Source organism: Hippoglossus stenolepis, chromosome 18 (genome assembly GCF_022539355.2).
Source record: "Hippoglossus stenolepis isolate QCI-W04-F060 chromosome 18, HSTE1.2, whole genome shotgun sequence".
In the NCBI taxonomy this organism is placed as follows: Eukaryota; Metazoa; Chordata; class Actinopteri; order Pleuronectiformes; family Pleuronectidae; genus Hippoglossus; species Hippoglossus stenolepis.
This window is the reverse complement of record NC_061500.1, coordinates 6,645,263-6,706,210: the sequence shown is the minus strand read 5'-3', so window position 1 is coordinate 6,706,210 and position 60,948 is coordinate 6,645,263. Positions and strand designations below refer to the sequence as shown.

The 60,948-nt window shown below is 42.5% G+C and overlaps 1 protein-coding gene across 2 annotated transcripts; it reads left to right on the top strand.

Annotated features, from left to right (window-relative positions):
* Positions 1 to 586: 586 nt before the first annotated feature.
* trabd2a (TraB domain containing 2A) lies at positions 587 to 57,115 on the top strand. 2 transcript variants are annotated; one of them, XM_035183907.2, is made up of 8 exons: positions 587 to 968; positions 1,090 to 1,401; positions 2,445 to 3,005; positions 26,630 to 26,776; positions 27,169 to 27,343; positions 48,097 to 48,187; positions 51,094 to 51,357; positions 55,749 to 57,115. In XM_035183907.2, the coding sequence occupies exons 2-8, from the start codon at positions 1,294 to 1,296 to the stop codon at positions 55,951 to 55,953; spliced, it is 1,551 nt and encodes a 516-aa protein (XP_035039798.1). In that variant the 5' UTR covers positions 587 to 968; positions 1,090 to 1,293; the 3' UTR covers positions 55,954 to 57,115. The 2 variants fall into 2 exon arrangements, with proteins under 2 accessions (XP_035039798.1, XP_047200323.1); XM_047344367.1 differs by having other exon boundaries at positions 587 to 1,401.
* The last annotated feature ends 3,833 nt before the right edge of the window (positions 57,116 to 60,948 follow it).

The window sequence follows — 60,948 nt, the reverse complement described above, 5'->3', positions numbered from 1 at the left end:
AGCATCATCTGCTGTAGGAATAAAGTACATTTGGTCCACACATGGTGAACGACCTGCCCGGTCCCAGCTGCTGCTGCTCCTCGTTAAACAAGGTGGAGCTGTTCTGTGGTTCCCATGTCTGTGCTCGGATGTGTGGCAGAGGAACAGGCGCTGTTATTGCTGTTTTTTCTCATGTTAATGCCTCCAGTTTGTAAGGCATTAACTACCAGGGGTATGATAATCTATCCACGGGATCTCCACTGGCACCCGGGGTTGTCTGAGGGCCTCCCATAGGGTGACAACAAGGGGACACCTCACCCGTCTGAAACCAGAAATTAAAGAAGGGGTGGGATAGTTCGAGTTGGAATCAGGACTTCAAATTTATCAATCAGGGGGATAATGGTAAAATGTTGGCATTAATCGGAGGTGTGATTCTCCCATAATCCTGATGGTGTAACACCTTCAGTTATAATGATGCAAATGGGCTTTACGCATCGGGGTGGGGTGTTGTTTAATCACGTTACTACTGCGTGTGAGTGTGAGAGAGAGAGAGAGAGAGAGAGGCAACCCAAGGGGTAGAGAGGAGTTGCCTGACGCACGCACAATTACGCACGCTTGCACGTACGCACACACACGTCGGAGAGAGCAAGACAGAGAGAGAGAGAGGCAGAGCCGCAGAGCCGCAGATACACAGTGAGGACTTGGCAGGCGGACTGAGCAGAGTGAGCAGAAGTTTGGTTTGCAGGTTTTTCCCTTGAAAAGCGCAGCTCGTCCGTGAAGTTTGCGCAAACCCATCCTCAGTGACAGAACAACAACCGGTGCCACAAACAAACAAACAAACAAACAAACAAGAAGGAGGAGACAAACTTCCTCTAAACTTGGCTTCAGGTGCGTTGACGCGTCGCGGACCTGTTGATCCATTTGGGCTCGAAACCCTCAAATATTTTGGATAAACTCCTGAGGAAGGCAATGCACACTCACAGGGAGAGGTGAGTGTGTGTGTTTGGAGAGAGAGCGAGAGAGAGAGAGAGAGAGAGAGAGAGAGAGAGAGAGAGAGAAGCAGTGTGACCGTGCGTAAAACCCCCAGATGACCAGCTCTCCCTCTCCCAGACACACGTGAAGCTGCAGCGCTGGTGCGTCCGTGGCTGAAGGCAGCAGCATGACTCTGTCCGGCGGTTTGTCGGATACTTGTCAGCTCGTTTTACGCGACCGCATGGAGCCGCGGCTGTGGAAGAAGAAGTAGCAGCAGCAGCAGCACGTCGAGAAGCGAAAGTTTGGAGACCGAGAAGGAGAAGGAGAAGGAGGAGAGCTACGATGCGGGCAACTCTGGGCGCATTCATCCAGTCCTGTCTGCTGCTGCTGCTGGTCCGAGCAGACCAGTGGAGGCTGAAGGACTCCGCCAACTGCGAGCTGAACAAGAAGGTAAGTCATCGTGAAATCATGTTCTGCTAAAGAAAGAGTAGGTCACTGTGAGTTTTACCCCAGAGAAGCCGCATCACCTTTTATTTTGCTGTAGTTCATGGAGGTTTTGTCAGTACAGGAGCCCCGAGGTGCCATTCACCCTCTTTCCCCCCCTGCATCTCCTTCTGTGTTCTTAGTTTGATCATTTAACCTGTTTCCCCACAATGTAATCAGAAGGCATCCAGTGCAAGTTAATGGTGAAACAGGTTAAATCTGTTTGGTTTCCTTTATCATGCTTCGTGCAGGGGCCTGTAACTGTTTGTTTACTCATCGATTCATCTGTGTGCATGTGGGACGAATAGTTCAAAATGTCAATCACAAGATCCCACAGCCACAGGTGTCATCTTCAGATTCAGTCTCATAACCCAACAAAGTTAATAAAATAAATCAAATCCTGTTTTTAAATGTAATAATGAACTAAAAAGCTGTGAATGAATGTCAGTTTGTTTGATAACTGACACAAGATTCATCAATCATCACATTTATAGACACTCAATGAATCAGCCACTTTTTGGTCTGCACTAGTTTTGTGTATTGGCTTTTGTGCAACATGCACCTACTGTCCATTCAGATGAGTTTACCACAGGGACATCAAATCAACTCTATATATTTCCTTTTGGTATTAAATACGAATGGGATTTTTAACCTCAGTTTTATTGATCACCCCTCGTCTTTCTTTGATTAGGATTTTTCCTTTTCACATATGAGGGATAAACTTAAATAATTGGAAAAACCTCCTGGGTAACAGCTCAGAGTCTGATAGTCTCTGACATGTGTATTGTTTGTTTGGCACTTGGGTCCTAAGTGGCCTGTTAATAAGTCATTATGTGTCTGTTAGTAATGTGTCCACTAAACTCTCACTCAGACACAAAGTGTTTTACTGGCTGGTGTCAGACGGGCCCAGTGACACCTCACATTAAAAGTAAATGACACGAAGAAACTAATAACTGATTAAAGCTTTTAAACTGATAATCATGAATCGTTGTTTTCCTCTTCTCCTCCAGCAAACGGACCTAAACTCCTTCCTGTGGACGATCAAACGGGATCCTCCCTCATATTTCTATGGTACGATCCACGTTCCCTACACGCGCGTCTGGGACTTCATCCCCGAGAACTCCAAGCAGGCCTTCCAGGAGAGCAACATCGTCTACTTCGAGCTGGACCTGACGGACCCGTACACCATCTCAGCCCTGACCAGCTGCCAGCTGCTTCCTCAGGGCGAGAACCTGCAGGACGTCCTGCCCAGAGACATCTACCGGAGACTCAAGAGACACCTCGAGTACGTGAAGCTCATGATGCCGTCGTGGATGACGCCGGATCAGAGGGGGAAGGGACTGTACGCAGACTACCTGTTCAACGCCATCGCTGGGAACTGGGAGAGGAAGAGGCCAGTTTGGGTGATGCTGATGGTGAACTCATTAACTGAGGCGGACATTAAGACGCGGGGGGTGCCGGTGCTGGACCTTTACCTGGCCCAGGAGGCGGAGAGGATGAGGAAGAGGACAGGCGCTGTGGAGAAGGTGGAGGAACAGTGTCATCCACTCAACGGGCTCAACTTCTCCCAGGTGAGTTTGAAACTGGCGATCAGACCTGTGGTTTACCTGATCCTCGGTTGCTTACTTTAAGCAAAGTTTGCAATCACATGCATATTTCTGTGTGACCTCACGTTAACATATCGCTGTTGCAATGACCTCAAAAGCAGAAATGCTTAGTCCGGAATTCATGATTCTGTCGAGGCTCAGATATTTATGGCTGTTTTTCTTGAAATCAGCTATGGACGGTCATGGTGGCCCTATTTTTTAGCAAAACTGTACACAAAACCCGTAATCCAGCAGTAAAACAAGTTGTGTTACATTAGACAAGTTGGTGTATTCGGTGTGTTTGTCAGTTCGAGGTTGAAGAGGTTGCGTTTTTCAGATTTTCTTGGTACTTTGCTTTTGGCTGAGTTTGTTAAACAGAGTCGTAACAGTTGGACTGGTGCATCCCTAATTGATTCCACAGATCAACACATCCTGCTACTGTCCCGTGTCGACATATTCTGTGTGAGTGATGCTTCAAGTGTGCGCCAGTGGTTTGAGATGTTGTGTTACCACGTGGCGCAACTGGCGGGTTCGGTCTGTTTCAGTAGAACCAATGTCTCTGCTCGGCTGAAGAGGCCTCACCACGTCTCCTGAATTACTCCAGCGCAGGAGACTAAGATGTGTATTACCAACGACAAAGACCAGATGTGTAATTCAGATTTGGGATTTTTCTCTCGCCCATAGCTCAGAGGTTTGGTGTTAATCAGCTGTACAAACACTCAGCCGTGCTCCACCACGTCCTTTGTTATTAAGGAAAAATGGATCCTAATGACTCGAGTCTGAAATCCCCAGAAAAAAAAAAAAAAAGGGAACCTTGTTCCTCAAACCGACACACTTAAGTCCCCTTGTCTGCCGCTGTGTCTGTCCGCCTGTGGCCTGCGTGACCTCTTCAGCATTACAAACATCTCTCACAGCCAGCCGTCACTGGCAAATCATGTCGCGTATTATTGAGGAATTTCTGCTAATGTTGGTTGGGGGGGCTAAGGGGATTACATATGACCATTTAGTCTAACACCCAGAAGCTTAAAATATTGTTATTTTAAAGAAGGCCTTGTTGGCTGGCCAGACTGAGAGTCTGTGCCTAAACCACCCAGCAGCACATTTATTAGCTTTATCTTGACTTGTAGAGGAATAATGGGGGATATATGCAATTATTCAGGATCATATATCCAATGTCCAATTTAAAATTACCAAATTTTTCATACTTTTTGAAGAGGGAATTAAATGGAAATCAATTTCCAGTGGCAATGTTTGTTCCTTTATAAACTCGGCAGTGTGAGTAAAAATGGTTTCTTTCTCTCACTAAGAATTAACCTGAAAAACTTTCTCTTACACTTCTCTCATTTTTAAGATTCCTTCTGTTATTTTAAATCAGTTTCTACTCTGGATGTGACCGTCATCACCACAAGAAAAACATCACTGGCCGTTTTTATGACAAGCGTCCTCTCAAACTACAAAAATGCACAAATGCAAAATGTGTTTTCCATTGGAGACCAGGGGTTTGCATCACTTTTCTTATGCTGATTTCACAAATGCTTACCACTTAGTAACCTATAATTGCAGCCAAATTGCAAACACTCGTAAAACATCAGTTCCAAAAATATGTGTAATTTTTGTATTCATCTAGATCCATGAATTATTTCTTGGGGAAATTAATGAAAATATCGAATCATGCCTGGATCTGTCCCTTGATTCAGATTCGTTCTTGGCCCATGTTCCATCCCTCCACTAAGTTTTTGCGTAATCCTGCTGACGAACAGATAAACCAGAGGGCAGGGACCAAAACATCTCCTCCTTGGTGGAGGTGATAAATCTCAAAGAGGTGGCAGATCATCATTAGTCAGTTTCGTAGCAGTCGTATTGGACGTCCTTTGAAAGAAGTTGACAAACAGCTAATTTCGTCGTATAAATATGCAACTTGTTGTGATGGATGTCAAAGAAAGAGCGTGAGCGGCTGATTTTCAACAGGGAAAACCCTCCGGTCATCTCAGCTTTCATTGAACCGGGCCCTCGAAGGCTCAACAATGAATCCTAGTGTCCCAGAACCAACCTCTACCCTGACACTGCCCCAACAAGCAGGCGGCTTGGCACTTCATAACTTCCACACTCAGTTTCAATCTAATCAACAGCAGCTTGATGGACGCCCTGACCCTGCTGGCTGGAAGCCGCCCGTTTAATACCTCCGTAAACACTTTTTTTTTTTTTCTTCTTCACAGTTTTGCCCTGTAGTTGAAAAAAGGCAGCTCCATTTATAACCTTTTAGCTCAACTCATGTGTGAGATGTGCAGATAGAGTGTGATGAGTGAGATACCCGCTCGGTGAAACGACGCTGCCGCCTCAGCCGCCATTCTTGACTGAGAGTGCTGTTAAATCAGGCGGCAGCCAGAGAACAGTATCTGTGGTCTGTAATAGTCTCTGTAATGTTTTCACTGGCAATTTGTATTTGGCATGAAACGGAGCGTAAAGGAGAGCGGGAGGGAAATGGAAAATAAAAAATTCAGCTATTGAAGCAGTGAAAAACTCTCTCCTCATTGCTTTGTCCAGGGGAAACACATATTTTAGACTGAAACCAATGATTACTTTTTATCAATTTGTTTAGATTAGTTGATTGAACCATTTGTTTTTCATTCGATTCAATTTAGTCGATTAATTCTTTGGTTAACTTAATAATAAATAACGACCATAACTTCTGCCGTTAATCTTTCAACTCTTTTATTCAAGAGTTGGGTCATAAAACAACTCATACAAATAATATTTTCCCAACATAAAATAAAAAGGGCCAAGAGTTAAAAGGCATCTATCCGTAATACCATTGTCTATGAGTCCACCATAAATTAAACCCAACATAAATAAAGAAATACAACAACATATACAGATGCAGAAATGACTCCCAGACACTGGCGAAAAAACCAACAAACAGACGAAACTCACTGTTAGAATCCAAATGCTTGCTGTGCTGTTTCGTTGTCTTGAGGTCAGAGGGAGTTTTCTCTTGTGCGTTGCAGTTGTGCAGCGGCAGTAGAAGATTTCCACAGAACCATCAGTCTCAGTTTGAATTTTGAATTTTTTAGGCCTGATACACTTTGAGATTGTACCTGCTTTCCTTCAGTAGTAAAGATGTTAATATGTTGTTTTAATACAAACTGGTTTTCAGTCGATTTTCAGATAGAGTTGATGCACAAGTTCTCTTCTTCAGTGAAACATCAACACAAACTCTGATCGTATGAATGCACCATTTGCCGATGGGTCTGTGGTTGTCATCCCTTCTTCCTTTGCTGCGCTGGAAAAACACATTTGCTGTTTTGGTTTTTGCTGTTTAGGTCCTAATATCATACTTCATTCTCCAACTCATAGTTAAGTTTGCTTTCGGTGAAGTTTGGGAGTTTTCATCCCTCTAACCTCTGTTCTCCTGGACAGGATATTAGTTATTTTTGTCTCAACCACTCCACATATTCAATTGAATGGCTCATCTTCCAGCTGCCAGGCTCAATGGATTTATAATGGATTGTTTCTCGACTCAGATGTTATTATGGTGAAAACTGGGCTCCTGACTGGGATCTAAAGGCCAATGTACACTGGAAAAAAAGGGTATATGGATTGAGCTAACGTGCTAACAGATAAAGGTTTGAAATCGTCTGACACTTGGCTGAATACAAATACAATATGTGAATATGTTCATTTACTTGTCGCGGCTCCCCTGTTCTCAACTGCTCCTCAGTTGGACATTGAACACACATGGTCCAGTCATGTACGAGGTTTTGTTGAACTTAAAGAGTCCGTCTTTGTCATAGTGTCCTGACAAGTTTATAAAAAACGGAAAATGTTTTACGTTGTTTTGTATGTTTCTGTTAAATTGCATTTTAAAGATGCTTTTTTGTATACAAGCAATGTGTTAATTTTTGAGTTTCCCTCCCACGATAAATGGAGCCCTTTGAGCTCATCATTTTCAAACCACAATGAATTATACTTTCTTTACCCCGATCTCTAATCTGGCTAAGCATGACTGCTCTTATTCTTGCGCGGTGCCCCTCGTCTTTTGAAGAGCAGGCTCAGCCTTGCCCATTACACTAAGTGAGCTTGTTGAGGACAACAATGGCCGCATGAAGGCCGTCTTTCTCTGTCACTGTTGTTGGAAACCCATGGGACATTCCACACCTCAGTGGAGCAGACCTGCTAATGAAAGTGTTGTTTCTTTCCTCTCATCACTGGGGCTAATGGTGCGTGGAGAGGTGATGAATGCTGGTCTCAGTGCACGTCGATGAGAACAGGGGAGGAATTTTTTGAAGCCCATTTTGGTTCATTCATGACCAGGACGCACTGGAACGAGGAGAGTTGAGATGCAGACCGAGATCAGTAGAAGAGCCATTAAGCAAAGAAGGCCTCTGTTAAATGGAACCATGACGTTACCTGTGTTTGACAACCTTGTAACTTCAGTTGTGGTGTTTTCTTTTCACTTGAGCCGACAGGCCGCTGGATTCTGGATCTGCCAGGGTTTCACGAGGCAAGGTCCAGTGAAATCCAAACCAAAAAAAACCCTCTTTTATAACCTTAAAGGAATGCAAAGTGATCAGCCTGAAAACATAGTTTGATGTGGGCACTTCAGTTCTTCTTACGTTTTCAATTCTCGTCTCTCTTCTCTCTTTTCATCTCCACAGGAGAAGCATAAAATATATGAGGAAGTTCTTCTCGTTAATCAAAACCAAACATAACTTCTGCCCGACGTGAAACTGAGCATGAATCAGGCTCAGGAGCGCTGGTGATTTTAACCTAATTATCATATCTTCCTGTCTGTCTGCAATTTAGACATTTCCATACCCAATTTCAGAAGAATGCTCTTCCGTAGCTACAACAAACACATCAGGCTCACGTCCAAACTCCTGTGTCCTGCTTACGTGTCCTTACGTAACATCTGTAGGATTTGGAATCGGAGGGTTTAGTTACAGATCATCTTGACCCCTGGGTCAAGAAATATTCTTTGCACACACGGAGTGAGATCTGTTCCCAATTACAGCGAAAAAAAGTTTGTTTTTTGAATCAGCAGATCTGTGGGAAAATGTCTGCTTCCACGATTCAGATCTGAGAGGTCACATGCGAACTAACGGCTCGCCCTGTGCTAAATCTCATTGGATGGGACAGTCGCTGTCACAAAGTGTGAGCATCTCCAAACTCCCACACCCAGTGTTGTCATGATGGTAATGACTGCTAAGTGTGTTGGTTGTGTAAACTCTATTAAAAAAAAGAAAGTGAAGCTGCACGTTTCAGACAGTACAATGGTTGTCCTTATTTTCCAGCCCGGCATGGGCAGCGCTTTGGGGTGAAGTGATTTCCAGAGCTTACCCACAGAGGAAAATCTGTTTCAACCCCGTCAGTAATGAGATTAGATGGCAAAATGAGAGTGATGATGACGACATGTGTGTCTGATGAGAAAAAATCTGCCTTTGTTGTAGGTCAGTTCTTCAAGGAGTAGTTGAGCCTTTTGGAAACGAGAGTGGAACCAGACAACTTCACAAAGTCCATTTATGTCTGATTAAACAACGTGGTGAGGTCACCCACTGGTTTGGGAGCTGACGTGTTGAAGCCTTGAGTTTGACATTTTGATCGGCGCCATCTTGTGTTTTTTCCACGCTCAGCGGCCGCCTCCACTCATTGGGCGGTACAAGCTGTTAGTCACCCGGTAACACACCATGTTTTATTGTGTATTTCACTCTAAATGGGACCATAATCTACTAAACGATTGTCATGCTGTATTAAAATCAGGCTTGAATCAATTGAGATCTCTATGACGAGAAGTGGGGTCATTTTCCCAAAGTACCGCTACTTGGAGTCGCCCTCTGCTGGTCATTCAAGAGACTTCAGGCTTTGGTTTTGCTTTTTGGACCCGGAGTCTATATCCATTTTATCCACAGTCTATGGAGCTAACTGATGTGCAAAAAGATCATGAAACCACAACCACATAAAGAAACCAGGTGAAAACGACTTGATGCTACGGCGCTACCATGCTAGCAGCTGTTTAGCTTAGCACAAAAACTGGCAAAAGGTGGAAAGTGCTACCTGTACAGCATCTTTTAAGCCCACAAATTTTCCACTACATATTTGTTTACTTATCTATAATCAATACATTTGACAATCTGTAAAGTGAAAAAGTCAAACAACTTTAAAACTGTCTAAATATAGAGTTACAGGAGTTTTTTTGGCTGGATGATGAATAAACATTCAGGACATAACCCAACTTAAAACCACATATTGACATTCTTGTGTCCCTCGTTTCGTTTTTGCCTCGTTTACTTTTAATATGTTGCTTCCCCCATCCTATGGCCTTCATGGGAACGTAACATACAACTTTTGTATGGATGAAGAGTTGTATCGAACTCTTCATCTATGACGAGAGAGAGAGAGAGAGAGAGAGAGAGAGAGAGAGAGAGAGAGAGAGAGAGAGAGAGAGAGAGAGAGAGAGAGAGAGAGAGAGAGAGAGAGAGAGAGAGAGAGAGAGAGAGAGAGAGAGAGAGAGAGAGAGAGCTCCATTGATTCAGTGATCATCAGAGCAGAATGGCCTGCAGTGATGAAACGTATACATGGGCAGACGCAGGCCAAGAGAAGGAAAATAAAAGACGAGCACAGCAATAAATCACAACCTGTACCGAGATTTATTAAACTCATTATGGCTTTAATGCTCTGCCAGATGATTGTCTCTGTTACAGGACTATTCATTAGTTATTGAGACAAATGATGAATGATGGTGTTATTTTAAATAATTGATGAGGCACTTAGTCCAAGCAAATGTCGTCATGTGAGATATTAACAGGAAACAAGAAAATGTGCAGAAAGATGGATGGAAGTGAAATATCTTGACATAAGCTTCCTTCAGTTTAATAAGATATAAATGCACCTGTTAGGCAGCTGAAGTCTTTATAGTGCGGCTCCATGTTTATCTTCACTGACATTGTAGGAAGTGATTTACATCATTTAATTCACAAGTGGTTGACTTTAGTAGTTTTGAAGTTGTAATTATACTTCATTCTTTGATTAAAGGGACTCAACGTGTATTTGTCCAGAGTGTATTTCTCACAATCCGTTTATTTTTGTCTGCGTCTGTGTGTTGCACGGAAGTTTCAGCTTACATGTGTCATCCCTGTGCTTGTTTGCAAGAGTTCACGTCTGCGTATATGTGTGTGTATACACTTCTGTGAATTGAATTTCCAACCCGTCCTCGCAGCCTTGCAGCATCCCCCGGGTGTCATGTCCCTGGGAGGTGCTTGATTTCCTCCCCACTGTTGACCAAACAGTCCCATATTAGATGTCTGGCATTTCCTCAGACAGTATCTGTCCATCTGTCTGGTTCCGTGACACCAGAGACGAAGATGCGGAGCTCCTCTCGCTTTCAAAACCTCTTTTTTCCCCGAGAGCTTCACAGACAGAAAATGAAGCGTGAACTCTGTCAACAGGTTAATGCAAAGAAAAAAGCTACCGAACAAAGAAAGCTCTGGATGTCATTAACCTGATATATGAGATGAATGAGCCATGCTTTGGTTTTTAGTGACAAAAAATGAGGTGTGAATCTGACGGTTTGAGTGGCGATGGCTCAGGAGGTTGAGAGGGTTGTCCACTAACCAGAAGGTTGGTGGTTCGAACCCCGGCACCTTCAGTCGGCTTTCTGAAGTGTCCTTGGCCAAGAGACCAAATTTCCCCTGACGCACAGTGTATCAATGTGTGTGATAAGACTGGAAAAGCACCGTATAAAAGTACAGTCCCGTCCATTGATCCTACAAGGGACGTTCTTCACATTAATCTGCGGCTCAAAGATTCACTCCCGTGACCTTCAGGGTTTGAGAAATGACACTTTTCACCTCTTCATTGCTTCAGAATTCACAAGTCACTAATCGATTTGTTTTTGTTTATCCAAAGGTTTTTGTTTCCTTGCACATTTGCATTTTTCACATTTTTTAAATACTACTTATTTTCTGTGAACATCTTTAATCACTTTTCCTCTGATCATGAGCAAACCCTCCGCCTCTTTGCAGAACTTTTTTCCATTTGTGTCTTCATCCACCCGTTTGAATCCTTTTGTTTTTCGGGCACGTTTGATTGAAAGCGGATGAGATGTATCTGGTGCCAGCTGCATGCCAAGAGAAAGAGCTCAGATCCTTGAAGGCATATACAGTAACACACTCCAGCGCAGGAGGGTCCGACCTGCGGAGACGGCCGCAGGCTTTTCCTGATTGTGTAACGCAGCCTTCTGCAGCTCAAACAGGGATTTAATAGCGTGTCTCCCCGACTTAACACCAGGTCATGAAAACTTGTGCAGGCCACGGAGCTTTGCGCCGAGATCATCGCTCTGTACCCAGACTCATGTTTGATACTTAAAAATAATCTGCACGGCTTGTTACTGAATAAAATACGTTGCTGGCTTTGGCATCTTCACAGTTCAGTAAGACGCCCTCAAGGGGTCTCAATGATTTATACGTAATCCTGTTTAACTGCATATTTTATTGTTATTATTGATTAAGCCAGAGAAAATACTTTGAATCCCTCAGGGCAAAGGGCTCTTTTTACAACTTTGTTCTAAAGTCAGTGCTGTTTTTCTTCAATAAACTTCAGCAATGACATTGTGATCAATATTTTGTACTTTTTAAAAATCTATATCTATCCAGTATTACATACTTTAATCGTTTTACGTATCACAACAATGGGAGGTGATGCAATAGGCCTAACAAAAGTATTTGTATATATAATATATTTGCTGATATAAACAGTAGATTTTGGAAAGAGAATCTCTATTCTTTAATCTATAGACTATATAAAAAATATTATATAAAAAATTATGATAATAATGATATCATAAAATATTATATATAATCCTTATTGTTAATTCTCTAAATTTGAATTTGCATTTTCAAATATAAACACTGATACCTATTATTACACAGAACACAACCCACAGTAATGCTTCATTTGGCCAAATGGGTCCAAGGTAACACAGGGTAAACGCAGTTCATTTCAATGACTTAATCCAAGTCCTCATTTTCTTATGATTAATGTAAAACAACTCAAGTGAAAAGAGCCGTATTTACAGATTAAATAACACATATCGTCAACACTGCTTATTTTAGTGAGTACTTTTCCATTCACTGCTCCAACATCTGATTGTGAAACTTGGCTCTGGGCAAACGGCTCAGAGAGAAACACGTTTGTGTTGCTGCTGTCTTGCAGTTTGCCTCCACCTTCATTTAAGTAAGAAAAGCTCAGCTTCTACAAATGTACTTAACACTCACTTAACGGCGGCCGTCCCGTCTTTCAAGCTAATGTAACTTAGACATAAAAGCAATTAGAGTAATTATAATAACCATTTCAATTTGTTTAGCACCCATCATTCTCACTATTGTTGTGCAAGTTAAGATTTTTGCAGGCGAGGTCGTTGCTGTTACTAAGCTACGACCAATCAGCACGGAATTAGCATGTGAGTGATAAAAATGAAGCAGTGCCACGGACACGGCTCTGGAGGGAGATAGTAATTACATTTATTCTTGTGTATTGAAGGAAATAAAGCTTGAGTTTGGATGAATAATATAATATTGTAGATGTACAGTAGCCGTTAAAAACAACAGTAGTTTGTTTTGCAGGCTGTCTTCTGGTAAATCCCCTTAAACCACCGTGTGTGGGGGTTTCATTGTTTGAACAAGTAAACCCAGGGGGCAAATTATGTGAAATTCAGACTGCAAAAATTATTCCTTTCATTCCAATATTCATTTCCTATAAATTTATGATTTAAATGAGGCTGTAACATTATTAACAAATTACCTCCTTGGGGTTCTCGTCGTCACTTGTTAATTAAAGTTAATTGTCACTGGCTAAGAACCTGATGCAGTATATGGGGAACACTTACATTTACAAACTGCCACTTTGACTCACTAAACTTATATTTTCCTTAAACAGTGAAATTAGCTGTAGTTTTTGTGACTGTTATATTTGAGTTACACTGCATTAACAATGCTACAGCGTCGTCTATATGTGAAAAGAAACTGGCTAACAGAGAATAGTCAGTTAATGGACGTGACAGCTATCAGATAAGAAGGGAATAATGGTCGTCTTTACATGTGGATGCATGTCGGTGCCGAAAAGCCTAATGTCTTTGTTCACAGTCTAATGAAACAGACGACTGTCACTGCAGCTGAAACCAATAGATCATTTGTTCTCAGGCAGTCGAGGGTGAAACCTATGAATCTATTTGACCTATGATTTACTTTAAAATCCCCAAAATAGAAAATAACAGCCTTGAAGTTGACACAGTTGTCGTATCAAACTACAGCAATCATTGAAAAATTATGTATTTTCCTTTTTAAATAGCAGGTTCTTCATCAAAATGAGCACCAACCTCTCACATTTTTGACACTGAGTCTTAACGGTTGCTGCTGGTAGCTCATGCTCCGTCTGTACTGGCCAGGTCTGTGGATGGTCTGGATTAAATCCAGCATCATCACCGCCTGGAGCCCCGAGCCAAACCTGACTGGACCTCAGCCGAGCAGCGAGAGGCCAGGAGCTGTCCGCAAACTCAAACACACAGGACGATTAGTGTCACCTGGAACTTGTGCTGCGGTTTTGAGCAGAAGCCACTCTGCAATTATTTGAGACTGCAAAAAATGAGAGAGACATGAATTTTTCTCTTTGCTTTGAGGAAACGTTGCTATGCACAGAAAATTTACTTTGACTTTCTGAAAAGGACGATGAGGAGAGTTTACCCAAGACTCCTTAAAAATCCACAGAGACACTTAAGTGATGTGGATGATTTCACATGATTCAGTTCAGTGGATAAAATAAAACCTCTTCCTGGCTCCAGTCCACATTTTGGGTGTCAGCAGTAGAATTTCACAGGTGAGCGTCACACAGGAAAGGTTTTGTGAGACGTGGCTGTTTTCCGCAGATGTTTGACCCGACGAGGACTCAGACGTCCGTGCGTCTTGACAGAGACGAGCACCAGGAGTGAAATGAAACGTTGCCTCAAACGTCAGCAGGAATTTCTTCCAGCTGGGTGAAGTTTTTCAGCTGACAATGCAAAGTTGCTCCCTGACATTCAAGTCTTTGCTCGTCTGTAACTTGTCATGTTTGTGTTCACTGTCTTGATAACTGCTGGTAAGTTCAATGAGGGATTTAAATTGGAATTTAAAATCTGTCTATTTTAATTTTAATCACTGCGATTTGAGGATTTTCTCCTTTTTGAGGATTTCCTTTTGACTCAACACAAATTCATGCTATTGTAAGTGTGGATCTTTAAGGAGATGGGGAGCAGGAGAGCTAATTTAGTTTATTAGCCATGTAACTTCACTTATATCTGACCTTTGGTGGAGTAAAAACAGACTCTTACGAGAAAACCAATGGTTCAAATAGGTCTTTGAGCAAACTGTGAGAACCATAGACTATATTTAAAGATGGACGCCATGACAGCTCCCCCAAAAGTGAAGCCAAAACATCTTGATCGCCCCCTGTTGGCTGGCTGCAGTACATGTCCTAAACCCGTCCAACTCCATTTCTAAAAAGTACGTGTTAACTATTTGTTGTCCAAAGTTGGTTCCTTTGATTTTAGATGGTTCTTCTCTCCCTGATAGAGTCGGGATTTTTCAGGAGGTTTGAGTTTAATACGTTATTTGAGTCTATAAATAGGGTGTGAAATGTCCTGATTGACAGCTGAACCTGACTCGTGATTGGTCGAGTGCGATTGTATTGGCGGGACCTCAATACTGCAGATTTTGGCTCCAGTTGTATGAACATATTGTCCCATTCGTGGCTGAGCTAAGGAGTTGGCTTGTAGAGCAGTCCACAAACTAACCCTGCGAGTATCACCACATCACAATATGCTTTTACATCCCGGAATTGAGTGACTAGCTTTTTAGTTTTGTAACCAAATTGATTTAATCACAATCAAATGATCGCACATCTGTTCTGAGTGTACGAGCTGTTTCCTTATTTAGTTTCTCAACTGTTGTGTAAAGTTGTTTGAAGTCGTTTCCTCTTCAGAGTTCATCGGTATTTGCCACTTAACCAAACAGCAGTTGTTTCGGCCTGACGTTGGACTTTGTGTCTCGTGGTCCACACGTTTTCCTGCAGCTTGTGGAAAACACAGGAAACTAACTGGGTGAAGACATTGAATCCGGCTCTAACAGCCGGCCTGTGTTCTAGATACGATCTTTTCAGGGGAACACGTTTCATTTTGATTAATAGTTGTTGCTTCTTGGATGACTGACAGATATTGGTCTGAACACAACTGGAAATGTGATGGTCCGCTGCTCCGACTTGTTTTGAATCCGTAAAGGAGGGAGAGATGTTGTATAAACCTGTTGTGTGTGTGTGTGTGTGGGTGTGTGGGGGTGGGTGGGTGAGTGGCGCACACTGTCTATTTAGGGAAATAATCAGGACTTTTTACATTTTCCTTTCCCCCCCATCCTCTCCCCTATTCACTGTGGTGGTCAAAAACAAACCAAGACAACTTTTGGTGTCAAGTATCGTTTAACACCTGATGGTTTCCTGTCAATATGAGGACGTGCACAATGTAAGAAGCCAAAACAAGGGAGGATAGTTTTTTATAGCTAAGTTGAAAATATGTTGCATTAGCATCATCCACATGTTCGTATTGTCCACGAATCACTCTCAGCAACAGTGAAAGTGGTAATAGCTGCAGTATATCCTCCATGTTAGTGGACGGGACATGGACCAAGCTACCAAGTTCTCAAAGATGGTTTCTACGAAAGCTATTATTACACTCACGTATGTTCAAGTGTTAATTTTTCCGATAAGTTTGGTTCAAGATGGCGGCGTCCGCGTCCCGGATATTTTAGCAAAATTTTTGTACAACGGGAGAAAGTGGCGATGCGTCTTTATATCCCTTCTATGTGCAGGACACAGTGAAGAGCGTACAGAAGTGTATGTAAGCTGCTATATACACACGTGATGGACCAACACATGTGTATCAGGTTCCTCTTGCACCACCCAGTCCCACACACTTCAAGGTCTCCACCTAAAGACTGTTTGTGTTTTGGGGGGGGTTTGTCCGCCGGCAGTCGCTGCACATCATAAAACCTGTGAGAGCTTAACAGCATCACCACTGTTTGGAGTCATTCAGCTCCTTTCACCGCCCCGTTTCACTCAATCTGTGTGTTTGCCCTTTGCTTTGTTCTCAAGGTTTTCACACCCTTGTGTTACTTTCATATGTTTGGACACCGTTATGGGTCTGATAATAAGTTACTAGGTCAAATGTGGTGATTTTTAAGAATATTTAGCAACTGAATTCCCAAATTGTGATCTTAAATCATCCAAAATCGGAGGGTGTTATGTTTTAATCTGGTATAAGTTGTGCAGCTTTGACAGTTATTATTTCGGTCGTGACCTCACATAACAGGAGCGTGTTTGTGTGTCCCATCCTCTGAACGCAAGGAGACACTTTTCAGAAAACTGAACTCCCGGCACCGTTAGGATGTTTGAATGTTTTACATAGTTTACTGGCTGTTTAGATGTCTGTGGTTGTGAGGCTGTGGGTCGAGGCAGACGTCCACACAACAACAACCATCGCTCCCTTCCCTCTGTCTCGCTCTCTTTATTTTTCTCTCGGTCTTTCCACATATGTCTGTTTATCGCTTTATCTGTTTTCTTCTTTCCCTGAAGGGAGGATTCTCTCCTTCCTCCCACTGTCCATCTCTAAATATCTTTTTTTTTTGTCGTCTCTCTTTCCCGTTGCCTGTCTCCTTTATTGATCAATCTTTCACAGATACATCTCACAGATGTTGTGGGATGGTGTGTGTGTGTGTGTGTGTGTGTGTGTGTGTGTGTGTGTGTGTGTGTGTGTGTGTGTGTGTGTGTGTGTGTGTGTGTGTGTGTGTGTGTGTGTGTGTGTGTGTGTGTGTGTGTGTGTGTGTGTGTGTGTGTGTGTGTGTGTGTGTGTGTGTGTGTGTGTGTGGCCTCTTCAGTTTGCCAGAGGTGCTCTGGTTGTGAGTCTGCGCCGGTGGTTTGAGGGAATTGCAGATACTCATAAATAGTGCTGTGTGGGTTCTCGACTCCTGCTGTCTCTTTCTATCTGACTTCTGCAGAGTCAAAGTTTTTGAGATGTATTTCTGGCTCTGCTCTCTGCTGTTTTTCTTTTTTTTGTTGTCCAGCGCTGAGAACATATTGTCTTTGTACAAAATTGTACCCATCATCACTTGCAGCGGGGGGGGGGGGTGTTTGGTGTCTATTTTTGCTGTTTTATTGGAGCTGTGTGCAATTAAAACTGTAAATAAGAGTGAAATCATTCTTCAGGTTCAAAACCACTAATGTTTGAGATCAATGATTTAGCTTTTATACAAGTTTCATCTGTTTCAAAATGTTAACCATCATTTTATTTAGTCATTCATTATGCAATAGAAATCTGTATTTGTTTCATAGGTCAGTTATTAAGTTGCAAAGAAGGAATGCTGATGGTATCAGTATAACATTGACAGAACATTAACTGTATCCAGGGCTCTTAGTTTGAAAGAGCACCCTTTTCTTCTGTGTTTCCACTCTGGACTGTTTTAGCAAATGTTTTTTCCTACTAAATAAAATGAAAAAGCAATATAATCATAACAAAACTGAATTTGAAAAATAGGCAAAATAGGGATTATATTAATAGGAATGTGAGAAGTAAAATAATTGCAATATTATGAGAATAAAGTTGAAAATGTATTTTTAAAACAGCAAAAAAACCCGTAAGAAGCAGATTGTAACCTCTGTTATAAGCAGGCAAGAGCATTTAAACACTTATTAAAACTTATTTTATAGATATTAGAATATTTTAGAAAATGGAAATGCAAATAAAACAGGTACGATGTATAACTGGAAATGTTTTGATCTTGCACATGTATTTAAATCAATCACCATTTGGCCGTAGAATTCACCTTTACTGGATTATTCACCTTACGTAATGGAACAGTTACAACCTTACTAAAAAGAACTACCACTTTTTTCCTCAATAAAACAACTTTATTCTTGAAACACTACATTTTCCTTGTTATATCATCACTTTACTCTTGACATCTTTTTTTTTTCTCTAGCTCTTACGCTGTTTGTAACTTTATAGAGCAAAACAGTTTTAACAATGGCATTTATGTGATCTCAGTTTCTTACAGGAAGTCCATTAGTGACCTTCAGTCTCGGAGAGGTGGAAAGGTCAAACTGTCTGACCTCAGACCAGAACATGTGTATATGTGTGCGTCTGCCCTGAAATATGAAGCGTACTTTATAATTAAGTGATGTAAGTGAACAGATGAGGGATTGAAATTAGAGAAATAAACATCCCTGTGCGACTTTGGACATGTGTGTGATGTACAGGGTTGATGTTGAACTGTCGGGTCCATCACTAGTTGCAAAGTCGCTATTTTCTTTTGCTCGTGGACACTAATTTGCTCTTCTTTCCTTGGACACACACCGAGAACGTGACTACACCTTGATGGCCGGTGTGTGTCCACGCTAAGTGCTCACAGCTGCATCCCTGGGACTCTCGGCACGAAACCGCTCCGCAGTGTTGTTCTTGACTCGCGCTGTCCTGAAGATTAACAGCGTTCCCCCGGTGGACGGACAGTTGTAGAGATTGATGGCTGTTTTCCTTGTGGCTCGCTGTGTTTTCAAGACCCACGTGTCGCGTCGTAGTGGGACCGATGCACCGAGTGGCTGGACGGCTGCTCTGTGGGGGGGGTGTGTATGTGCATGTGTGTGTAAAAGAGAAAGTTACAGATGGATCGGTGAACAGTGGATGTCTGTGTTTGCCAACTTTTACAAACTGCTCCTCTTGTTTGGTCACTGTCAGTGAGTATGGGCCACAATATGTGTGTGTGAGATTCAATCTGCGTTTACACTCATTTGCATTGATTCAATTAGGATTAGGATTTAGTCAGAAAGTCACTTTTTTCATGTTTTTCTTTAATTGATGCGATGGTTCGAAATGTAAGACAGAAATATGGGGGATTCATAAATAATCATAATTTAACAGTGTATTAATTACGCTGTAATCACTAAATTCTACTATTCAGTGGGAAAGAGCCCATATCATTGTTTAGGGCTGCAAACAATGCTTACTTTTATTACTAATTAATCTCTTCATTACTTTTCTTTGATTAATGATTTAGTCTACAAATGTTAGAAAACCTCTCCGCAGAGCCATTTAGTCCAAGACACTCAATTTACAATGATATAATATGATACAATATAAAATAATACAATCATCACAGTAGAAAATCTGGAAACACCAAATATTTGGCCTTTTTGCCTGATGATTAATTGAATCATCAGAATTTTCTGCTAATTGTTATTTTCTTTGAGTCAAGTACTCGGCCAAACCGTGACTGTAACCATGATTCCATTGCATTAATTGTTTTATTTAATGATTTTACAGTGAGAGATGAGTGAGAATGTTTCTCTCTGTGTTGGTTGGGACTCATGAACAACTTGTTCAGCGAGAAGCAGGACGGTGGTTTTGAGGAGTTGACATTTCAATCACCGCAATCCCTGATACACACACACACACACACACACACACACACACACACACACACACACACACACACACACACACACACACACACACACACACACACACCTACAGACATTTGGTTTGAGGCTGATTCTTTGTGACAGCCTAAATATTTGGCTGCGTCCGGGCACCAAGGTAAATGCACCCCGCAAGAATGTTTTTAAAGGGCAAGAGAGAGTTTGAGGGAGGGAGAGAGAGAAAGGGAGAGAGGGAGAGAGCGAGAGGTTTGAACAGAGATAAAGAGAGAGAAACACTGATCACACAGAGAGAAATAAAAGGAGAAGTGTATTCTCAGATTCATATATATGTAGCTTATGTGTGGGCTTCATTTTCATTGTGAATTAATTTCTTCATGTGCATTTAACATTGTATGAATTATAAACGGTGCCTGTAGATTTTAAACGGATCAGTCTGATAATCAATTCTTCTTTTATCTTCTAACTTGCTGTTAACGTTATATTTAAAGTCGCCAAAGTGAATTTTGTCCTGCGGACGGTTGAAACATAGAATTTACCGTTCAACACACAATCCCTAGAACATTAGCGTTTAACAGTTTGATGGTTTTGAGTTTAGTTTCTGGTAAGATCGAACCCTAAAACCTTTTTTTTTAAAATGTCAAACATGTTGTCGTTCAAGTTTCTTAAATGACAAAAGATGTTATTTTTCTCTCTTTTTTTTTTAATAACCGGTTGAAGATGTGGGTCTGTGTCCTTGATCAGCCGAGAGAAACAACATTTCTCCTGGGTCTGTGTTCAAAGACATAGTTTAAAAAAAACAAAACATTTTTATAAATTTAAAGATGAGTTGAATTATTTGAGCAGAAAAGTGTGAACTGCTTGAATACAGCCAACTTTGATTATTTGGACTTTGAAAAGTTTCCCATGCACACTTTGAAAAGAGAGGAACTTTTTGTTTGCTCACAGATCTCTGTTGTCTGGCTGTGGGAGAGAGAGAGAAAGAGAGCGAGAGAGAGATGTTCAGAACAACATTCATTGATTGAAATGTTGAAAGATAAGAAAGGAACAGAATCTTTTTCACTCATCATTATTTTCAAAGATACAGACCCGAGGATATTTCACCGTGTGGCTGGGCGAGGAAATCATCTTCTCTTTTCCTCCGCTCCTCTCCTTCCGTCTGTCCTGTGCAGGAAATCTAGGCCTTACGTTTCCTTTCTTTTGACCCGTATTGGAAAATTAATGAAGCTGTCTTCAAAGATCGGCTTTGCGCTCCGCAGCGGCTGCAGTAATCCATGATGATGAGGCATTTAAACACACACACACACACACACACGCTCACATGTACAAGGACAGACACATACATTGTACATACAAACACACAGAGAAACCACCCTAATCTTGTACAGGTGTATACACACTTACACGCACGAAAACACACACACACACGCAGCGAGGAGGTAATTAGTGACCTGTGGAATGCGGGGGTCAAATCTTAAAAGACCTGGCTGATAGAGGGGATATGTAGGATCAAAGCACAGACGGAGAAAAGGGAGAGATGGATGGAAGGAGGGATAGGAGGAGGGAGGGGGGGAATGTACAGGATCAAAGGGGAGAGGGAGGGAGGAATGAAATGATGGGAGGATGAATGGAGGAGTGCAGGTTGGAGGAAAGAGGAAATGTGCTCGGGGGAGCTGGAAGAGGGGGGCAGACGAGAAAAAGGTAGAAACAATACAGATAACTCAAAGTGACAGGTGTGTGTGTGTGTGTGTGTGTTTCTTTGTTTAAATGGTGGTGTTTCAGCCAGAAAGTGAAAGCTCACTTGTGCGGTGGTGAAAGATTTATGTACGTGCAGATGTGTGTGTGTGAGGGGGGGAGGGCATGTGTCAATGAATACCCACTGAATCAAACTTTGACCATTTTCTGCAGCCGCAATATCCATTTGCTACTGTTCACACAACCACCTTTCTTTACCAGTGTGAAAACATTTTAAAATATTGATGTTTTTATCCCCAATTTTGGTCGTACGCTTCACAACAAGCGGAAATTTCCACCGATGTTTTTCTTTGGGAAAGCTTCTAAAACCACTTGTGTTTTATACTTGACCACTTTTTATTAAAACACCACCTCTGTGTTGCACTGTCACCACCTCACGGCTCCAAAACCTCTTTGCTAATAACACATTCAGGGATTTATTGGCAAAGCGACCAACCAGGAAACAGCAAACCAGGAATTAGCCTTAGCCTTGGGTTGCAGATTTGGCATTTATGGTTCCTTCTCAATGGAAATGCAATTTTTTACCTACTTGTGCAATTTTCTGACACAACGCAGGGAGAGGAATAGAAACAATTTATCACATTGTATACCGTAATTTTCCATAGACTGTATATAAAGATGGATGATTTATCATCCTTGTGCTAAAAACACCAGTTGTAGACAGAGTCTGTGCAGACGCAGTCAGGGGATGGAGCCCTGGTAACAACGTCCTGTCGATAAACACACTCGGCCAATCATGAGTCAGTCGAAGCTGTCAATCATGATGTTTCACCCTGTTTTTATGGCATCAGAAAACGAATTAAAAACAAACTTACTGCAAATCTGTCTTTGAGTAAAAACTATTTGACGTGTATTTGGACTTTTTAATTTGGCTCATGTCCGATCTGCTAACATGGAGGACGTGGGGTTTATGGCCTATACTGCAGCCAGTCACCAGGGGGCGATCAAGGCGCTGTAAGATGGATTTACATTTCTTTTTGCGGACCTCCATATGTTGATTATATGCTACAAGCGCACCGACTGCACATGCGTCCTCCAAACACATAGAAAGCAGTATAATAACAACAACGTGCCTCTGGTGTCTGCTTCTGCAGAGAGAGTAGAACTGAAGCTTAAAGTTGAACTGCCTCAGGACTTCACAGTTTCCGAGTCACTGTTCCGCTGTGTGATCCTGATGGCTCTTGTTTTCGGCCTGACTGCGCCGACTAACATTTCCCCGATAACATCACTCATAAGTTACTCGGAGCTCGTATCTCTATTTCTGTCGGCCTTCATCTCTCCTCCTCTGATAACATCAGCACAGAGAGTCACTGTCTCTCACACTCTTTCTCTTCATCCCTCTCTCTCACTCTCTTTGACTCTCCAGTTTCGTGTGTGTGTGTGTGACGGAGAAAGAGAGGGAGTTCTATTACTCTGATAACATCGCAGACTCGGGAGGAAACAGAGGAGCTGCGTTGGAAGTCTTCATTTGTACTTGGGAGATGGCCAGGTCTCATTGAATTGGCTGCAAGTCCAGTTTGTGTGTGTGTGTGTGTGTGTGTGTGTGTGTGTGTGCGTGTGCGTGTGTCTCTGAACACATGGTTTGTCAACAGTGTGGACACGCTACTTTTCAAACACCTGTTTAAACCCGGAGACATAATTTTCTGCTCACACGTGCTCACAATGAGTCAGAAAAACAAGAATAAACACACACACACACACACACACACACACACAGGAAAACACACGTTGCATGCCGGCACACACATGCTCCTCTTTAGCGTTTTTACTAAAACTGAATTGGAAATTAAGTTACTGTAACATTCTCCACATCCAGAGCCAGCTGCTTCAGTCAGAACAACTTCAATTAGCCACAGACTTTAACCGTACAAGGAGTTTATCCTCGTGTTTACAAGCTGTTCACTTTACGCCACATTCGCACTGTGACAGGACCTCACGCACAGTTTACACACACGGCACAGACAACATGTGCCGCTGACACGTTGTTGCTCGGATAAAAGGCCTCGCGTTCTCTTATCGTGACTTTGTTATGTTCATGACGTGCGATAAAAGTTGAAACACGGTGCGGATGAAGTCGCCGTGAGTTGAACTTCTCTTTGGATTCTTCTCGGTGTTGCTGCTGTTTAAAAGACGTCAAACGGCAAATTAGTTTGAACGAATTGTGGTGACTCCACAAGTGCTCTTCTCTCTCCTCAGATAATGAACACTTCTGCCCAATTAGGGTTGAGAATATTAGACGTTGAGAGCATCCAGATAATCAGCTAGTTGTGATTCTCCCTGTGCAATTCAAACGTTAGAGAAGAAGAAGGAGACGACATAATCACCGTAAAATAAAGCTCCGGTAAAACAGTAGAAAAGAACCTGGCAAACGTGAGGGAAATTTTGTATTTCTGTTTATATCCAAGTTCTAGAAAACAGGTCAAGTGGACTTGACCCCCCCCCCCCACTCACTCATGGTGAATCCTGCAGAAGATCTCCTGCTATTTTCTCACATCGGCTTCTCCGGACTTTACACTTGGAGGCCGGTTGGAGAAAGTCCGCAGAACCTCCGGAGGCTCTCACTCGGACGTTTGCACTCACACATGCACGTCCTCTGGAGAAACTGCGAAGGATCCTCTGGAGTTCCGAGCAGCTTATGACTCACTAGCTGCATCTGTGCTGTAACGCATGTTGTTGCACATTTTCTATTGATGCCACTTCTACAAAGCAAACTTTTTTTCCCACAGAAACCAAAACACAATTTGCTGCCATCTGTCTTTGCGATGACATTTCCCAACAGACTCATGACTATTGGAAAGTATGAAGGTAAAACCTCTCCTCACAGATCCTCGACTGGTCGGGACTTACTGAGCTATAAGCCAACACACTCCAGAGTTTTTTTTTTCTTTCTAGCCGAGCCGCCGAACACTCCAGATCTCCACATGTGGGAATCTGTCTGTGATGATGTTTGCTCTGGATGCACACAGCCACCCCACTCCATCTCAACAAGAGGGGCCATTTCCATGACAAAGGACAATTATTGACTTTCATTGGCTGCGCTCGCTTTGATATCAGCGAGGGGTGTGTCCGTGCGGCTGTGTGTGCGTGCTCGAGGGGCGGGACAGGGGGCAGCAGTGGAGGAGAAGAAGAAACAGGGGGGACCTGATGAAAGGGGCCGAGTGGGAAAGTGCACCCACTGACCCACAGCGCACAAACACAAGTGGAGGATCAGAGCAGAAAGAAAGAAATCCTTCGTTTAAGGTTTTCCTCTCCGCTCCGGTTTTCTGTGTCCTTCCTCCCTTTCTTGTTTGTTTTTTTCTTGTCTATCTCTTTCCTCCCCCAAAAAACCTTTAACTCTCTTTCTTATTATCAGGCCAAGACTGCCCCCCCCCCCCCTCTTTCTCTCTCTCCCCTCCTCCCTTCACAGCCGTAATTTAAGGGGCTGAAAGGCACGGCGAGCGGAGAAAAGAGAAGAGGGTGCTGAGAAAAAAGGGGAGACCCTGCAGATGAGGGCCTTCCTTCACGGACGTGGCACAGATGTGAGGGTGTTTTTTGTGAAACGAGTCGGGGAGGGGCGGCGATAGGCTAATTTGCGTGGCATAAAGACGGGGCCCTTTTCATATGCAGAGCGCCACTTTGATGCGCGGCCGATGAAAGCTGGAGGTTGCGGCGAGGAGAGGAGAAGAGAGGGTGATGGAGGGGTCCTTTGTCCCCTGACAAGAAGGCATCTGCTCCACGCTGCCCTCCTCTCCTCCTCTCCTCTGCTGCACCGAGGCTCCCACAAAAGTGTCATCAGGGCACCTTAGAAAACCAGAACATGAAGAAGAAAAAAAAAAACAGCCGCTTGGGTCGGCCTGGCTGGCGTACGGGTATGCATATCAATACAGAATTCATTTGACACAACACACACAACACACACACACACACACACTACTGAATACACACACGGGTGCCTGTTGGATTGTAAAAAAACGTGCAGACACATTCACATGTTACCACAGCTGACAAAACACATCTTCACTTTGACAAATTGTTCCCTTTGAGAAACAAACCAACCATAAAATCTCGCCTCTCCTGCGGTAATCAAACTCGGGGTGAAAGGTGCGCATGTGTTTGTGTGTGGCGGGAAGATCACAGGGGAAACCATCGGCTGACGAGCAGCGGCGGTTTCCATGCGTCCAGCCTGGCCTCGCTGTGTGGAGCGTGTTTATGTGCACACACATGCATGCACGTGTGTCCGTGCGGCGCTGATCAGAGGCGGCAGGGCTCACCGGGGCCCTCTCACCAAACACAGGCCGATTTCACGCTCACACACACTAAAGCTGAGTCTCTGCAGCAGAGCAGAGAGCGACTTCGACAGCATCAACTCCAAACGGATTCCTTTGCTCTAATAATTAGTTCAGACTGAAATAATTTACTCAGATCTGCTTTGACACCCAGGAAGTTTTAAGTATTTTCTTTTCTTGTCGTGTTTACATTGTGGTACATGTCATCCACATGAGCTTTTCCACTTGCTAGCAGCTTGGCTTCAGGGATGGTGCTGTCACTCCATTGGACTGGTGGCCACTTTGGTCCGGAATGAAATATCTATTATCAATTTTTCAACAAAATGTCATTAAATGTTTTACAGACATTCATTGTCCCCAGAGGATAAATCCCAATAACTGTGGTGATCATCAGACTTTACCTGTTTGGCCAATACCAGACAGAATTTTTTGTGTTTTAGTAAAATGTCACAAAGATCTGGTCAAAACTTTCTAATTTTCAACAGCAGGCAACCATTATAAAAATCAACACGTCCTCATTGAAATGGTGGGCATGTTAGCATGTTAGCATTTAGCTCAAAGCACTGCTGTAAGTAAGTACGACCTCACAGAGATGCTAGCCTGACCACTTTCCTCGTCCGCTGAGAGTTGCGTATTTGTTCCATTCTTAACAAAATGAGGGTCAGCGTGGGTCTGGTGTTCCTCACATTCGTACCTGATCCCACATTCTATTCAGGAAGGGGGATATACTTAACTTGAGCATGAGCAGTCGACTCATACAGTCGCAAAGTTTGGGCTGCACGTCCCAAACTTTCCACGTATACGGGTCCATTTGTACCCTTGCGAACATGGGTGGATGAAGAAACGCCTCAACTTTTGTTTAACCTCCTCTACCTCTTGAATCACCTACTTGCAACTGCCCGACTTCCTGTTTGTTGTCACTTAATGCCACAGATGTTAAGATTTAGGGTGTACACATGAGCAGTAGATCTGAATGCATGATGCATAATACGATTGTTTGCTGAATTTTTTGTGATTCTGATGTTTCTGCGTCTTCTATCGGGTTAAATATGAACTGATCAATAACTGATCCTCACTGTGTCCTTCCAGGTGATCTTTGCCCTGAACCAGACGTTGTTGCAGCAGGAGTCTTTGAGGGCGGGAAGCCTCCAGGTTCCCTACACCACCGAGGATCTCATCAGGCACTATAACTGTGGAGATCTCAACTCCATCATCTTTAACCACGACACCTCACAGGTCAGTCCCCTTATCTCATCTTATCTTATCTTATCTTATCCTATCTTCCTACTTTCGCTCTAGTTAATAAGCTGCGTATCATTTTGACCCCTTGACCTGTTGTAGTGTCTCAGCGACACCACCCTTGACCTTTTACCTTCACCCCTCACCCTGTGACTGACCCTCCATCCCCCACACCACCTCCTCCACCCCTGCAGCTTCTCCACACCGATCCTGATTTACTCTTCCTGCTTTTCCTTCTGCTCCTCTTCCTCTCTCCATCGTCCTCGCCACATCTTTGTTGTCCCTCCTCCTGTGTTGTCCTTTGTCCCATAACTTTCCTTTCACATTCCTTCTTTTGACTTCTTTTAAATGTAGACAAAACAAATTTTCATTTGTTTTCAACCCTGTAGGTCCCAAACTTCAATAACGTGACGCTGCCACCCAGCGAGCAGGTGACCGCCCAGGAAATAGACAGCTACTTCCGACAGGAGCTCATCTACAAGAGGAATGAGAGGATGGGCAAGAGGGTCAAGGCCCTGCTGGAGGACCACCCCGATAAGAGCTTCTTCTTCGCCTTCGGAGCAGGTTGGTGAATAAAACGAGGCAAATAAAGATATCTCTGTGACTAAAATGTCAGAAAACATTTACATTTATTAGTCTTTACTCATGCGTCCGGTCATCACAGCACCTAATAAGCTTACTTTTATCCCCACTACAAAATGACTTAAATTCCTCTTTTTGTTGGGAGAGCCCTTCTGCAAAGGAGACGGAAAGCGTCTTAGTCTGAGCAGCTTAACAAACTCATGTAGAGAAAGAGAAAAGAAAGAGACGACCAAAGGAACCGGGGCCTGAAATCAAAGCTGATTGGAGAAGTGGGGCTCACCGATAAGACGTCTTTTTCTGATCTGGACGATTGTGCAGCTCCTTTCAGATACAGAAGAGATAAGACCAGAAACTATATACCCATGTAATACCTCAAATATACTGCATATCGTCCGCAATCCCTCTTTTTTCTTGTCGGGGAAAAATCTAACTAAATCCTGGGGGTCTGGTTGTTGATAACCAGCCCTTCAGTGGCTCAGCAGATAAATCTATTGATCCACACAGCTGATGGTTTTAATCAGCTTTGGGTCCAAATAAACCAGAGTTGTGTTGGAGGCTCAATAAAAAATCCTTGTTATCAGTTCAGGACAGAGCAGAAACAGACGTGTGGCCTGTTGGAGCTTTAAAAAGGTCATTTTTAAAACTTTGAATTCCTCTGTAACCGACCTCATAAGTAGCAGGGGTCTGATAAGAGACTTACAACAGGAAGGATAAAGCTGATAAGAGCAGAGGAAGATTAAAGTTGTCTCATTTAAGTGCAGAAGAGTCTGTGTGAGTGTGCATGTGTATTCCTGCTGCTTGGTCGGGGGTTGTATGGTGAAGGCAGACACACGTCTTTGTCCTGCTGGAGACTTGTTGGTTTGTTTGGCCTCTGGTTGTTCAGTTTAAACACTTTACACTTAATAAAGATGACAAATGTAGATAGTACGTTCTTTAAATTATTGTAATATTGAGAACAAAATACAGATTATATTCATATTCATGTTTTATTCAACAAGCAGTCCAAAACACAAAGATTTTTTATTTTACAAACCAACCCATCCTCACATTTAAGAAACTGAAAACAACATATTTTATGTTTTTGCTTGAAAAATGGACACTGATTAATTTACTGTTAATTCAAACAAATGTTTATAAATCAGTTTGAATCGCACTTTATTCATTAATCTTTTGGTTTCTTCAAATTACACAGATGAGCAAAGAAAAGATTTTACTGGCTCAGATCAAATCTCATAATTTCGTTCTATACATTTCTTATCTGACCAAAAATACGAATTGTGTCAATATTATCAGTTAATGAAAATATTTCACGGCTTAAATCAAAATGTCTATTTCGTACATAACAAATCTACAGTTCTTATTTCGGGACATTTTTTGACTTTTAAGTCGTCTAAGCTGATTTACTATCAGTGAAACCACAAAAGTTCATAGTGAAGAGCAGATAACACAAGGAATCCGTTCCTCCAACATTGGATTTTCTTCATCTTCATCACGGGATGTGCAGGCGGGAGAGAGGATCAAATTATAGCGACATCAATTTCAGACTCAGAGTTTCCTCATGACGACGTCGTCAGAAACCTTCTCGATTTCTTTGGTCAGTTCGAAGCTGAAAAGCAGCGAAACTCCGAGCGGAGCGAGAGGCCGTCACAGTCTGCTGCTCCCTGAGCTGGCAGGAAACAGCTGAGGAAAAGCAGACACACACACACACACACACACACACACACACACACACACACACACACACACACACACACACACACACACACACACACTCATACACACACTCATGCCCTAACAAGGAGTTCATTTCACTGTGTGTCCCTAAGGAGGTACCTTTACAAGGGCTAGGTCTAAAAAGGTGTGTTCCTCAGTGTGTGTGTGTGAGTGTGAGTGTGTGTGTGAGCTGGTGAGTGAAAGTGATACGGCCAATCAGCCCAGGAGCACAAGTCTTAGACATACGGAGGGCAGGTTGGGTCGGCGTGTACAAGGAACGGGACGGGGCACATCGGGGTGCATGTGCAGACACACACACACACAAACACACACTGCAGCCCCCAGGCCATACCGTAGACAGACCTGGGTAAAATGTGTCCTTAATTATCCCTGGAGGGTCAAAGGACACACACACACACACGCGCACACGCACATACAGACACTACAATGGCGTCCATTATGTCGGTGTACTCAACTTCCCTGTTGCAATTAGCCATCAGACCAGTCCCATCATATTTTTTTATACGGCCGTCTCGATAGAGAGAAAGATACATTAATCATCTATTCTGCATTTTGTGTTGTGTGTTTTCTAGTTAATAATTCATTGTACTGTCAATAACGCCAGAGTCGTTATTTTCACATTGTAACACTGCAGGATACATTTTGGTTTCTTGAAATTCCTCCGGACAGGCCTACAAATATAAATCTGATTGAGAAGAATTATTGTTGTGTGTGTGTGTGTGTTTTTAGAGAAGAAACCACATATTTAACATATTTCCTTTCCTGAGTAATGATCCCATTAGCCTGCAGGGGTTGGCCTGCAGATTCCACACTGACCCAAGTGGAAAATTGTTGAGGTTACTCATTTTGCCTTCTCTAAGCTTTATTGCCACAACAAGTTAACAAAACAGTTTGTACATTATAATTTATTCCCTGTCAAAGTGCCTGGTTGGATGCTGATCGCACTTTGCCAAAGGAAACTCAACATAGTCCAGAGTTTTAATCGTGGAAGTGTTTGGATGTGTTGGTGGTTTAATGTTATTGGAAGCCATGCTTTAGTTTTTTGACCGGAGTATTGAAAGTATTAGCATTAAGTAGTAGTAGTAGAATATGGCAACAACCTTTAATTTGATTATATAAATGCTGTAAACATATTTGTCAAAAAAATCTGTGATATTAATGAGCATTATTTATCTTTTTTTTTTTATTGCTTAAACTGCTCTTGAAAGGTGATCATTATATTAGTGCTGTTCTTCATGGTTATCTGTCTGTGGGATAGAAATATTTTCTTGAAGTAAACCAACAACAAACTAACAAGTTACAATGGTGATTTACCTCGATACAAAGTGAACCAGCAACTCCTGGTTCATAGTACAGGCCCCTGAACAATCTCCTGCTGCGATCTTCATATGTGAAGGACAAACATCCACTCAGATACACACAGCCGTGCACGTATTCCCTCTGTGTCTTGTCTTGTTTATGAGTCTGGAGCTTTCATTACATCAAGAGATGTATTTCTAAAATATCTATTAGTTTGATATCCTGTTATCGGGCTGACTTAGAATCTTAAGACATCTATCCGGGTCAGGTTCCCAAGATATTTGTGACCAAGAGAGTTTGAGCCGATGCCAGAGCAGTAAACACATTATTCCGCAAAACCTTATTATGACTTTAATGTCATAATAACCTCCTACAGAAAAGTACTTTCTTACCAAATCCTGATGTATTGATTCTTTGGTTGTGTCTGAACTCATTAGAACGGGGGCCCGTGACCAGTTCTGCATTCCAGCTCCTTTCGCTGCTGTTTTTAAATGTTTTTTTTCAAATGCAGTCTGGTAAGAGCGGTGGTCAGGAAGGCAACAGTCAAACAAAGTGTAGTGGTCACTGGCTCGCAACTTCAAACTCCACATTCAGCCCCGATGAACCCACACAGAGAACAGAGTCAGACATGAAGAGGAGATAGAGAGCGTGAGATAAGAGCTGCTTGACCACACACTCATGATGACCACCCAGTCCATTGTTGATATTATGGATTTATTGTGAGATGATTTACAAATTCCCCCAAAAAACATTTCTTATTATGACCAAATGCTGGACGGCCTCCAGCCTCCCTGCGCTAAATTAAACAGAACCGAAAAGAGGTCAGTAGAGTAACAGAATCGTTGCTTAATCTCACATCTAAAGGGTTTTAGACTAAAAAGCCTCTGAGAGCAGTTCAGTTTCATTGATCTTTTATTTACCTGCTTGTAAAGCAACATCACTCCAAGCTTTACATATCCAGCCGGAGAAATGACATTCCTTCAGGAAGTGTTCGAATCTCAGCAGGTCTGCAGTGACCGTCAGGGTTCAAATATTCAGATGCTCGAGCTGTTTTCAGATGTGAACTCCGGAAAGCGTCTGGTAAACCGGGACCGGACCGAGTCCAAGCAACAAAATATCTGAGTGCAAGTGTACAGGTTGAGCACAAGCAGAGCGGATCTAAGCACAAGCAGGGGCTATTTGAGTGCAAACGCAGGGTTTCAAGCGACCCACCTCTTGAGCAAAGATGGGGAAAAAAGCCCACATAGACTTGGAGCATAAATTCTGCTGCGGAAATGAAGTTTTTGTTTACAGCGCATTGACGTCGGCCCGGATTGTCAAAAGCTCTTGATTATCATTGTTTTTTCAAGTCTATTGCAACACAAATACCTCATCGATATTTGTTTTCTTTTCACTCAGAAGTTTTACTCGGGGCCTGGAAAAGTTCCGTCTGTAGCAACTGACTCGGACAATTGCGTTCTCACAAACAGCCCCTAGAGAAAAATGTCCAAAGTTCAGTGCATGTTCGATTCCAGCCTCAGCCCCTTCCCTGCCTTCCCCTGCTCCGCGTATTACCGTATTGTCATGCCTCGCTATACTTTACTGCACTGTAAGTAAATACCTCCTAGAAATTTGTCTTCCCCCCCCATCTGTTTGTCTGAAATACCACGGCCATCACTCAGACTAAATGATGATGTTGAAAAAGAGCCATGCGCTCAGACAGGCATATGGAAGCTGTTATTGCTCCGCTCCATAGGTACAGTAACCAAACCCAAGTACACAATCCCAACCCGTGTTCCCTTTATAATCTCTGTCATACCCTGGCACTTTTGACTTTAATAAAATGATGTGTTTACATATCGCTGAAGGCCGAGGGCTCCGTTTCTGCCGGCTCTTACAAATTCTTTTCTTTTACCCCCCCTCCTCCTCCCAGGCTCAGCTTGAACGCGTCCATGTTTCAGTCCCGGCTCCCCCCCCCGCTGCTTAGCACATCACGACTCCCCTCAAACTCTGCTCCAAAGCCACAAATTTAAATATTTGTGGCGGTGTAATTGCCAGTGTGGTCGACGGGCTCTAACGGTTACTGTACGTCGAAATGTTTGACTCTTTTCACAGACAATTAAGGTTTGCCGTTGGATCTGTTGCTGTTTAGCTTGGTAGGGCCCGCGCCGGGGAGAATACCCCTGGTTTAGTGATCTGTGATGTGCGGCGGGTCGGCTGTAATAAATGGACGGCTCGGCCTCGTGAGCTACGGCTCGTGACAGAGGTTGACGTGAGCTCATAACTCACACAGAGCACCTTGACTTGTCAGTGTGCGGGTAGATCTCAGTACTGGAGCGGGGGGGGAATATAGTCACTTAATATGCAGTACTTACCGAGTCCACTGCAGTTTAGTAGTCAGCGCCGTGTGGTGACTGAGCCGGTAAATACTGAATTAGACTTAATGTGTGTTAGAGGTGGTTTTATGTGAAACCACAAAAATGATCTCTGTCCACACGAGCTGAAAGTGCAGTTCACGTAAACAGGAAGGACGTTATCTACTCTGCAGTTGGTTTCTTAGTCAAAGAAAATACTAACAATGAGAAACAACAATGAGGAAAAGTAAGACGAAGGATTTCATGGAGGAAGAGAATATTGGCGACTGTGTTTTGGCCAATCCATAATACAACGCAACCCTGGAGTTTTCAAACTAAATTGCGGCCAGCGACGTTTACACACTTCTCAGTTTTAGGCTCTCAAAAACTCTGGAGTAGTGTAGACAGCAGTAAACATAGTAACTAAAACTAAAACGTAGTAGTATGGATGTAACCTTAGTGTTTGATCATATGTTATATGCAAATAAGAAGATAAAAAAGGGCAGAAACTCTATCATTCTGTGTATTGCTGACTATTAACAATGAAATTAGCATTAAATAAAAAAATAAACTAGATTAAAACAAATACATTTTCGTTAGATCCATGAATTTATCCCTTGGACAATCCGAAAATGTAAAAAAAAAGCCCTATCTCACAAGGTCCATTGACCAGATCCAAAATTGAATGTGTTGTTTCTTGGCCCATGTCCCATCCTTCCTTCCAAGTTTCAAGAAAATCGGTTCAGTAGTTCTTTGCGTAATCCTGCTAACAGACGAACGGCAATAAAAACTTGGCGCCGGTAAGAACTGCAGAGCTGATTACGTTTATCGTCACGAAATATTGTATATGAAGGAACTCGAGCTGTGCAGCCAAACCCACAGAACTTTATTTTGAATTCCACTGCCGATCTCAAAGTCTCAACAGATTCCAAAGTAGCCGGTTCAGAAAAAACGACGCACACGTCATGTGCAATATTTCTACTGGATTAAATCTCGCAGCCACAGAAAAACCTGGAGTCTCTGCCCCAGTGTAAACATCACAGCTTCAATAAAGAGTTGGAACGAGCTCATCCAGAATATATACCCTCTGCGATGCTGTCAGACACTGTGGAATTAGAGAATTTAACCTTATTTCTCAGGAAACACAACATAGACGTCTTTTCTAAACCTTCGTGAACGCAGTATAAATTAGGTTTTAACTACCCCTATGTGCCTAATATTTTAGTCTCAGAGTTATAGTGGGTTTACTGGTTATTCCCACTCAAACTCTGTCCTAAATCCAGAGGCCAAACCCTACACATACCTGGCCCGCGTCCCTCCGCAGTGTGTTTTCACACCGAGCAGCACTACATCACCGCGGTTGCTGCTCGGCTTCCTCTTTTTTTTTTTCTTCTTCCTCCCCCAGATGGTGTGAAAGTCCGAAACGTGGGTCTTTTTAACAGCACCTCACCTTCATAAACAGCCAGTTTACAACTGTTTGGGGCAGTCGCTGACATGAGTACACACATGTCACGCAGCACCATTAAAGTCCAGACCAGACCTACCACACACTTGGTCAGGGTTTGAGCAGGCAGGCGGGCGGACCGTCTGCCAAACCCGGATTAAGTTCTGGATTTTTGTTTAAATGACACTTTTAAGATTCAACTTGTTATTAAGTTGTTCTATGTTTAAAAAATTACATCATGGAGGTTTAATTTCTACCACAAATCAGACTTCAACATGTCCAAAATGCTGTAGTTCAGGATTTATCCAGACTGTTTGCACAAGACATCAGACATCAGAGGCCTCTCTACCGAAAGAAGATGTTAGTTTTGACGCGAAGGCGGAGATAGCAGTAAATTGTAGCACTTCAGTGAGATGGATGGGCGCTTTAACGAGGCGTTTGACTCTGTTGAGGATTTAGCAACAGCCAGCATTGATTTGTTTTAACCATGATCACGTTATTTTGGGGCTAAAATTTTAAAATTCAATGCAGAAGTGTGAAATAATGGAGACAGTAGAGGAACATACTGGCAAACACTGTTCTGCCATTTGGGGTATCTCAACGGGAAATTATCATTTTGTAAGGCTGCGGCAAACCTTATTTTATTTTGTCGATGTTTTTCTTTTCCTTGTTACTGATTTATCATTATTTGATCAATTCATGACTTTTCCATTATGACTGATTTAGGGTCTTGTGTCGTCCCTGCATGGTCGTAGCAGCAAAATGTGGTTTTGTGTAGCGCCAAGAATTTTGACGGTGGCAAAACACACTTTGCCGATTAACAAACCATTTTATTATTTGAATAGAAGAAGTCAGTCAGTGTAAAAACATCCATACAAACTCAAATACTCTGTTTCCTGTGATTGCTTCACAAAATACTTTTGATTGGCCATTACAAAAGGCAGAAAATATATAGTATCAAAAACTGGTTTGGTATTCATGCAAATCTTAACCTTGAAACTACATGAAATAAGAAAAATCGTTATCATGATGTGATAATTATAATTATTCTTTTTAAATTGCTGTTTTCAGGCTAAAAAGAAAAAGGATCAATCACCATCATTGGTGTCTTATCAGTGACTTAAAAACGTGTTTATCCTGCTTTAACATCCATCTTTCAGCAGATGTCCGGTGTTGGTGACTGGACAGTGTTTCTGTCAGTGTCTTCGTGCTGCTTCCTCTTCATCTTCCTCCCCCTCAGAACCGCCTGTGATCTTTGTTCCATATTTATAATCCTAAAAGCCCCAAAGAACAAAAAACTGGCTAAACATGAAAACACATTAAACCGGTCGCATGTTAAGCTGTCAGGAGCATCTGCAACGTTTCATCGCCACAGCTCTGTCTCTTCTTAAATGAGAGGATAAACCTGTCAGCCACTCTGAGGAACTAACTGGCTGCTGAGTGAAACGCACCTAAACGTATACATTTAGGTGCACTCATCAGGTCAGAGGCCTCGGCCCCTGCTCACCCCAGACGTAGCTCATGCAGCCCCACACTTCTCTCGCAGTCACAGCAGCGAACGCTTGTCACAACAGCTTGTTGTGATTTATTGAAAGCGTTGAACTCCTCACCCCTGATCCCATTCAGTATTTCCTCATGCACCTGGAACGGGGCTCTTTTTACGCGCCTGCCCAGGGGCTCAACTTTCATTTGGACCAGAAATACCTCACCCCTATATGAAAGGGAAGAGGAAAATTATATCTTTACCCAGCGAGCAGCAGTGCATCTATTGATGGTTCTCAGCGGGAATTGTTATGAGGGAGCTGTCCCTTTTCATTTCGGGGGCTGAAACATGAAGGCGAGCAAACGCGCAGCCTGCAGGCGATGAAGATGTGAAGGGACAGAGGAAAACATGACTTGTGTGATTTGTGGCTTCCACTCACTCCTCTCTCTCTCTCTCACTGTGGGGTTATTGAATACGGTTTTGTTTAGCCGGAGCAGACGTTTTTTCTGCTGCGCTGCATGAAAGAGCCTGTGTTGTTGGCCGCGCGTGTGAGCAGAGCAGGATTCTGTGATGCCACATAGTTTTGAGTTTTTATACTCAAATGAGCTTTATTTTATTTATCCATCCAGACCGTGTGACGTATTTGGCGTCACAGTTATACAGCGTTAGATTTATTTCTTTCTGGGTCGACGTCAGAACATATGTGGACTTTTTTTTTTTTTTAAACTGCAACGCAACTTTTGTCAGTTTAAAAGAATCTGTTGGCACCCAGAAACATTTTCTTAAATCTCTTGTGTATTTTGAACGTTAAAGCATTTCCCAAAAAACAAAAAAGTCTTTGCTGTAATGACAAAATTCACCCCAGCAGGAAAAAAAACAAATGTTTTTGTGTGGACGTGAGGCCAAAAAGACAAATTTGATTATTTTAAATTGTCTTTTTGATGATACCCGTATGGTTATGGCGTGTTCTTTTTAAAGAATTCTGAAATAAATAACTTATCTTGCAAACAAAATAAAAACAAAGTGTGAATTCCATTCTCTTATGCTGCAAACTCAATTTAACTCACACTGAAATTACCGTGCTAGGTTTTATAATCTCTGTTTTGTGTCACTGAAGCTCTGGAGTGAATAAGAGATTGCGATCGGCAAAACACGATTTCTCTGTTTAGGATTCGGTTGGTGCAGATTTAAAAATTCTCCATGTTCTGTTGTGATGCAGAAGGATTTACAGGGAAGCGGGAGACTCTCTGGAAAACTAAGCCCCTTGGTTTTATCCATAACACACCACGGTTAACTTGGGAGGAAAGAATGATTCAGGCTGAAATGGGATTAACACATGTGTGATTGACAGAGAGAGAAAAATATTGTGAATATAGCAACAAAAAGTGGAAACAAGGTGTTTGAGGGTGACGTAGGGATTGAAAGCACCAGAAACGACGGCCAAAAGCCGAGCCTGTGATTACTAACAGGCTCCTATTCTATGGATCTGCTCTTCGTTAGGATCTAGACCTGAGATGATACGCAGGCCCGGCTGGACATCGACAAGATCTCCTGCAGATTACTCAAACTAAATGGGCACAAAATTGCACTCGGAGCCACATGTTGTTGATGGAGGAGAAAAACATCAGAGGTAAAAAAAAAAGAAAGAAAGAAGCATTATGTGGAATGCTATTTAAAAAGGGGAGCAGCCATCCCGACTTCCCTTCAGCCGGTTGGAGGGCTGGAGCGGAGCGGAGCAGGGTGCATGTGTTTTCAGAGGAAGTGGAATATGCACAGTGCAGAAATACGGTCCGGCAGGTATGGGCCGTACAGAAAACGCTCTTTGACTCCTGGTGGCTGAACGAGCTGAATGATCGTAATCAGATCTTAAGTATAAAATGGCCGCTGATGCTGTCCGCTGGAAGCCAATCTCAATTTCCTGCTTCAGTTCAGTTTTTATCTTGAAATAATTCAAGAATTCAAGACGTTTTTAGTGCTGTTTCTTTAGAGCAGTGGGTTTACTGCAGCTAATCTCGTCCCACTGAACCAACAATACAACTGACATTCATTAATTCATTCATTCATTCATTCCTTCATTTCTTGTGTTTGCTTGTGGCCCCTTTTTAAAGAAAGTTTTTTCTACTGGCAATCTATGGGTTGGGAACATTTCTACCAAATATGTTTCATTTCGGCCTAAAGGTTCAAATTCATCGAGTAATTCTAAGGCATATGAACAATATAGCATAAATATCAATTATTCAGACTCATCTATAAAAATAAATACATATAATATTAACTACAAAGATTAAGATGGTGGATCAGTGATAGAAGAAACTCAAACTCTGTATTTCCACAGTCGACACATTTGAATTGGATCGTGTTGATGTTACTGGTCATGTCAGCACTTGTGTGGTTTATACGGATAAAACAGCAGCCAACCTAAGGTCAGGTGAACAGGTATCCCTCCACTGGAACTACTTTATTAAGTCTCATTTCACTTACTTTTATATTAAGAATTTCCTCTGAGGCCGGGGGTTTATAAGTAAAACGAGACGTTCGGCGGCCGGGTCGTTCGGAGCTGGCAGCGCCGCCGGGTTTAGAACTGCTCGCTTTTACAGAATTCTCAAACTTTGATCACTTTTTCATACGACCACAGTGAATGAGCCGGTGTGTGTTCAAGCACCATAACTCCTTGGCAGAGCGAGAGAGCACCGGGAGTGTGGAGAGAGACTGTTGAAGCCTGACAGATGTAATCCTGAACACGGCTCCAAAGTGCTGTGTGCCACCGCAAATTTTCAGTGAGGGTTTGTTTAAAAAACAAGCTCACACCACAGGCCTCTTACGAGCACTGTTTCTCCTTTATTCTCAGCATAAATTCAGAGCTCAAGTCTCCAGAAACCTCAGGCAGACACTTTCAGCAGCTTTCACACTAATGATAAACACGTGATACATGATTTATACTTTTTTTTTTTTTTTTAAAAGAGCGAGATTCAGTTATTAAAACGCAGGTATATCCGTCTTTTTAATTTTCACAACGGCACAAATAAAACTGCAGCGAATTAAACAGTTGACTTGCAAATCTTACTCATCATATCTTCTTTGAAAGCTAAACCCGTTCTCCTTGTCCCATTCGCTAAAATACAACCTGTAATAAATTTGAATTACGTGCTTTTTAAGAGGTCATTAGTTCCAAACATTTATCTGGGGCGGCGACTCTGGTCCCAGAAACCTCGAGATGCTCCGACGCAGTAAATTAGCCAAGATAAACAACAAGGTGTTGCCGTACGTGCGAAGGTAACTGATGAGGTGAAAGTGAAGACTCCCAGTTCCTCTGCGACACAGAGAACCACTGATCTCCAGAAACAGCATTTAAACAAGTTCACATCTTGTTCACACTGAACCCTGAGTATGGATTTTTGGGAGCTGACATTCAGGAGTGAACATTTTTGCAATATCAATATAAGAAAAAATAATTGGCAGTGATTCCTAAGATTCTTTATCAAACCCTTATGCAAAGGAATTAAATATATACACAAATGTAATTTAGGCTTGATATTCTACAGTTTAACCATAAACTTAATTCAGAATAACTAAATAAAAAGGAAGAATCCACATCATTTGCGTGTGGATGTGGATCAGGAGGCAGATCCAGGGATTGTTTCCACTTTCTTTAACATTGCATGATTTTTGACATTTTCGTAATTTCTCATAGAATGATTCATGGATCTTGATGGAAAAGAAATCTGGCATGTTTTGATGTTCAGATCCAAATACAAATCAGGATCAAGTGAATTTGAGATCGAGGGACTGTTGGGCCTTGGCGGAGGTATGCGCTCTACTCAGTGCCCTCCTAGTTTAATAAAAGCTACGCTGAAACGTCTATGAAATGTCTCATATCGACCGATACCGTCCGCCAACAGATAACTCAGTTGGCCTCTAGCTCAGACGTTTGCGTTTCCCTGACTCGGCTTCTTTGGTTTAACTTTGTATACAAGACATTCAGAAATAAAATGGTTGGAAAACCTCCATGCCAAACTGAGATACCACCTCAGGCAGCCTCGGCTCCGCTCCCGCTCCCGTGGAACAGACTTTACATGGGCACCATGTCAAGATGTAGTCTCAATACAGAAGTGTTTTACACCGAAGGCCTGACAGGAGGCTCTTATCCGCAGCTATCACCGTCTGGCATCTGATGACTTAACATTCCTGTGTTGTTTTGATGCCCTATCCCTCCGTCTCTATTCCTGTTTTTCTTTCCACGTTGAATTTGCATCTGCTTGTCTCTGCTTCTCGCTTGTTCTTCCCCCCCACGTCTTGTCCTCAGCAGCCTGCGTCTCCGTATGACACAGTGATCGATATCAGTTTAACCATAAAGCAACGGCCCTTGTGTTTGAACGTTGCCTCTCACTGTGGCCGAGAGGAGCAGAATGAGAGATGTTTTGGTGCCGGTTTGGGGTGTTAGCATTCTTTGGCCTGTTTGGTGGAGAGGACGTGTATTCCTGCCCCCGGCTTGTTGTGTTTCTGTGTCTTTTCAAATTCACACAGCCTCATCACAGATGTCTCGTATCACAGCTTTCCATCACTGGTATCGTACCATCAAAAAAATCACATCCTGAGGGAGTTTTGATTTAAAATCGTGCAGGAACATTTGTTTTGACCAAGGAAACAGAATCGGATGATAAAAGAAAGACATTTTTTTTACTTCTGAACTCAATTCTCATTTGGGCTCACCCTGATATTTTACAGACACGTTACTGGGGGGCCCACGGGGGAAGTTCTGGAAAATGTCAGGAGTGGCTGACCCTCCAAAAGATTTCAGGAAAATGTCGAGACTTCAGTGCAGAAAGCAGCTTTCAGATCTTAGCTTCCGTCTTTTCAAGAGGTTGCTATTAACAATGATTTTAAAACATTTGTCATGTGAAGTGTATCATATCTTACTGTTCATCACATGGATTCAAAAACTACTTGTCATATCTCTTCATGTTTATTTTGGCGATTGCCTGTATCTTAAAAAAAAAAAAGAAGGAATAACGCTACGTCTGAACAAATTTAAAAAGAACCTGTAATTTACAACACACTTAATATTTGGGCAACCATGGGCTCCCTGTCATCCGGGCTTTAGTGTGAAAGATGTGCATAAAAATGCGGCTTTGAAACTTCCACAGCGTTTTGAAGGAAACTGTGAGCTCACCTTCCGAGAGCGCGCCTCGTCCAGTCGGCCATTAACGAGCGAGCAGTGGAAGCACTGAAACAACCTGTGGAGGTTTGGTTTGGCTCAGCCTGAGGTTTAATCCGCAAACTGGACCTGTCTGCTTCTGCGTCATTCTCTCTGCGTGTGTGTGTGTGTTTTTACATCCTCCCAGTATCCACCCTAAGTGGGATAAATCACATGTAATTTTTAAAGTCTTCCATTTCTCTTCATGGCAAATGGTACAGAAGAGGGGGGGGATTTAGAGCTGCAGCGGATTGGAGGTAGAATTCAATACGCTGTTGGTTTTAGACGAGTTTCAGCCAATGACGGGGTGGGATTTGTTTGTGTATATATGTGCAGACTAATTCAACAAAAATACTTCTTAGTTCTGGCTGCTCGCGTCCCCCATATGCTCTGACTGCGTATTAAGAGTATCCTTATCCTGCAGGGACGTGGGATCAAAAATGACAACATCCAGTTGAAAGTAACTTCATACTAAATTGATTCCAGGCAAAAACATTTCATTTTTTGAAAGTGTTTTCTTTTTCCCCTTCCAGTGGTAAAGAACCTCGGTGCCTTCCTGGATGAATATTATATTAGCATTAAGAGACTCTTAGCTCTCAACACCACAAGTTGGCAACATTACACCAAGTATGAACGTTTTGCTTGAGAAAATACTGCTGCTTTCTAGTAATTGAATTGTGGTGGAGATTTCTTTATATAAACACTCAGTGCTCCTCTGACTCGTTCCCATCTTGTCGCCTTCGTAGATTTTTCAGGCGCATTAGCGGGATTGCGATGTCGGCCTCTTGGTCCATCTACCACAGAGTTCGGTTCACGTATCCGCGGCGCCCGGAGTTTGAATCCTAACGAAACTCTCGTGATCCCCTGACTTTTCCACCAGTGCTATGGGGTTCATGGATTTGAGTGAAGTTTCTTGAAAGCTTATTGGATGGATTTCAATAAAATGTGGTGCAGACGAGAGTGTGGGTACCCGACCCAAGCCCGGCCCGGCCTATTGGGCCCTGATGGGTCCAGGGTCCCATTGGCTGGACTATCTACTTGATATTGACACTGCATGTGTCTGTGATCAGGGAAACACAAAGTCAGTGCAGCTCATGTTAACTACGTCAGGTTCACGTCGTGCTCCGTTAGTTTTATCTCTGGTTCAGACAGAAAAATGCAGCCCGAGCCGCACTGTAGTTCATGTACTTCATAATTCATGGTCCCTGTTGGATGAACCTTTATAACTTTGCTGCTCCTTTCATCTAGCATCATTATTCAACAAGGGAATTTTATTTATAAAGACATATTTCATACACAGAGGCAGATTCAAGGTGCTTTGCGGGGACGTTTAAAGAGATCAATTCAATGTCAAAAAGCACATGTCAAAATTGGTTCAAAAAGCAAAATGGAATAGATTAAAAAGAGCAGAATAAAAGAGGTGAAATGATGTAAAAGAAGTAAAAACGATAAATCTAAAAAATGTTCATAATACTAATAATGTACAAACTTATATGTTGTAGGTCACTTGTAAACTAAAATTCTGGATTTAAGAGCTGCAATGGATGGATCACAATATTGTGTTCAGTGCTAATTTGCTAATGTGTTATCAAACTTAAATATGACCTCATGTCTCCATACAAGCAAAACTACTGGGCCTAAGCCTGCGTTTCTTAAAATGAATCTAACAACCCACAAATGAATGTGTGTCAATTTAAATGCATCTTTCCTGAAATGATGAGAGAATAATGATGTGAAAATACAGTCTACTCATTGTCATCTATCTTGACAGCATCTAATCATATTGTCTCTGTGGAAACCGTTTCCAACAGTGTCCGGTTCTCGTCAGACAAATTGTGTCCGACTGAGGTTTTCAGTCTAATGCGCTGAGGAGCTGACGATCTGTCATAAAAACGCCGTGATCCAACCAGGGATAAGAAGAAGTGCTGTGTCAGCAGAGTGTGTCTCCAGACGCTTTGTATGTGTGCTGGCATTGTTCGAAAAACACCAGGAGGATCTTTTCTGTCAGTGGATAACCAATAATTTTCCTGTTAGTTGTCTCATGACTGTCACTTTTATGGACGGCTGCGTCTCCTTCACAGTTGAAGACGATGGGGTTTTTGCTCGACGGTTCGCGGCCCCGGCGAGCCAAGACAGACATTTTTCCGGGTTTAAAGTTTGGCTGCTTAGTGCGTCTGACGTGCTGGGAACGTCAAGAAGATGGAAATCGAGGCTATTATTTAGTTTTGACAATAGTTCAAACGGCTTAACTCTCTCCTTGTATTAAAGCTCCCCTGCCGCCCGTGCGTGCTGCAAAGATTGATGCCTCAAAAACCACGGCAGTGTCAAGTGGCGACACGCGAATAAAGAGCAATAAAACTTGGCCAAAGGGTTTCGCGGGTTTTTTTCCGTCATCGGTGACGTCGCCAAACCAAAACCCAGCGTAGTAAAAGATTCAAGAATGCACCCGACACCTGATCTCCATCTCCTCCAGTAACAGGCTTCATTCAGCGCTCGGCGGTGGTGATTACGAGCTGCCGGGCCACGCTCACTATAGCGGGGCGCGTGTGTGCATAAACAGCTAGAAAGGGCTATATTGGGGCAGAATGGCCTCAGCGCTGCCCGTAGCGTTTGTTTATCCAACATGCTGTAATGTTATGAGAACTGCTGCTCGGGCCCTGGTTACAAGTTGTAATGTAAATATTGATGTGCATGGAAAAGGAATGCTATTTAAGGCTTACCATATGGTCTAATAATTCGAGCCGCTGATTGACGAGACTGGACGTCGTTTTCAGTTTCTTGTTTTGTTTTCTTCTGTCCGAGCGCAGGTGTGTCGGGGTTTTGTGAAAAATCAAGACGAATAGAGCTCCGGGGTCGGTTATAGGAAACGTTCATGTTTCATTCATTTTCGTTAGGATTTGTAACTTCAAAGAAAAGAATATGTTATGCTGACTCCAGGCGAAGCAGCCAAAGGAGTCGATTTACAACACAAAGTTTTTTATATTCTTCTCAGCGTAAGGAAACATTCATATGAAATATACATTTTCTTCTACCTCAGCCATGTAGATGATGTTTTCACCACTGTTTGTTTTTTGGTTTGTTTCATTGTTTGCAAGATTATGCAAAAACAACTGGATGGATTATCAAGAAACTTGGTGTAATTAAGGATTCGATACGGGTGATGGAGGAACTTATACAATTTTGATACAGATTAGAATTTTCACTTTCTTGAAAATGCCGAGAAAGGGCAGATTTTCAAAATTTTCACTGAACTTTAAAAAAGGAATCATTCAAGGATCTTGATTTTAAAAAAAAAGTCATGTTTAGGGGACTGATATTTATGAGTGTGTGTGTGTGTAGATCCAGATAAAAGATCTTATGAATTTAAATGTGGTACACGCGTTTCGCAGGAAACACTATTTTTCAGTAGACTAGAAAAAGCCTTAAAATCAGTGTTTTATGTTTCTGTATTTCATTCATCATTAGTCATTGTTATGGACTCAAACTGTCACATCACAGAAGTACAGAAACTTTGTACATTTTTATAACCATGACATGAGCCAATCTGTGACCTGGGTCGCCGCGGTCCCGTCCCTGAGCGCTGCTGCATGCGAGCAGTGGGCTGTGAATGAGAGCTTTCACTTCTGTCCCCCGGCTCTTTATCTGCACCATCTCTCCTCTCCCAGTGCTGCTGGGAGCACATACACTGCACATATTGTGCATCGGTTTACAGGTTGTGGCCCATTTAATAGATTTAAAATGTATGAAATTGGCCTGAATAAATAATCGGAGGAAATATATGTCAGATGTCACAGGTGCCGCTACAGACGTGTGGTTCTGAAACTGAACGTCGGCTGCGTGAATGAATACTGCTGCTTTTTATATGCCACAATGAAAGTGACACATTTTGGACCCGACGGGTGGAAAACTATGAAACCCAGCGATCCAAACAATTACTTACTGAAGCGAAGAAGCAGAGACGGGGGAAAGTCTTCCCAGGATTTCAAATAATGAGGTAGAAATGTTTTTTTAGAATAAATATCTGCAGCTGTTAACAGGGAAACGTTTTTTATCTTTATTTTCCCTGAGACAACCAATAACCACAAAAACTGATTGGGATTGTGTGAGTCAACAGCGGAAACATCTGTGCAGGAGAACGGTATAACGTTCATGTGTTAGCTCCACCGCATCAGCACTTTTTTATAGTTATCACATGTGCTTTGTTGTGAAGGGGAAACGTGGAAGTGTTTAAGTTGTACAGTAATTCTGGAAGTACTTTGTGAGTCACTGTGAGTCCCACAGCTCTGGAAATGACCTCAGAGGGGACTGTGATGCAACCAGAGGAACTCCGAGACACAAATAGAACACAGATTACTTTAAATTAGCAAACACTTCCATCATCAATCACTTGATATTTAGGACCCGCTGCATCACACACGAGACCCAGACCTCTACTACATCTTTTTCTGTTCCTGTACTTTATTCCTCTTTCGGGGGCATCGATCGTTTTCTATCAAAAATGTCTGATTTCAGTTTTTTGCTTTGGCAGGTTTGATTTTTTCCCTCCTCGGTAGGAAACACACGCTCTCGATGAGGTAGAATTCTGCCCATAAATGCTTTTTAGTGTGGAGGTATTTTGCTTGAAGTCTTCCTTCTTAGTTTTAAAACATAAAATGGCAAAGAAAAACGATCAAAGAAAAAAAGACCTCTTAAAAAATGTTTCAGGAAGCTAAAAGCTGTAATCATTTGCAATTTTGAAAGTAGTGGAGCATGAGTCGTCTTTTTAAGGGAGATTATATGCCAAAAAACATCTCACTACTCACAATGAGTGAAAGTATTAAACAGCGTAAGGTCACAGACATGCAGAGTAAATAAAGATGGACGACATGTCGGCTTCCGAAAAGTGAAGCCAAAGCACCTTCATTGCCCCCTGGTGGCTGGCCCCGCCTATTCCATGTTAATGGATGCGAAGGGGGTCTGAGACTGACTGGTGATTGGTCGAGCGTGTGTGTCCACGGGGGTTCGATACTGCCCCACCCATCCCTCCATTTGCTGCTGCTCAGACTCTGGCTCCAAACGTCCAAGATGGCAGCATTCTAAAGTGCAATATTTTAGTTTCATTTCTGGACAGTGAGAGGAAATGGAGATGTGTCGTCCATTTTTATAAACAGATTTGTCTCTTTTAAGTGTTTATATTTATATATCTCGTATTCTAGTGTTTGCATCTTAAGTTTTTTGTGCTTTGCCCGCAAGATTTAAATATCTTTATCGATCACAAAAATATCTACACAACTTTCGTTTAACTTTTCAAACACACCAAACGAAGCCTTTGGAGACATGACAGGATTGATGGTTTACCTCCTATTAGAATTTAGCATATATATACGTGTGTGCGTGTGTGTGTGTGTGTGTGTGTGTGTGTGTGTGTCCGTCCATGTGCGCACATCCCTTTGAAGTCCCGATGTCCGCCCACCCCTCTGTGGCCCTGCATTGTGCCGAACAGCTCCATTTGTCCCACCTTAATCCCCTGACGTAAACTCACATAAATCACGCTGAGTTGTTTCTAAACGTGCGCAGGCTGGAGAACTCCGTCTCGCTCTCGTTTACAACCCCCACAGAGAGTTCGAGGGCTGCCGGCTATTCATTTAGCCGACGACCCGTATTGATAATGATTACGGCTTCAAATGAAAATAAATGCACGTAGCTTTTTTGTGCACAGCTGGGTCGTTCTCTCACGGGAACTCGTAGATGATTTAGGGAAGTAGAATTTGGTAAAGACACTTAAATTGGGAATAACTAAAAACAAGGTTTAAAGCACATATACAGGTGGTCAGTCCATATCGAGGATTTTTGTATTTGTGTGACGCTGACTGTTGAAATTCACTTTCACACTTACAAAGAAGATTCATTTAACAGTGTCTGTACTTTTCTGTGGTAGTTCCGTGGTTTTAGTTCGGGAGATGGGCGAAGCGTCGTACTCATCTCGGCCGGCCTGTCTCTATCGGTGGCTCTGGGCCAGATTAAAGTGCCGGGGCTCATTGTTTACACTGCTCGGCGGTGCCACGGCTGAGCAGGTCCCAACAATGGGCCCCTGCTCCCCTTTGTCAGGCTGAGGGGAAGAATGGAGACCTCTTGACATGGCAACCTGAAGCCTCAATGCCCCCACTTCACCTAGATGACAGGGTCAGAGCAGGGGAGAGAGGAAGAGGGAGCCGAGGGGAAGTCGGAGATAAGGAACAGAGGGAGAAAATGGAAGGGGAAGAAAGGAGGTATGATATGAAAGAGGGGGTGAATGGAGACTTATCGGGAGGAGAGATGAAGAGAGATGACGACGGGATTGTAGAAAACACAAATGAGGAAACTGTGATGTCTGTGTGGATTAGTTGGACCATTACAGACATTATCTTATTCTCTTTGTTGCCAAAACCTGGATAAAGAGATTGAAAGTACTCTAATGCCTCTTTATTAATGAGTTAATAACCATAAAGCGATGAGCTTAGCTTAGCAACACAAATACATGCTGGTACTTTACCTATGGACAGTTAGCGTGGCTTTGCTAAGCTACGCTGAGTAAGTAAAAACCAGAAAACCAGGGTTTCAAACTAGAGCCGGACCAACATGGATTTCTGGGGGCCGTGGCAGATACCGATATTTCCTATGAAATTCACAAACAATCAGAGTAATAATAATAATAGAGATATAGATGGTTGAAGGCATAGACATCATAAAGCTTTTATATAAAGATGTCTCTAGTCTAATCTCTTCTGGCAGACTTTTAAAAAAAGGCAATGAATTGTTAGATGTTGTTATCAAACCCTTTTAACCATAAACTTATTATAATGGTACAATATAGAACTCGGAATAAGAATTTCTTTACGTAAAAGGACATAATTACAGATCTTTATTGTATTGCTTATTCTGTCATATAAAAAATCGACAAACTGTCTCTATTTTTAAAATAACATATAAAAAAAGGGAAAAACATGAATGTTGTGCCTCCTGCCTGAGTTCAGAGTGTGTTTGTTAGAGTGTGTGTGTGTCATTGTTACAGTCCAACCTCCTCCTCTCTGTCCTGTGGACTTTTATTTTAAAATCCTGCTTCGTTTTAAGAACTTCTTCGTCTTAAAGAACTCCACCATATATATATTTCTTTGTAGTTTCTTATGACCCGCTGAGGTTAATGTCTTGTTTCCATCGTCTCGCTGTAAAACTAATCATTAGCATTCAAAAGTGGAGGTCACCACTTCTCCCTTTTTTTTTTGCTTGCAGGTCACTTTCTCGGCAACAATACAGTCATTGATGTGCTGCGTCGCCAGGGATACGAGGTGGAGCACACCCCTGCTGGGCAGCCCATAAACAGGTACGTTTACTGCTCACACACACACACACACACACACACACACACACACACACACACACACACACACACACACACACACACACACACACACACACACACACTCTTGACGCAGTGGATTCTCTGATTGATTTTGGACGTACATGGTGCAAATTGAACTAATCCCTTAATATATTTGATCGTCCAATTTGACAAAATTGCCCCAATTTATTCTTCTAAAATCAAAAGTACGTTTTGTAATAATTTCACTGAACTCCTTCCAAACGGAGTTAAACTGCCAAATATCCCCTAAATGCTTGGTATTATATGTTCGCTCAAATCTGCCAAGGTAAAGGACACAGTAATGACAGGAAATGATAAATAGCATTTAAGTACAAACCCAGATGTGACACCAACTGACCAGTCAAAGTCTGAGAATCGCACAGACATGCCGAGCTTGGTAAAATTCAAAGATTCAAAGAGACGGAGGGAAAAGTGAGCATTTTGTTCAGGATGTTTTCTCTCTCCAGAAAGTTTTTAAGAAGCGGTTTGAGATTATTTGATTTTGAAGGAAACATTAGAGACATGAGAAGACGAGAAACTGAGAAATAAAAGAGATGACTGATAGAGACCAAGGCAAAACAAATATTATGTTGCACGGAAAGGGCCGTTGCACGTTCCGATTTCCTCTGAAAATCTCGAAAGCCCATATTTTATCACTTAAACGGGTGTAAGGTTCCACGTCCTGGCCACATTCTACAGAGCGACCGCCTGCCTCTCGGCCCTGACAGGAATATATATTTCTCTGTGCTTTTTCACGGACTGGATTTCAAATGGGAAATCGTTTTCCGAGTAAGAGCGACTCCTTTCGCCGGCCTGTGTTTGTTCTCAGACCCAAAACAGATGTTAACGTCCTGCGTCAGCCCTTGTGAGAAATGTGTTGCCTCCAATAAATCAAAAAATCTGCACCGGGTCGTTATCCGCTGAGTGATTCTCCCTTTTTTCGTGGGCGCTCACTCTCCCTAAACATCCCCTAAACATTTGTCTCTTTTTGAAGTTTGACAGGGTTTTTGTAATTTACCCACTTGGTTGACACTGAGGGGACTGGGTTTATTATCTTGTGTCTTTACTGGCAGAGCCTCTAATCTGCTGGGGAGGCTGGTTGATCACACAGGCAAGAAAATAAAGGGCAAAACACAAACAACAATTAAAAACGGCGAATAAGTTGTGTTTTCTTATCTGAACTTGTTTTTTCTTATTTCCCGATTTGTTTTTTAATTGATGTTGTGTTTTCTTATTTAATTTTTGTGATTTGTGGTTGACTTTGATTTATTGTTGTGTTGTTCCCGTTTGTCGTTCAGGGCCACCGTAGTGAACAGCCAGGCTCAGGCCACTGTTTTTATTCTTGTGTACACAGAATATTTCAGCTGAGATCAGGCCTCTCACACTTACCTGGCATATATCAAGTATTATTTTCTACTATTCTCAACACTACAGTACCAGGTTCATTCTTCCTAGAGAATCTCTTGTTTTGAATTTCTTCTGCTTCAACAACGCATTCATCGACCTCTCACATTCACGTCTTCAGCTGTTTCCACTGAATAGATGGCACCAGAGATAAGTCACCGATGAGGAGCTGTTGAAAAGACCAAGCCGAGCAGGACTCATGCCTCCTGCTGTGAAGCATGTAGTGCAGTCTACCATGGCACACAGCGTGGGTGGCTATCTCGCTGCAGATCTGTGTTCTCGTTCTGTGTGTGAGTCAATGAACGACTGAGTGAATCTCCTCTCAAACACAAACCCAGTGATTGATGCGGGATGATGAGTCGAACACAAAAGTCTATACAGCCATATCTGAATTCAGTGTTTTCTGTGGAGGTGAAGAATCAAGTAAACCTCATCTGACAATGGGGAAAGCCAATTTTGAAAATGAATAAATAAATTGTAATTCTAGGCACTGAAAGACCTTAATGGGCCTTGAAACTAAACAAAAAAAGGTAGTTTTGATTATTATAAGCAAAAAAAACATCACTCTTAATGTTTTGGACTCTTAATGAGCTGACAGAGATTTTCACAAAAAGTTCAGAATAAGACAATTTATCCATTTGGTTGCGCTGACGTCAAGGATTTATAATTTTGTGTTTTTTTGAGACATTCCATTGGCAGGACAAACTTAGGTGTGTCAGGGTTAGAGGTAAGGAGTTTTTATTTGAAATTCTTTTTTTGTATTGTTAAAGGGTGTGTGTGTGTGCATGTGGCGTTTGTTAAAAATAGTTACTGACCTCATCAGTGACGACCAGCAGCTCATCAGAAGCTCAAGTGTTTCTAATCAGAAGGATTAGTTTTTCTCTTGTTCTGGACCTTTCATTTGTCTTCCAGAAAATCTCCGACATGTTCTCAATTAAACTGAATATTGGCTCTTGGAACATCCACAGAATCCGGTTCTCACAGCAAGAATTCTTCCTCTTCCTCTCCTCTCTTCTGGCCTCCTTCCTTTTCCTTTTCCTTTCCTTTTCCTTTCCTCTCCTCTCATTTAGAATTGCTTGCATCTGTGCCTCCTTTGTCAGTAGCACCTCCACCCTCAGCAGGTCAAATTTCCGAAACACCCAAAAGGAAATGAATAGTTTTAGAATGAAATACTGTCCGACTGTAGACTTTCAAAGATTGTAGATTGCTCCTTTTGTGTTGGACTGTTCAAGGCTCCGAGAGTCACCAACATAAAACCCTGTTGCTCTTTAGTCATCCTACAGGACAGGGGACAGGGGGCTTTTCGGTCTTGTTGTCATTTTGCCTGTGCAGCTAAGGTTAAGGCACTATATGGAATTTTAAATCCATGATCTGTGCTTAACTTACTTGTTGTGACAAAAAGCATCTCCCACATCTTTATTTAAAAAAATGTTTCTCAACTTCCTTGGATTTGTGTTTTCCAGGCGATCATCATCGGGACCGGAGTCCGAGGACCACTACGACGAGTCCCCTCTCCTGGAGCCTTTCCTCCACGAGCTCCCCAACAAAGAGGAGGATCAGGGGCGCACCCTGGAGGACGACCTGTTACCCCACATGCTCCTGCCGGCGGACAGCCTGGAGCTGCTGGAGAAAGCGGAGAGGAAAATGCTGAAGAAAAAGAGGAGGAACAAGCAGAAGAAGCAGCGGCACCGGCACTTCAACGACCTCTGGGTTCGCATCGAGGAGAGGTAAGAGCACCCAGCGAGGGCCGGGGTCACGTTTCCCCCCGTGCATCTGTCACCACTTCTCTGTGGCGTTTGTCGCGATAAAGGCATCAGGAGGAATGTAGAAGAGGTGAGACAAAAGACCAGAGGTGGAGACAAAAGGAAAGAAAAGAGTTTAAGGGTAAACGCTCAGACGAGAAGGACAGAGAGGATGTGAGAGGAGAGGGAGGAAATTGGAATATGTTACGCAGCCTTGTCCTTAGAATATGCTGCCGCAGGCTTAAACAGCCAACGTATCACATCACCACACTCTTCATGGAGTCTGCACACACTCCAGCACACACACACACCCACACACACACACCCTGTCGTGTGGAGTCCAAACTAGTTTCTAGCTGGTATAAGTGTCCTGATGTTGAAAATAGCAGCCTGGGAATTCCTACTAAGTATCCGGTTTGGGTCTCGCAGTAGCTCCAGGCAGGGACTAACCAGGCAACAAAACAAGCTCACCTTTCAGACCAAAAGGAGACCCCCGCGCAAGGTGTGGTCGGCCATGTTGAAACTTCTCCCGGGCTCGTTGTACGGATGAAAATTTGTGTTTCCATTGATATGATTTTGCACTAAGACAGGAGGCAAAAAGGTTAAATTTATCCTTTTCCTACACCCACTGGCGAGAGGTTTAATTTACAGACGGGCCATTAACACATCCCGAGTTTGCAATTCACCCAAATCACATCTTTTAGCTGTGGGACAGAACAGGACAATGTCTGTGATATTTCGGCGAGGGGCCGGCGTCTGGGTAGAGCCTGGAGGAGACGCACCATGACATCTCATCTGCAGTGGAGATCACTTGTTTTCAGCTCTTATCGCCAAATGCTCTCAAATGTTGTCCAAGTTGACGTCTCTCAGCATCTTCCTGAGATATTTTTTTATTCTTTTTGTTTTCCATCCGTATTCTCGCATGGCCTCACTTGGACACTATCCTCGGCGGCTGGCAGGAAATGTTTTGGAAAATGTCCAGAGCGACCGACTGTGACTTTTTGCATTTCCACATGCAGCCCCTCTGGAAAACCTGAGGTCTGGACTTCAGTGCATGTCTGAAAGCAGCTTTATTGACTTTCGAGGGAAACTGGATTAAGAGCACATTCATCAGCCTGAGAGTCAAAGTGGCTGTCTTAACTCAAAAGATCTATCTGGACAGAATCACAAACTTGTATGACATATTTCCCAATATGTATTTTCCCCAAACTGCAAAGTAACCCCGACGGAAAATGAGATTTTGCTTCGTAATTAAGGATGAATTAAAGTTAAATCTGTAAGACTGAGTTTTTTATTTTCCTTCTGAAAGAGCTTGAGTCAGTTAATCCTCTCCTTGTATTTAATTAGTGTTGATCACAGCTTGTTTACTATGGTTGATATTAACATTACACAGATGGAGTGGTGTAATTCCAGCTCAGTATTTGAAATTCGAGGTTTGTCTGAACAGGCTGTAGAATCCCATGAGGCTTTGTTCTATTTCCTTTTCTTCTTTCTCTTATCTTTCTTTCTTTCTTTACACACATACTTTAAATAGCCTGAGATTTCTTTTTACACCAGATTGACTTTGGCAGCATGAACGCTCAGCGGTTAGCTCTGTCATCTTGTACTAACCAGCTCCAGGGTTTGACGCTCTGCACTTCATTCTTGGAGGAGTCGTCATGTTTGCGAGGGATTCCTCTGGTTCCTCTGGTTCCTCTGGTTCCTGTGGTTCCTGTGGTTTCCTCCCACAGTCCAAAGACCTGCAGGTCAGGTGATATAGAAACAGAATAACGGAGTCTGTCCGGGGACTTAAATTTACGTTTCCTTTGTTAGAAGTTTTATTGAGTCCAGGGTAGTGTTGGACATGTGAGCTAGAGTTTGTGTAGTAGTGATCGTGGCGTGGAGCCATGGTATCAAGATCCCGCCAATATATGTGCTCGGCCAATCGCGTGTCAGTCTCGCCTGTCAATCAGGATGTTTCCTCCCATTTTTATCGTATTAGATAACTTATTAAAACCAAATTCATTCATTCAACACATTTGATAATCAGTCTAACAAGAACGAGCAAAAATGACAGAAACCATCTTTGACCTATACTTTGACTTTAAATGTCCCATCTGTTAACATGGAGGAGGCTGGGTTTATGACCTGTACTGCAGCGAGCCACCAGGGAGTGATTCTTAGATCTGGCTTCACTTGTGGGGAGCTGTCATGTCATCCATCTTTATTTGCAGTCTATGACACAGAAGTCTGGTGTTGCAGACTTTTTTAAAATTATCGTTTATTCTACAATTAATGTGGTAATTAATATTTCCAGTGTTAGAGTAACAGGTTGGGTTGTAATCATTATAAATATTATTAATTGCAGCTAATCAGCAGGTAGAGTTTTGTGTAATTGCACCAGTGAAGGACTTTGCCCTCGAGCACAGAGTGATTTCTTACCGCTGTATGAACGTGCATATTTCTACGTACAGTATGTGACGACTCCAAACTGGAAAGAAAGCTCGAGCCATGTAGCGTCTGTTCTCCGCGGGAACAGAGGAGGTTTGTGAGCATTTGTGTACATTATGTCTGCAGAAATGATTTCCCCCTGCACGGAGAGAGGCTGCGTTTGAGCGGCGGAGGAAACAGACTGTTTGTGTACACTCTGCAAAGTGTACGCGGTGCACGTCTTTGTATATTTGAATGTCTGAAAAGGTGGCCGAGTGAGAAAACGGGAGAGGGAGTCCAGAGAACAGAAGCGGCCACAGTGCCACAGCTCTCTGTTGTGTTTGATGCATGTCCACGGAGTGATGTGCCGCACCTGGTTTCCCTCAGCCTCTCCCAGACCCTGGAAGCTAAATAAACTTAAAAAATCAACCTCAGGCTTTCTCTGAATATTTAAACTTTTTCTCCCCGCTTCATTTTTTGCACGTGACTTCACATACCTCTGTAAACTTTTCCAACTTCTTGAGTGTTGGAAATATTCAAATTCGAGCTCATTTGTCCACAATGATCCCTCTAAAGCCATTTTAAGACATGAACTCAGGAGGATGTCCACAGAATTGGGTCCGGACTTTTTCCAGAGGTTACCTTTCACACATAGACGACATATGTTCGTCAGTGCAGATATTTCTATTCTTTTTGTGTATTATTTTTCATTTTTGCATCTGTGGCGTGTCAGAAACGTCTTTAAACACCCACTTTCTCACGGTGAATCCAGCAGAGGATCTCCTGTGTTCTCACATCTGCTCTTTTGGACATTCTGCGGACTTCGTACAAGGCTCTCTCTCGGACATTTGCGTTCTCACGTTCAGCCCCTCCGGAGAATGTCCTTGTTTCAGTGCACGTCCGAAAGCAGCTTAAGTATGCTGGTATTTGTCTTCAGTCAGGATGTAATGACTGAGACATGAATCAGGGTTTGGGACAGAATTTCATTTTTCTAAACGATGCTGCTTATCAAAATATCTTAACCGATAAAACCTAATCCAGGAAAAGGAGGAAACCCTGTCTGAAGTGACTTTTCTTTTATACTGAATGAGGTGATGCTGTGTGAAACTGCTGCTGCAGCCCTCTGGTATCTGGAGATCCTGACTTCAGGAGCTGTTTGTTTGGTCTGGCCTCGTCCCCGTCTCAGCAACACAAACACTGCGGGCTCGGCATCAAACAGGAGAGCAGAAAAGATTTAATTGCCAGACTTGAAAGGACTGATAAAGACAGAAACTGAGATGGAATTTTTAAAAAATCACAACGTGCAGACAGAATGTGTAATACAAAGAGAAAAGGAAAAATAAAGAAAGTAAAAACAGGCAGGCTGTTGGTTTGTAGCCATGAGCTGATCAATGAGTTGCACGCCCGGGGGGTTTTGCTCAAATCTCCCCTGGTAGGTCGGTGCTGCTGCAGTGGATTCCTCTGTCGGGAAGTTTTTCCTTTTTAGCTTTCATCATCATCATCATCATCATCATCATCATCAATATTTCCATTGTTTACCTCCTGCAGTCGGCATGTTTTCTCAGGCAGTTGTGGACGATGTGGAAAAGCAGAGAGGCTTTTTCTTTCCCTCTCAAACTCCAAGAGGAGAACAGAGATGCTGCTGCAGGTTCAGAAAGGGGATGGAAATTAGTTTGGAAATGAAAACATCTCACTTAAACAAATTTTGGTGGACTGTTGGCAATTAAATTACAAATTAGAAGTACTAATAGTATACTGGATACTTCCTCCAAGGCCCAACAGGCCCCTTAAATTAAATCAAACACCAATTTACATGCTCTCATTAGCTGCTTTCAGACGTTCACTGAACTTCGCAGATCCTCCGTATTTTCTCTAGATTCATGAATATATCCTGGCAATGTATAAAAGAGGTTCGCAGGGACCTTAAGAAGATAAATGTGTTTATCTTCTTCTTCTTCTCTTCACAGCTCGATGGTCCAGTCGCCGCCTCCACCGCTGGTTCGCATCATCAATGGCTACATCACCGTGCAGCCGCCCGACAGAGTCCACAGCCCCCACAACCACCACCACACACCTTCAGCATCACCCACCTCCTTGTCCTCGTCGTATTCGCTCGTTTTCCTCTGCACGCTGCTCCCGCTCCTCGCACGGATGGGGAGTGTGTTCCTTTAGCAGACATTTTATCTGGAATAAACTCTCAATTATTGGGTTTTCAGAGAAAAAACATGGAGCAAGCATCGAAATCGACTCTAGCTGTCAGGTAACAGTACACTTCATGGACGTTAGGCTGGATAATGTCTGCGTTGTCGGGTCCAAATGGTAAATCACACCAATACAGCTTGTCTCTTACAAATTGAGGCTTCGATGAGCGTATCAATTCATACAACCGAGCGGTTTTCTTGGAACACGAAGCGCTCATAAGGTTTCAGTTATTTTCTCTAAGCGTGGCGGGAGCGAGCGCACAGGGCTGCAGCGGGAAAGACTCAAGCGAAAGCTCACAAACAGGAAGTATTATGGGACGTCTGGGGGACGTTACACAACATGTCGGCTCCCTCATGGGTTACAGTGTTACAGCGGACGCTCGTCAGTCAACATCCAGTGTCTCAGAGATCTCACACGAGTGACGGCTCAGCCAATGGACACAAGGACACGTGTTGCTGAATATCAAATATCCTCAATAAGTGTGTGTGTGTGTGTGTCTGTGTGTGTCTGTGTGTGTGTGAGAGAGTGAGAAAGTCTATTAGCTCTTAACCCCCCCCCGGACTCTTCAGAAATGTTACATAAAACGTGGGGTGAATTGTAAATATTGTTTCTAAATATTATAGATGTATTTTTTAGAGTTATAAAAAAAAAAAGGAAAATTATCAAAAGTGTTTGTTGTTGTTGTTGTTTATATAAATGTATAAATAGATATGCAGTATATTTTTTTGAAAAAGAAATCAGGAACTAACCACCATAGCCAGCGTCCTGTGTCTCACTGAAATGGATTTTTTAAAAAGGGACAGGCGATTGTATTGTACTGTGTGTATCAGTGTTATCACTCGCTTTGCTGTGTGCGTCTGCTGAGAGGATTCATGTCAATGTGTTTTACACAGAGACCATTTGTTTAATTTATTTAATAGTTACTACTATAGTTTTCCTGTAGGTCAATGAAATATTCCCTGTTTTTTTTTCAGTTTTTGTCCGAATGTGATATTTCAGAGGCAATAATACTTCAGTTTTAAACACAGAACACGTACAGCTTGGTGCTTTAGGACTTCCACATTTCACGTATGCCATGACATAACTGTAATAGTATTACCATGTTAACAATAAAATATTTATCTAGATTAAAGCTGGAGTTTAATGCTCGTGATTGGCTGTCAAGTAAATCAGAGGGACTTGAATTAGCGCAAATACTTTCTGTGAATATTCTACTGACGTGTTCAGTATCGATGCATTTCTGACTTTTACATGATCACATCAATAGAAAATAAAATAATTTCCTGCATATCCGTCATCCTAACATATTTGCTTTTGAAATTTAGTTCAGTTTATCACCACATTGGACAATTTTTATTGCCCAGACCTTTAATGACGCTGCAGAGGTGTGGTTCACCCATTCATGATGCATATTCCATATTCTAAATCCATATAGCAGATTGCAACGAGGCCTCACTTCTTTTTTTTAATAAAGTAATGACGGTATAATGTTTTACAATGTTTTTACAATGTCATTTTTAATTGTGCCCACTAGAAGTCGCTAAAGTGAGACTTTCAAATCCTATAAATAAACATATTTACTTAACTGGAAGTGTTTGCAGATTAATACAACAATACATTTGAAAGCAAAACGTATAAAAACACGTAGAAATATAAATAATTCAATATAGAGTGTTAGTCGTTTGTGAAAGTCAGACCCGGAAAGCCACTGGCGCTCATGCGTTCCCAGGCGAATCTCGAGCTGCCCCAGTGTTTGTTTATATCATAGAAGATTAATGCTCACATCACACGACACTTGAAGATTAGTAGTTGTTGACACAAGTCAGTAGTTTGGTATCACCAAAGCATTACACTGATTGTGTGTTCTGGCTGTCTGTAGGTGAAGTGTGGGTGGCTACACACACACACACACACACACACACACACACGAACACACACACACACGCTGCCCTCCTGCCCTGACCTAGGGCTCATGGCATGTTTACGTGAGGTTAATGTGCTGTGATAAGGCCGCTATTAGTCGCTGTTTGATGTGTGCATGTGGTCCCGCTGCAAACAAGGCAGCCGCCCCCGCCGGTGGACGTCGTCCCTGCAGGAAACAAACAGGAAGCCGGCGCTAACGGATTCTTTAGATGCACAGGAAATGAGGGTTAATTGATTTGCTACGTCAACAGGAAAAGAAAGCTAATTGACTTGTTAGTTTGCGCTTTGATTCAGGAGTGAATGGCTGCGGAGGTGAAAGAGGTCACCGCGGGCTGCCCACGTCTGACGTGCACGGAACAGGAAACGTAAGATGTTTAGGCATAAATGAGGTGTGAGGCACGAGAGGTGAGCGATTCAACACACGGAGAAACATGAAATCCTGGTTACGTTTACTGATGTTTTATATTTTCTCTCCATTTACAGAAGGAAGAGTTACAAAGTGAAGCCGATGGGTGCGTAAGAGTCCAGGTAATGTCCTCAGTGAGAGGACGTCATGGAAATGTAGTAAAATCGATAAGTGACTTTGAATAAATGTTGGAAAGGAGCGACCATCACAGACCGATCCTGTTTAATTGTGGCGTCTAAATTCCCTCTGTGATTTATTTAGACTCTTCTAACACTTAGATTAATCAGGAAGCATTTGTAATCTAATGTTATGGGTTCTTTCAAGGTCAATGTTCCATCCTTCCACCAAGCTCCATGGAAATCTGTGCAATATAAATTAACCCACGAGCCAGCAACTGGACAGGAGTGAAAACATAACCTCCCAGGTGGTGGTACAGGAGTAAAATGATATCAAAAATATTAGTTTTAAGAAGGGATTTAAACGAGACTAGAAACTAGTCAGTCTAAGGTCAGTCACCCTCTCTCGTGAGCTGTGAATAACCAGTTCCATCATTTTTATTATATGATTATATGCTGTAAAGAAAGAAAAAAAGTAGACTTAATTCCTGACTGTAGCCATGCCGACTACACAAAAACATCAAACTCGCGCCACGTAGAAAACAGAACGCGACTCAAACCCCCCCCCCCAGATCTTTCTTCTGCTCCGTGTAACTCGGCACTTTGCAAACAATGGACCATGTAAGTCACTCAGTCATTCCATCAGAGAATAAACAAACAGAGGCACAGGTCACACCTCCAGCCGCCTCCCGCTGAGTGCTGCTGCTGACAGATGTCACAGGTCATTTAGCGTCAGACGCGCTGGACGCAGAGCGCTGGGAATTCCTCGAGTCAAACCGAGGGGCAAAGGAGGTAAATGTGAAATGGTTTCAAGACATGAGATCAGGATCACAATGCGCTTGAAGCTTTTTGTCCAAAATCATGTTTTGCATGTTGTACATCCTGAAGTTTGATAACAGGGGATTCTGAATCCAGGCTCTGACCCCAAAATACCTGCAAACGAAACATGTATGAGTCACCAGCTAACACAGATATTAGTTTAATCTATATCTATATCTCAAATCTCACATTGATCATCTGTCCCATCACATCACATCTACACACAACATCTAAACCAGCCTTTTGTTCTGTTTTTGGCCCTTAATACAAACACTTTTATTTTTTTGTTTTGCAAATCTGGAAAAATGCCTTCGACAATCATCCATCCCTTAATACACAATTAAATAAGAAAAGGGCTCTTGTAAAAACATGAAGACATGCCACACCAGACAGGAGGTGGGGTTGCCAGATTGGACAAAGTAAACCTGCAGGAATTGAAAGCAGATGTGCACGCAGACGTCTGTTTCCTGTGGAGTACAAAACCAGTTAAACAAAAGAAAAGACGAGGCATTGTTAGGTATATGTCGGAGTGTGTTCTCTTCGAAGGACTGAAATGCCGTGTTGTTTATTGGTACTTTCCTGTGTAGCTGTAGGCCTCATAAAAAATAAATCAGATCCTTTATTGGGGAAAGTTTGGAAAATCACACCTTTCAATGACTAAATGCTTTTGAAAGGAAAGATAGAATTGGCGGACTGGTTTGTTTCTAAAGTGGATTTTCTCCACTTTAAAAAGCAAAAAATCCCATAAAAAACACTTGTTTGCCTCAAAGCTTCTATCCGAGTATTTATAAGATTAGGAAACTAAATCTGTGAAGTTCTCGCTACACGAGCTCAAAGTGTAACTTCACCCCGAAGTTTTGGCTGAAGTGCTTTTCCCTGGAAATTCAAATATGCCTTTAGCACGCATTGCTGGGAGGCGGGTCTAAGATATGCCTATTAATACTCTAGGTGGCTTTATGAGTCTTATTATAGATTCGGTAATAAATGTGATATCAAAACCAGCATTAATGTATTTCACCAAAGAATATACATATAATTTAGTTAAAGAAACACATTTAAGAAAGCAGCATCTCTTTTCAGTCATTCTCATCTGTTTACTCTGAGGATCTAACGTTCACCCAGTTATGTTTTCATGTTCTTTCCTCCCGTCAGAGGTCCCGTCCCCGTTTTTTGGTCACAAGGTCAAATCACTTTCCCATTGTTAAAACAAGCCCAGCGTGTCACAGTTCGTCTCACGCAGCTCCGCTCATGTCCCTGCACAAATAAGCACACGAAGGCCGAGCAGTGGTTATTATCACTGCATCAGTCTGAGGCTTGACACTGTGTTAACTGAGAGCTACGCTAACACACTGAGAGCTACGCTAACACACCGAGGCCTCAGTATATTTATACAGCAAATCTCCTAAGGGTTAAATATAATGTGTGATTTGTGCCTGTCAGGGCTTTGACCAGTGTTCATAGTATTAACAACAGGATTTGTCTTTCTTATATAGACGACGCTCTTTTCCTCTATTGTCTGTCGAGCTGACACGGTGGAGGGTAAAAGATTCTGTGTGTTTTGTCAGTGATCCCTCGATCTTTTCTTTCTTTACCCGATTTAGTTTCTCGCCTAATTACTTGATCTTTTTTCAGAGCAAACATTTTGAAATATTGTCGTAAAAGCACAGGCGTAAATAATCAAATGAACGATGCCCAAGTTAT

What these genes read in the sequence shown, in the direction of transcription:
- trabd2a (XM_035183907.2), top strand. Translation starts at nt 1,294, where the DNA reads ATGCGGGCAACTCTGGGCGCATTCATCCAGTCCTGTCTGCTGCTGCTG. An exon ending in GCTGGGCAGCCCATAAACAG is followed by an intron (nt 48,188 to 51,093) that starts GTACGTTTACTG and finishes TGTGTTTTCCAG; the next exon opens with GCGATCATCATCGGGACCGG. An exon ending in TGGGTTCGCATCGAGGAGAG is followed by an intron (nt 51,358 to 55,748) that starts GTAAGAGCACCC and finishes TTCTCTTCACAG; the next exon opens with CTCGATGGTCCAGTCGCCGC.